At 44.1% G+C, this 64,912-nt stretch overlaps 2 protein-coding genes across 2 annotated transcripts; one reads left to right on the top strand and one right to left on the bottom strand.

Annotated features, from left to right (window-relative positions):
• Window positions 1–5,674: 5,674 nt before the first annotated feature.
• On the bottom strand, window positions 5,675–20,696 carry si:ch211-110p13.9 (uncharacterized protein LOC562347 homolog). The gene is made up of 4 exons (XM_038790054.1): window positions 20,138–20,696; window positions 13,436–13,565; window positions 12,102–12,235; window positions 5,675–7,151 (listed from the first exon to the last, which is right to left on the bottom strand). The coding sequence occupies exons 1-4, from the start codon at window positions 20,258–20,260 to the stop codon at window positions 6,267–6,269; spliced, it is 1,272 nt and encodes a 423-aa protein (XP_038645982.1). The 5' UTR covers window positions 20,261–20,696; the 3' UTR covers window positions 5,675–6,266.
• Window positions 20,697–20,715: 19 nt separating this feature from the next.
• Window positions 20,716–60,088, top strand: zcchc8 (zinc finger, CCHC domain containing 8). Its single transcript, XM_038789988.1, has 14 exons — window positions 20,716–20,924; window positions 22,557–22,599; window positions 23,016–23,090; window positions 23,198–23,303; window positions 23,384–23,461; window positions 31,812–31,915; window positions 34,121–34,186; window positions 34,298–34,358; window positions 38,814–38,944; window positions 39,372–39,514; window positions 40,536–40,660; window positions 41,398–41,484; window positions 55,634–55,754; window positions 58,584–60,088. Exons 1-14 carry the CDS (start codon window positions 20,750–20,752, stop codon window positions 59,429–59,431), a joined length of 2,163 nt encoding a protein of 720 aa, XP_038645916.1. The 5' UTR covers window positions 20,716–20,749; the 3' UTR covers window positions 59,432–60,088.
• Window positions 60,089–64,912: the final 4,824 nt, after the last annotated feature.

The raw sequence follows: 64,912 nt of genomic DNA, 5'->3' as shown, positions 1-64,912 counted from the left end.
TTGGGTTGTGGGGGTGAAACCCACGCATACATAGGGAGAATGTGCAAACTCCACATGGACATTGACCCAAGGCTGGGATTCGAACCTGGGTTCTCAGCGCTGTAGTCCCAGTGCTAACCACTGCACTACATTCTGCCTGTATAGCTCCTTTCTTGACCTCCAGATTTCCCAAAGCAATTTATACCCAACAAAGCACTTGAACTTTGTCACTCTTGTATTGAAATTGGGGCTAACTGCAGTGATCAGATAACCTTAATTGCAGAACATAATGTGATTAAGCAAAAGGAGACACTTGCATTTCATGTCGGAAGAGATTCTTTTGTTTTTCCAATTATGTAGCTTACCTACTATTAAGCAAATAGCATTGAAAGTTACAATGGTAAAAGACAGCAAGTAAAACTTCATAAAAAGTATTTTTATTGAAAATTTTTTGAATATATAAATACAAAACATAAACAACCCCAAAAACAAACACCCTAGCTTTTAACGGTGTCAGTTCCTTGAAATACATGACAAATTGCTGCCATCTTATGTAAAACCTCCCAAACATACCTCTCAACATGAATTTAATTTTCTTCCGTGCGATTTTCCCCCATCCATGCCGAGGCGCTGGGTGGAGACCTCCACACCAACAGACCCCCACTCCTGTGAGCAATAAGCTTGACGAAGACTAAGATATGCCCCGCACCTATCTGCAGCTCCAGCAGGTGCAACACCCCAAAAATTGATTTTAGGGGACCAGGCTCCAATCCCCTTGTATGATCGCTGACATGATGCTGAAGGAACCTTAGAAGTTTACTAGTTTACGACATACCCAGAACAATGGGGCCCCTACCACATTGCTCACATTTATCCTCTATCCCCTCACCCAACTCCTCATAGCCCCTTAAATGTACCTGATGGACCACCTTTAATTGTATGAGATTGAGTCTTGCATACGACATGGTTGCATTCATCCTCCGCAAGGTTTCACACGCACCTGGTTTCTTCCTCCCACTTTAACTTAATCCACTCCAGTGTTATGTCCTCTGCCAGAATCCTCCCTTAAATTCTGGAAGTACTCCTCTTCCACCAGCAACAATATCCTCTCCACCAATGTGATGGCAGCAATACTGGGAAGGTCGCAAAATTCAAAACCTGCAAGTCACTAATGCCTGCAACCCTGTCCCTATAAGACCTAGCCTCACCCAGACTGCCTACTGATTCCTGTACCTTCTCCACGTTTGCCACCCAGTAATAGTATATCAGGTTCAGCAGCACACGGTAAGTAAAACTTAGTCAGGTTCCTGGGTTGATTGCTGGCTTGTTTATTAGTGATGTGGTGATACAATTGGTAGATCTTGTGGGTCTGGCAAAAAGTAGGAACTTGTAGGTCCAGAATGGGTGCACCACTGATTGCCTGCCTCTTTTTTGCTCTTGCCCATGCCTGGGTGACCTGAGAGAGAAAGCATACTTTGTTGACCAGTATGCTTGATGTCTTCAAGACCGATGGGTACCAGAAGGTAAATGACAATTATATTGTTAGAATTTAATTGAGAAGGTTTCTTTTGCTTAAACTTGGGGCTTTTTTGGGTTTTAGTTTGATTGAAACATGTTTTTCACATCAGTGGTGTGGTAGAACCATTTAAGATTACTTTTTGGTGACCTTGGGGAAATCTAATGTCAACCTTGGAAGAACAAAATACTGGAAATCAAATTTTTTTTTTAAATGTTGAAAATACTCAGCAGGACAGGCATTTGTAGAGAGAAACAGTTGACATAGATTTACGACAAAGATTCTTATGATGAGTGGACGTTTGAAGATTTCTTCACAGAAGATGGCATTGTGCTCGATCACTTATCAGTGATGCCTGTAATGTATGAAATTACAACCTCATTCGTGCCATATTCTCCAGGTATATCAGTTGAAAATCGATCTACATGTCTATGTCTAATTTTGTTTCACGTCACCAAGCTTGTACTTGGTTTAAACACTTGTGCCTGATTTTACTGTCAGAATAACAGTAAGACTAAGGGCATTCACTGTTATTTGTGTGTAAATATGCACAGCAATTTTAGGCAAGGAACAGAGATGCAGATAAATGCCAATGTCCAAATGTTATCCAATTTGCACCGCTCTCCAATTAGCTTTGTGAAACCAGCATTACACTCTGACTTAACATTGACAGTTACACGGGCAGGGTGGGTATAGAGGGGTATGGGCCAAATGCAGGCAAGTGGGACTAGCTTAGGGATAGAACATACAGTGCAGAAGGAGGTCATTCGGCCAATTGAGTCTGCACTGTCCCACTCAAGCCCTCACTTCCAGCCTATCCCCGTAACCCAATAACCCCTCATAATTTTTTTCAATCACGAAGGGCAATTTATCATGGCCAATCCACCTAACCTGCACGTCTTTAGACTGGGAGGAAACCGGAGCACCCGGACAAAACCCCCGCAGACAGGGAGTGTGCGCAGACTCTGCACAGACAGTGACCCAGTGGGGAATCCAACCTGGGACCCTGGTGCTATGAAGGCACAGTGCTATCCACTTGTGTTACCCTGCTGCCCCTTTTTAAAAAAAAAATATTACTTTGATACAGGATAGAAATTGGGCGGCATAGACAGGCGGGCCGAAGGGCCTGTATCCATTCTCTAAACATCTGACTTTCAGGTTGATGGCTGCATCAGAACTAGCAAATGTGAGAAATGGTTTGAAGGAAGGGGGAGGAATTTAGAAATGATAAAAGGTCTGTAATAAGGTGGAAGACGAGGGTTGGCAGTGAAAGGCCAATGGAATGGTAATTGGACAAACGTGTGAAGAGCAGGAATTTAATAGCTGGCCTGAAAGGAAAATAAAAGAAGAATGTAGAATGTAAGACCGAAGCTTGCAAAGAAAAAGGAAACAAATGGAGGCAGTTGTTAAACTCACTGTCAAGTTCAGAGTCTGTTAACTAAGTGTCCAGGTGAAAGCTTAAATGCTGTTCCCTGAGCTTGTGTTGAGCTTCACTTAACGCAGGAAGCTGAGGAGAGTGCAAGGTGGGAAATTAAAATGATTGGCAACCAACAGCTCAGTATCATGCGTACAGATTGAATACATTTGTTCAACAAAGCTGTTATCCAGTCTATTCTTTTGTCTCTCCAAGATAGAGCAGACTATGCTGGGTGGATGAATATAATAAACCAGAATGGAAGTGCTTGTAAATTGCTGTTTAACTTCGATCGAGTGCTTGGGGCCTTTGATGGTGAAGTGGGAGGTAAAAGGGCAGGGTTGCATCTCTCGCGCTTGCATGGACAGGTGCTCTTGGAAAATAGGGGTTGTTGGGGTGATTGAGAATTGAATCAGAGTGTCACAGATGGAGCGTGTTGAAATGTTGATAGGAGACGTTCTGTTTGGTGATGGCATCATGCTGGAAATGACAGGGTAATCCACAATATGGAGGCTGATGGATTGAAGGTACAAGGGTAACCCTATCATGGTTCTGAGAGGAAGGTGAAAGCAAAAATGAGAGGAAAGGGACAGACACGGTCAAGGGCCATGTCAACCACAGTGGGGAATTCTTAGTTGAGGAAAAATGAGATATCAGACGAGATTAAATGGAGAGACCAGTGTAACTGAATGGAAGTAGTGTGAGAAAGTGTAATGGAGGCAGTTTGGGAGTCAGTGGACTTGATAAGAGTCAAGACAGAAAGAAATGAGCTCATTGGAATAGGAACAGGCTGAAATACCAGGGCAGTCCGATTTGTAGATCTTGGGAAGAAGATAGAAGTTGGGGATTGGAGGATTATCTTATTGTATGACCTGGTGCAATCGCTTGATGTTCTGTAGTGGGGCTATAATCTGGGGAACTAAGAGGAATTGTTTGGCCCTGCAAGGTTCGCCAGACAACAACGGATTTAGTGAAAATGAAGTGTAAGTGTTGAAATCTACCATGAGGTTTTAGTGTCGTCTCATGTACACTTTTAACTCGGTAGAAATTTAAGTTGCATGTCTCAGGTGTGAAATTAAATCTTTTATTGTGTCTATTGATTTTAATTGAGAGTTTTATTTCTTCTTGTGGTTACAAATCAAATATTCTCAGGAAAGCCCCTGCCAGCAGAAGACTTTAAGAGCTATAATTAACTTAGTTGCTTACAAACTATTTCAAAATACAGTAATGGTTTCTTGCTCAAAGCAAAACAGCTTGCACAGACTTTGGAGTTGGAGTAGAAAAATGAAAATACGAAATAAAGATAGCGAGTAGTTGGGTAAATAGTAGAGAGTGATCTGGGAACGGAAAATGGCTGCCATCTTTAAGGAAAATGTTATCAGTTTGACTCCATCTGTCCCTACCCCCTGTAATATGCTGATTGGCTTGGATGAGTCTCAAATGCATTTGATTGGATGGTTAGTTGTCAATCATCAATGTGCAACATAGCTGTGAATATGTTGCATCTTTGGGTGTTTGCTGTGTACTGGAATGTGACTTACTTTTAATCAGATCTGGTTTCTGCTGACTGCTATACATATTCACATTTTGAACAATGGCAGATTCATTTCATTCATGTTAACTTGCTGTGACCTTCATTGAATTGTTTCATTTGCTTTGAGTTAGACTGTAGATGTTTCAAACCTATGCTTTCATTATTGCAAGCTATACACTTTGTAATCTGAAGTTAGACTGTTTGCAGTCTTATGATGGAATTCATTTTTAAATGAATTTTGGCATGGGGTTTAGTAGTTACATCAAAATGGCTAAATCAATGATCCTTTTACCTGTCAGAAATAGCTGGTTCCCTTCAGTAAGGAAAGCAGTTTGAGTGAGAGGAGCAGAGAAAGTGAGATGGCTGATGATCAAGAGGGTAAGAAATAAAAAATACTTATGTACTTTTTAATATTGGTGTGGAAGGAGACAAGAAATAAACATGCCTATATAAATGTTTTTTTGAAATAAATATAGAGTACCCAATTAGAACATAGAACAGTACATCACAGAACAGGCCCTTCGGCCCTCAACGTTGTGCCGAGCAATGATCACCCTACTCAAACCCATAGCAGGGGGCAGCAGGGTATCAGGGGGCAGCAGGGTAGCATGGTGGTTAGCATAAATGCTTCACAGCTCCAGGGTCCCAGGTTCGATTCCCGGCTGGGTCACTGTCTGTGTGGAGTCTGCACGTCCTCCCCCTGTGTGCGTGGGTTTCCTCCGGGTGCTCCGGTTTCCTCCCAGTCCAAAGATGTGCGGGTTAGGTGGATTGGCCATGCTAAATTGCCCGAAGTGTCCTAATAAAAGTAAGGTTAAGGGGGGGTTGTTGGGTTACGGGTATAGGGTGGATACGTGGGTTTGAGTAGGGTGATCATGGCTCGGCACAACATTGAGGGCTGAAGGGCCTGTTCTGTTCTATGTTCTAAATCCACCCTATACCCGTAACCCAACAACCCCCTCCCCCCTCCCTCCCTTAACCTTACTTTTTAGGACACTACGGGCAATTTAGCATGGCCAATCCACCTAACCCGCACATCTTTGGACTTTTTTTTTCCAATTAAGGGGAAATTTAGCGTGGCAAATTCACCTATCTATCCTGTGCATTTTTTTGGGTTATGGGTGAGACCCAAGCAGACATGGGGAGAATGTGCAAACTTCACACGGACAGCGACCCAGGGCACCTATGTAAATGTAAGGAGAAAATTTAAGAAGTAATTCATGCATACATGGTCTCTTTTCACACAATGTAGTTTAATGGATCAATAGTTTAATATCAAACTCATTCTTAACAGTCCAAAACTGCGAGGTCCAGATTCAAAATATAAACTTGCCTTCCCCTTCACTGATACAGATCTGTTGTGTGTTTGCAACTTTTTCTATCTTTGTTTCAGGCATTCAGCATGTACAGTATTTTGCTTTTCTCATACTGATAGTCTTGCTGAAGTTGCCCTCCATCCCAGCCCATTCCCAACATACCAAGGGTATGGTAATGACATTTGTGAAATAAAATCTCCAAATATCTGTCGACTTCCAAAACGATTTTTGACTGTTCAAGATTATTCAACTTCTTCAAAAGAGGTGGCATAGGGCATTGCTGCCTCACGGCGCCGAGGACCCATGTCCGATCCCGGCTCCGGGTCACTATCCGTGTGGAGTTTGCACATTCTCCCAGTGTCTGCGTGGGTCTCACCACCACAACCCAAAGATATGCAGGGTAGGTCGATTGGCTGTTCTAAATTGCCCCTTAATTGGAAATTTCACAAGATACCTAAATTGAAGCAGTGGTTTCTAGTTTAAATACAGTCCAAATTCCTACCTAAAATCTTATTTACAGATCAAACTAGAATACAAAACATGAGCTACACCTGTGATAAGATTATGATTTGCAAACTCTAATATAAGCAACACTATAGGATATTCACTTTGACGTTTCCACAAGGCAGAATAATCATCAAGCCCCATCCAGCTTAACAGCAAAACCTTCATCGCTTCAGGAAATAGTTTGTCGACCAATTCCTCAGCAGGTGGTAAATCTGTGATTCTGTCAATGTGAGTTGTTTTAAATTCTTCCACTTGCCTTCTGATAGAGGCATTAGCAGAATAAAACTGATGTCCCAACCAATTACTTACAGTATAAAGCATGTGACTACAATAAATAGAATTAACTCCAGTTTCAGTGGTTTCTGTGTTGATAATGAAGTCTTGAAGATGGGTCAGAAGTTGCAACGTCATATCAGCCAACTTCTCTGCAGATATGCTTTCACTTATTAGGAGTTCTACAAAATCAAGCAACAGTGAAATTGTTTTCTTGTGTTTCTTTTGTATTTGCAATGGTAACATTTTAAACGCCTGATAAACTGATCTAAACTTGATAGATAAAGAATCATAACCCAAAACCTCCACATATGGTGCGTTATCTGCACAAAGTTCTTCAGTTTGTTGTAAAATTCTTTCTTGGAGACAATAGTTATGGTCATCCTGACTAACAACACTGTTGTAAGGAGAATCCAACGGCAAACCAGCTGTCTCAAATACATTATCAGGTACCAGATTAGCACTTTGAATGCTTGAATGTAATGCATTGAAACTTTTGTGGTTCCTCATTTCAGGAATGCAATTTTCAAGTGATTCTTCAGCAAGGTTTTGCAGAATCTTAACATCATATTTTTCATTAAGAATGGGGTCATTTATTCTTGCTTTCCACAAATCCTATCACAAGAAAACAAATATTACTGTCATCCAAAGAATCAGGTAGTCACTTGGTTTAATTGGAACATAAATTGCATTACTTTTTGCAAAACATGCCATAACACTTCCTTTGTTAATACAGTTGAAATAAGGATTTCAGCAATTTGTCACGGCATATGTCATTCATTGGTGGAAACCAAGCTTGTCAAACACCCAGATGCAGGCTGCAAAGCCTCCAAATTTGGCCATCGGAGCTAGTTTTCACAATGCTCAAGAACCTATCAGCAGCAAATGAGGGCGAGAAGAAATCTGTGATTGGAGGAGGAGCAGCATTGGTGGCAATAAGCATGCTGCAGGAAAAGGGTCTTTGGCAAGGTGAGGGAGAGAGAGGAGAGGCTGTCATGCTATGAATGAAGAGGAGGAGGCTGACCGCCGGGACAGGTGGGTGAAAAATCTGACTGCTGGACTGGAATAAGCTGATCGCAATGGTGTGGGTCCGGGAGAGAAGAGACCCGTTGCGCGGGGAGAGAATGTGGGAAAGAAACAGAGTGGGGGCTTGAACATCCGAGTTAATATGGGATTCTGTATATGGCCCACTTGCAGTCTCAGGATTCCCACTCACCCTCACACCAAATACCCAAACAGTGATTCACACAATGGGTGAGTGACCATCAAGAGATAGTGAGTGAGCCAGACAAACAGACTCCTGTCCCTCTCATACTCTAATGGTGATCTTTATTAATCTTTATTAAAGCAAATTAATTGCTTTATTTTTGCTCAGCAAGCTTTGTTTTTTTTAATAAACATTTTATTGAGGTTTTTTTTGGCATTGTAACAGCAGCAATATAAACAATGTACATGAGAATATAAACATAGTGCAAATATCACCTCCCTCCCCAACAGGTCCCACCATTAATTAACCCCCTAATCTACGCTAACCTAACCCGCCCCGCCCCGCCCCGGAAGATTAATTTTCCGTGAAGAAGTCGATGAATGGTTGCCACCTCCGGGTGAACCCTAACGGTGACCCTCTCAAGGCAAACTTGATTTTCTCCAAACAGGGAAAGCAAGCCATGTCCGATAGCCAGGTCTCCGACTTCGGGGGCCTTGAGTCCCCCCAAGCTAATAGTATCCATCTCCGGGCTACCAGGGAAGCAAAGGCCAGAACGTCTGCCTCTTCAGGATTCCCAGATCCTGCGACACCCCATAAATCGTCACCTCTGGACTCAATGCCACCCTTGTTTTTAATACCTTGGACATGACATCAGCAAACCCCTGCCAAAATCCCCTAAGCTTCGGACATGCCCAGAACATGTGGACATGGTTCGCTGGTCCTCCTGCATGTTTTGCACACCTGTCCTCCAACCCAATGAATCTGCTCATCCGGCCCACTGTCATGTGAGCCCGGTGAACGACCTTGAATTGAATCAGGCTGAACCTGGCACAAGTTGCGGTCACGTTGACTCTACTCAACACGTCTGCCCAAAGGTCCTCTTCTATCTCCCGCCAGCTCCTCCTCCCATTTTCACTTCAGCTCCTCGGTCCGTGTCTCCTCTGAGCCCATAGGTTCCTTGTAAATGTCAGAGACACTCCCCTCTCCTACCCATCCTCTGGAAACTACCCTGTCCTGAATCCCCCGTAGCAGCAGGAGTGGGAAGGTTGTTACCTGTCTACGCAGAAAGTCCCGCACCTGCAGGTATCTAAATTTGTTTTCCCCACCAATGCAAACTTCTCCTCCAGCGCCCTCATACTCAGAAAGCTCCCCTCTATAAACAAGTCTCCCATCCTCTCAATCCCCGCTCTCCGCCATATTCGGAACCCCCCCTCCCCCATCCCATCCATAATCCCTGGGGCAAACTGGTGATTATTGTAGATTGGGGACCAGACCAATGCTCCCACATATCTCCTCCATTGCCCCCAGACTCTCAGGGCCGCCACCGCCACGGGATGATGGAGTACCGCACCAGCGGGAACGGCAGCGGCGCAGTTACCAGCCCCAAAACTTGTGCCCTTGCATGAAGCCGCCTTCTATGTTGGCCGCCCAGTAATAATTGCTGAAGTTCGGCAGCGCCCGCCCGCCCTCTCCCCGACTCCGCTCAAGCATTACCCTCCTCACTCGCGGGGACTTGCCGGGGAGATGCCATCTCCCTGGCCCTGCACTCATCCCTGGAGCATCTCAACAACAAGGTCTCTTACGTCAGATTCCTTATTCAATGACTACAGCTCCAGCTTCAACGTCATTATCCCAGCCAAGCTCAGATCCAGACCCCAAAACCTAGGACTTGGGTTCCTCCCTCTGCAACTGGATCCTAGACTTCCTAACCCATAGACCACAATCAGTAAGGATAAACAATAACACCTCCTCCACAATAGTCCTCAATACCGGGGCCCCTCAAGGCTGCGTACTTCGAACCCCGACTATAATCGCTATGCACACACGCCTATGTGGTAAAATGTGGCTCGAACCACTTTAGGTATTGGGGGTGCAGGTGGCTCCAAGTTTGCTGATAACACAACCGTAGTGGGTTGGATCTCAAACGATGAGTCAGAGTACAGGAGGGAGATAGAGAACTTAGTTGCATGGTACAACGACAACAATCTCTCTCACAGTGTCAGCAAAACTAAGGATTGGTCATCGACTTCAGGAAACAGCGTCGTACACATCCTTGTCTGCATTAATGGTGCTAAGGTGGAGATGGTTGACAGCTTCAAATTCCTAGGTGTACACACCACCAACAATCTGTCCTGATCCACCCACATCGATGCTACAAACAAGAACGCACAGCAGCGGCCATAATTCCTGAGGAAACTAATCAAATTCGGCATTTCCATGTTGACTTTTACCGGTTTTTACAGGTCCACCATAGAAAGCATCCTACCTGGCTGCATCACAGCCTGGTATGGCAACTGCCTGGTCCAAGACCGTAAGAAACTACAGAGAACACAGCCCAGTCCATCATGTGAACCCATCTCCTGCAGATTACTACTTTTCTCGGTTCACATGACAATAAAACTAAATCGAAATCCATCAGGCTTGTGAATTCAATTGACGGAGCCGGGCCCAGTCTCAAGCCACCTGCATCCCCAATACCTAAAGTGGTCGCCTGTCGAAACAGCAACCCCCCCAATGTAGCACAGTGATTAGCACTGTTGTTTCACAGCGTCAGGAACCCAGGTTTGATTCCTGGCTTGGGTCACTGTCTGTGTGGAGTCTGCATGTTCTCCCCTTGTCTGCGTGGGTTTGCTCCGGGTACTCCGGTTTCCTCCTGCAAGTCCCAAAAGTCGTGTTTGTTAGGTGAATTGGACATTCAAATTTCTCCCTCAGTGTACTCGAGTAGGCGCCGCAGTGTGCTGACTCGGAGATTTTCACAGTAACTTCATTGCAGTGTCAATGCAAGTCTAAATGTGACACTAATAAAGATTATTATTAAACTAGCTCCCACCCCTGGAAAAGACACCCAAAAATACTCACTTTTCCAGATTCAACAGATAACGTGAAAAAGCCCCGAATCTCCTGTGCAGCCCCATTATATCCCCCACCATTGAATCCGGGTTGGAGATGTACAACAAACAACATCTTATGCTCCGCACACCCCCCCTCACTATCGCCTTCCACTTATCCGAGCACCTCAGCGCAATGGCCAAGGGCTCTATCGCCAGCGCAAACAAGAAGGGAGACATGGGACACCCCTGCCTCATTCCCTATATAACCGAAAGTACCCCAAATTCACCTGATTTGTGCGCACACTTACCTTCGGTTATTAATGACTTTTAATAATGGGTCTCAAAAGAAACATTAACATTGTCAAGTGCTATCGTTTTGTATCACAACATATACATTAATGAAGCAAATAGTGGAAGATCATAATTTTAAATTGAATTACATGAAACATAGAACATATAAGGGCAGCACGGTAGCATGGTGGTTAGCATAAATGCTTCACAGCTCCAGGGTCCCAGGTTCGATTCCCGGCTGGGTCACTGTCTGTGCGGAGTCTGCACGTCCTCCCCGTGTGTGCGTGGGTTTCCTCCCACAGTCCAAAGATGTGCGGGTTAGGTGGATTGGCCAGGCTAAATTGCCCTTAGTGTCCTAAAAAATAAGGTTTTTTTTTCATAGAATTTACAGTGCAGAAGGAGGCCATTCAGCCCATCGAGTCTGCACCGGCTCTTGGAAAGAGCACCCTACCCAAGCCCATACCTCACCCTATCCCAATAACGCAGTAACCCCACCTAACACTAAGGGCAATTTGGACCCTAAGGGCAATTTATCACGGCCAATCCACCTAACCTGCACATCTTTGGGAGGAAACCGGAGCACCCGGAGGAAACCCACGCACACACGGGGAGGATGTGCAGACTCCACACAGTGACCCAAGCCGGAATCGAACCTGGGACCCTGGAGCTGTGAAGCGATTGTGCTATCCACAATGATACCGTTAATGGAGGGTTGTTGGGTTACTGGTATAGGGTGGATACGTGGGCTTGAGTAGGGTGATCATTGCTCGGCACAACATCGAGGGCCGAAGGGCCTGTTCTGTGCTGTACTGTTCTATGTTCTATAACATACAGTGCAGAAGGAGGCCATTCGGCCCATCAAGTCTGCACCGACCCACTTCAGCCCTCACTTCCACCCTATTCCCATAACCCAATAACCCCTCCTAACCTTTTTTGGTCACTAAGGGCAATTTATCATGGCCAATCCACCTAACCTGCACATCTTTGGACTCTGGACTGTGGAAGGAAACCGGAGTACCCGGAGGAAACCCACGCAGACACGGGGAGAAAGTGCAGACTCCGCACAGACAGTGACCCAGCGGGGAATCGAACCTGGGACCCTGGCGTTGTGAAGCCACAGTGCTATCCACTTGTGCTACCCATAAAGCCCATAATGCCAAATAATGCTTTTTGGCCATGATCTAAATAACTGAAAATTATTTTACAATTAACATATCTTTCAAATGCTAATAGTACCTGAAGTACAACAAGGACTTCAAATTGTTGCTCTTTAGTGTACATCTCAAAAGCAACTCGAAACAGTCCCTGAATGCTGTAAAACCACAAATTGTTCACCACAGTAGGTATCTTCAGTCCTTCAAATCGAAATTCTGCAAACAAATATTTTCGGATATCACAAATAGGAGTGAAAGCGAAATGGAGAAGAGCTAATCTAGGAGACGGCTGCAATCTACATTGTGAACCAACTACAGATGGCAAGGGCAGCAAAGGAGGTCACAGCAGAGGCCATCAACAGAAGTAGAGAAGTCACAGAAAGAGCAAAAGCTAGCTGGGGAAATGACGTTTAAAAAAAGGAACAACTGCTTGCGGAATAGCTGATTGCAAATTAAAGGAAGTCATAAGCAACCTATAGCATTATGCTCTGACATATTGAGTACAGTGCTTAGCTCCGGGCACCAAAACAAAGGAAGGTATTGAGGCCCTGGAAATAGTGCAGATAAGGGACAAGTAGCTAATCCATATCGGGAGACTGAATTATGAAAAAAGGCTGGAGACACTTTGATGTTTCAAACATAAAAAGAAACATTTTGAGCCTACCTATTGAAGTACACCAAATAAATCTCAAAAATAATTTGAAATAAAGATGTGTGAGGAGGACAAAGGGCGAAGTTTCAAACTAGTTAAAGCAGATTTTAAGGGGATGTGAGCTTCATTGGCCAGGCCAGCATTTGTTGCCCATCCTTAATTGCCCTTGAGAAGTTGGTGGTGAGCTGCCATCCTTGAACTACTGCAGTCCATGTGGTGTAGGTAAAACCACTATGCTGTTAGGGAGGGAGTTCTAGAATTTTGACCCAGAAACAGTGAAGGAACGACGATAGATTTCCAAGTCAAGATGGTGAGTGACTAGGAGGAACTTTCAGATGGTGGTGTTCCCATGTATCTGCTGCCCTGGTCCTTCTAGATGTTAGTGGTTGAGGGTTTGGAAGGTGCTGCCTCAGGAGCCTTGATTCAGACATGATCAAGGTTTTTTGCATCCTGCAAAGAATGATCACCGTATGCATCGGACTTCCAAATGGAAAAGTAGAGCTGAATACCATGGAATTATTTAAGAAACAAGTAAATGAGAAGCAACGGGAGGCCTTTAGGATCATTCTTTTTGGCCAAACCAGGACTGATGAATGAAGGTGCGCTAAATGATCTTCATCATCCTCAATTATCTTGTGTATATGGAAGATACAACTAGTGAGTTGTCACACCTAAAATAAATATAATTTCCTTCCAGAGATTTGTAAACTCTTTTGAATAGCCCTATAGATTACACTAGATTCAAATGAGAATTAATATAGTACCTGAACTGAAGCTGAGTTTAGTTGCCAATCCTTTCTTTGCAAATTTTGCATGAATTCTTGGATGATTTTCAGTACGGATGCCAGTTTTTGCCACAACATCAGTACCAAGAAAAAGAGGGGTCAAGCACTCCTAAAATGAGGGAAAGAGGAATTTAACAATGTAAGAAATATATTACTAGACATAAAGCCATTGGCCTTATTTTGTTTTGTTTTTTTTAACTTGTTTTTTGTGCACCATATCTCATTCTTACTAACGTAATTGTCAGAATATCTTTCAGGACAATATTTTATTTTAAAATATGGAAAGACATTGCATTATTTGGACACTATTTTTTTTACAAGAAGGTCATAACTTCACCTTTGGTTTGGGAGCAAGACTGCCCTTTCCAAGAAATCATCTGATCAGCTTGGTACTTGAGTGGGGAACAACTGTTTGCACTGCATTAATTTTAACTGATAAGAGAAAAAAATGGTCAAAAAGCAAAGGCTAGTGATTTCCTGTCAATCACATGACAGGGATGAGCGGTCAGTATCCAGCCAGGAATCCTCAAATCTGTGGAACTTGTCTGTCTTTAGGAAGCCCAAGAGGCTGAAACAAGAAGGATTAATCCAACCATATTGTCCTCCAGTGTGAGTGAGTTCACGGGTGTGGGGTGTGGCAGTGAGTGAGTGAGAGTGGGCGGGGTGTGGCAGTGAGTGAGTGAGTGCGTGGCAGAGAGTGAGTGAATGAGCGTGTGTGGCAGTGAGTGTGCGCGGCAGTAAGTGAATGAGGATGTGGTGGGTGTGGCAGAGTGAGAGTGAGTGTGTGTGGCAAGAATGTGTGCGGGTGGCATATAGGATATGTGTGTGGGTGGGCGTGGCAGATACTGTGTGTGTATGGATGGCAGAGAGTGAGTGAGAGTGTGTGGGTGGCAGAAAGTGAGTGAGCCTTGTGGAGTTTGCACATTATCCCCATGTCTGCATGGGTCTCACCCCCACAACCCAAAGATGTGCAGGGTTGGTGGATTGGCCATGCTAAATTGCCCTTTAATTGGAAAAAAAATGAAGTGGATATTTTAAATTAAAAAAAGTGAGTGGAGAGTGTATGTGGGTGGCAGAGAGTGAGAGGGGGTGTGTGTGGCAGCGAGTGAAGAAGTGTGGTGTGGCAGTGAGTAAGTGTGCGAGGGGTGTGGCAGTGAGTGCAAGATGTGGAAGAGATTGAGTGTGCATGACAGTGAGGGTGTGTGACAGAGAGTGAGTATGTGCAAGGTGTGGCAGAGAGTGAGTGGTTGGGAACAGATGTATGCGTGCAGGAGATGCGATCAGTGGGTGTTTGCAAGAGAGAGAATTGGTGGGAGTGGGAGACTGCATCTGTGAGGGTGAGTGACATGTGCCCAGTTTCTGGATTCTCACTCACTCTTCACATCATTTACCAACACATACACACGCACCCACATACACTGATCCTCTCACCCACTGGTTATTTTTATTATTATTTTCAAAAATGTAACAATTTATTGGCATGGCATTGCTGTACTGCTCAGCAATTAATTATTTTTTTAAAAGCTCAATTTTTGTTTTAAAAAGTTCAGTTTACTTTTGTGCCAAACCTTGACTTTCTGAAATTTGCTCATTGACCCCTCGTGAGAAAATATGCAAATGTGGCCCTGAGCAAAAAGATTGGACAAGCCTGGACTAGATAAACTGTGCACTCCTCCCATCCAGGTTGTAACATAATTCTCTTATGAGCCTTAATAAGCCAATACCTGAGCAAGGTAGGTTTGTCGCTCTCTGATTATCAGCCAACACGAGTCATTGCAAGTTATACTTGGTCTACGAGTAAATAAGAATGAAACTAGGTGACTGCAGTCCCATCCAGCTGGATAACAGTGGAAAGGCATTGGAGGAGGATGCGTGTGGTCAACCGTGGCAAAAGCTAGAAACAGGTTATCATGAGTATTATAATTTAGATGATAGCACTGTGGTTGCTAAACTATTTAAGGAGTTTTTCAACTAAAAAAGTTTTGGGAACCATAGATCTAGGCTGATATTCCAAGTGTACTATCTGAAATGCCACATTTTGGATGATACATTAAACTAAGGCTTAGTCAGCCCTCTCAAGTAGGCATTGTATTATAAGAACACAATGGGCCGAAGAGCCTCTTTCTTTGCTGTAAGATTCTAGGAGAGTCTTCCCTAGTGTCCTGACCAATGTTTATTTTATATAAATTTAGAGTACCCAATTATTTATTTTTCAATTAAGGGGCAATTTAACGTGGCCAATCCACCTAACCTGCACATCTTTTTTGGGTTCTGGGGGTGAAACCCACGCAGACATGGGAAGAATGGGAAAACTCCACACAGTGACCCAGGGCTGGGATTCGAACCTGGGTCCTCAGCACCGCAGTCCCAGTGCTAACCACTGCGCCATGTGCCGCCCCGTGTCCTGACCAATGTTTATCTCAGAATTACAGGGCATCTGATCACTTTCACACTGCTGCTCGAGGGACTTTGTTGTGCGCAATTTGGCTGCTGCGTTTGCGACATAAAAATAGTGACTACACTTCAATTAAGATACTTCATTGGCTGAAAAGTGCGAAGTTATGAAAGGCAAGACTTGCTTTTAACTCTTAATTTTGTTCCTTGGACCTGCAGAGGCGAGATACACTCCCACTCTCCCTCACGTTGAGGGTACAGATGATCAAGATGAACGTGCTACCCAGATTCCTCTTCCTGTTCAGATCTATATCGATCTACATCATCAAGGCCTTCTATAACATAGTTGACAAATTGATCATGCGCGCGGGGTCGGGGGGAGAATCCGAGGATCCCACAAAGAAAAAGTAATAAAGGGGGAGGCCTGGCCCTCCCAAACCTACAATGGTACCACTGCACAGCCACAGCAGAGAGCGAAGGGATGGGTGAAAGAACCAGAAACAGAACGGATGTGGATGGAGGAGAGTTCCTGCATAAGGATGTGCCTCTGTGCTCTCGCCACAACAGCAGTCCCATTTCCGCCAGCCAACACTCAATAAGCCCTGTAGTAGTAGCCACACGCCAGACCTGGAACCAACTGAGACACTTCAGCCTGACCAAAATGTCCACCATGGCCCCCGTCTGCAGCAACCACACGTTCATGCCAGCCACGATGGACACCTCCTTTAAGAGGTGGAGACAGGACAGCGGGACACTGACAGTTAGGGACTTGTACACGGACGACAGACTTGCGACGTTAAAGGAACTGACAGAAAGGTTACAACTGCCCAACGGGAACGAACCGCGACACTTACAAGTAAAAAAACTTTGTCCTCAAGGAGGTACCATCATACATCATACCCACAGACACCAAGACACTTAGCGGAACTGTTCGACCTGGGAAACTTGGATGGGGGGGGGATTTTGATCCAAATCCTATTTGGATTTGTTTATTGTCATGTGTACCGAGGTACAGTGAAAAGTATTTTTCTGCAAGCAGCTCAACAGATCATTAAGTACATGGGACATTAAGTACATGGGAAGAAAAAGGAATAAAAGAAAATACATAATAGGCAACACAAGATATATAATGTAACTACATAAGCACTGGCATCGGATGAAGCATACAGGGTGTTGTGTTAATGAGGTAAGTCAATAAGAGGGTCATTTGGAGTCTGGTGACAGTGTGGAAGAAGCTGTTTTCGAGTCTGTTCGTGCGTGTTCTCAGACTTCTGTATCTCATGGGGAGGGCAGCACGGTGGTGCGGCGGTTAGCACTGCTGCCTCATGGCACCAAGGTCCCAGGTTCGATCCCAGCTCTGGGTCACTGTCCGAGTGGAGTTTGCACATTCTCCCCGTGCTTCCGTGGATTTCACCTCCACAACCCAAAGATGTGCAGGGTAGGTGGATTGGCCATGGTAAATTGCCCCTTAATTGGAAAAAATGAATTGGGCACTCTAAATTTATTTTTTAAAATAAAACAAAAATAGGCTGGGGACTCTGGAGCGAAGCACTGAACAGGGCCAACTCCACATCCACATGTGCAAGGCTAAGCCTAATGCACCTGAAAATGGTACACAGAGCACACCTAACTAGAACCCAAATGAGCAGGTTCTTCTTGGAGGTGGAGGACAAATATGAACTGTGACAAGATGGCCCGGCCAACCACACCCACATGTTCTGGGCATGCCCCAAACCAGTTTGTTTCTGGACGGCCTTCTTTGAAGCAATGTCCAAGGTTGTAGGGATGAAAATATTCAATAAAAATATATTTTTAAAATCTTGTTCCTTGGTATGGCTGAGGGATTTGATGAAGTTCCTGTATTTGGAGAAGGGCAAGTTTATTTTGAGGGGTGCGAGTGAGGGGTTCCACAAATGATGGGGTGTGTTTATATTACATTTTAAAGAGTTGGTTACCATCAGCCTCTGGGGGTTGTTTTGCTTTGTATGCTTAAAATGTTAAAATGGAATTAAAATATATATTTTAAAAGCTCTTAATTTTGTTTTGACCAGTCAATTGTTTAGCCTGGACATTAAATTTATCTATTGCCACAGGGTGCATATGACTCAGGTGAGAATGAGTGGGTTCTTCCAGGGGGTAGCAGATGAGTGTGAGATGTGTGGGTGGGTCCCAGCGAATCACCACACATCTTTTGGGATTGTGAAAAATTGGGAAGATTTTGGGCAGGAGTGTTCGAGGTCTTAGCCAGGATTGTGGAGGAGAAGGTGGACCCGGACCCTTCGGTGGCGATATTTGGAGTTTCAGAGGAGAGGAGGAAGGCCGATGTTGTGGGCTTCGTCTCTCTCTGATTGCACAGTGGCAAATTTTACTGGAGTGGTGGTGGGCATCGCCGCCGGGGGTAACGGCTTGGTTGGGGGACCTGTACGATTTCCTGCACTTGGAGGAGATAAAATATGAGTTATAAGGCTCTGCAGGGGGATTTGAGAAAAGGTGGGGGATGTTTGTGACCGTGTTTGAGGAGCTGTTCATCGCGCGAGGTGGGGGTGTGTGAAAATTTGTAGACTGTATAGTTGATTTTTGGGAAATATGTTTCCCAGGGTGTTTATGTGTTGTATACTGAGGAACAAGATTTTAAAAATATTTTTTATTGAATATTTTCACCCCAACAACCTTGGACATTGCTTCAAAGGCGGCCGTCCAGAACCAAACGGGTTTGGGGCATGCCCAGAACATGTGGGCATGGTTGGCTGGGCCATCTTGTTACAGTTCATATTTGTCCTCCACCTCCAAGAAGAACCTGCTCCTTTGGGTTCTAGTTAGGTGTGCTCCGTGTACCAGAGATAAAATCTGTTTGTTTGTACAAATCTGTTTATTTGTAGTAAAATACATTAAATTTTTAAAAATCTATTGCCAAATAAGATTCTCCCATTTTCTCTTTAAACCACAAAAAAGAAAAAATAGAAACAAACGTTGACTACAGAGGGTGTCCATGATTGGATTTCCATAACAGAACAAACAATTCTGTTTGCATTGCTATAATGCATTCAGTTGTAATGATAACATTTTTTTTTATTCATTGAAGGGATCTAGGCTTCATTGGCATTTATTGCCCATCCCTAATTACCCTCGAGAAGATAGCAGTGAGCTGTCATCTTGCACTGCTGTAACTGAATTGGGAGGAATCAAGAATACAAATCTGATTCACGGACGACAGACTAACAATGTACACCAGCAGTGCTGTTAGGGAGAACGGTTTGACCAAGCGACAGTGAAGAAATTATGATATATTTCCAAGTCAGGATGGGGAACTGTGGGAAATGTCTACGTGATGGCATCCGCAACTCCTATCTTTCTAGATGATAATGGTCCTGGATTGGATACTGTCTAAGGAGCCTTGGTGAGTTCCTGCAGTGCATCTTATAGATAGTACATGCTCCTGCTACTGTACATCGATGCTGGAGGGAGTGACTGTTTGTGCATAGAGTGCCAATCAAGCAGGCTGCTTTGTCCTAGATGGTGTTGAGCTTCTTGAGTGTTTTTGGAGCTGCACTCACCCAGGCCAGGGGAGAGTATTCCATTATGCTCCTGACTTGTGCCTTGTATGTTGGGAACAGACTTTGGGAAGTCAAGAGGGGAGTTATTCACCACAGGATTCATAGCCTGTGGCCTGCTCTTGGTAGGCACAGTATTTATATGGCGAGTCCAGTTTAGTTTCTGGTCAATGGTAACCTCCAAGATGTTGATAGTGGATGATTCAACAATAGCAATACCATTCAATGGCAAGGGACTGCAGTTAGATTCTTTGTTGGAGATGGTCGTTGTCTGACACTTGCGTGGCTCGAATTTAACTTGCCACTTGTCAGCTAAATATTATCCAGGTCTTGCTGCATTTGGGCATTGACTGCTGCATTTGGACATTGACTGCTGCCATAACTTAATAAGGGAACCTTAAAGATTACTGAATCTGATGTTATATCTGTTCTAAGCGTTTGCTATGCACAAAATGCCAAAAAATACCTCAATAAAATTGTTTGTTAAAAAAAAAGGAAATAGCAGCTGTCATCATATCCTCAGGTAAGGAAGTTACAAATCCATACCACACAAGATAATGGACCAAGTGTTGGGAAATGGAATTAGACTAGGAGCTTGATGACCGGCGCAGAAAACGATGGGACGAGGAACCTCGTTCTGTTCTGCAAGACTCTATGACATCTCATCATCGAAAACAGACTTTGGAACTTTATATAAGTAATAAAAACTCAAATTTACTATTTAAATGATACCAACCTCCATCTGAAAATCTTGACATATCTTAATTGAATTGGGAGGACTCAAGAATACAAATCTGATTTTCCTGAAGCCCACACTCCATTCTGGAAAACGTAGGGGGAGATGTTCAACAGGCTCCATATGGTCGCACAGGAGGCACAGAATTACTCAGGTCTCACAATGAAGCTTGTTCCCATTCAGAGAGGCCACAAAACAAAAATAATTCACTGTCGAAATGCGCAACAGGTTGATCAACGACTGGAGAAGATGGCGACTGTCTCCAATATCGTGACTCTTCCTCAGCAAAGTGGCCGCGGCCTAGCAGAACCTCACTCGTTTTTGGCTTGAAAATTTAACTGGTGTTGCAAATGATTTGACCCTCGAAGGTTCCCACAACAATTGGCCTTCATATCGAGCTTTACTGACGCGGCTCCGTCAGTTGAGGCTCCGGTGCTGCATTCGTAATTCGCAGCAACACTTAGCGCCGGTTCACAAGTGGCGCTGATTCACTGATTTAGGCCAAGCTGCTCCCCTCCATCACCATGGAAGCGACGGGTATCACAATCGTTGTGCGCTCTGAACTCCGCCCTTTAACCCTCCCAGCGACGTCACTCGCCGCTTAGTGACAAGATGGCCGCCGAGAGGGTGGAATTGGATTTTGGGGACCGTCAGTTGTTCGAAGAGTTTGAAGATTCAAAACCTTCTCATGTCCGTTTCAACGACTCGGAGGACACGGGCGAGGCGGAGACTATGAGGAAGAAGCTGCTGGAATTCGAGGAGACAGTGGGCGATCTGAAGACGGAGAATATCCTTCCGTTTAAAGGAAATGAGCCTCGCAAAATCAAACGGGGCGCCTCGGGAGCGATTGGCTCGTGTCGGAGAAGCCGCGTAAAGGAGTCGGGGCAGAGCGGCCGTTTAACGGCGTTCGCTCGCTGCCCGCAACCTTCCACTCTGCTCCTGTCAGGTCGCGGTTACCCTTTTTTTTTTACAATCTGATTTTTGTTTTTGGTTTCGTTTCTTGGTTTGGCTTCACCAGATAGGCCCGGAACACAGGCCTGCGAGTCACCTCATTGTAGCTTCATTTCGGGTTCCTCAGAAATCCGACCGACCGCAGCAACCTCCTGGCCTGCAAACAGATGGAGCAGGGCGGGGGTCTTTTACCGCTCCCTGCGGAGTGGCTGGCTAATGGTTTCAAACTACCTCGTTTGGAACAATTTTTCATCGAGCTAATTTTGGTGTAAGTACCTTTGCGACACTGGCTGTGTTCGTGCGAAACTGGCTGTAAATCCCGGTGCTTTGAAACTTGTTACACCTTTTTCAGCCTTTCTATCACACTCAAGAGTTTTTTTTTCTGCACCGTAGTACCTTTTGATTTACCCGTTTCTGATCAATCCGTGAAGTTTCAAAATCTTAAAGTCTAGTATTATCGCAGGACTTTGATAAATGTCACAGTAGATCATCGTTATTACAATGTATTGTAGTGTGGTACCTTCACATTGCAAAGTTAGCGTCAGTGTACAGGTTTGATTAATGAATGAGTGGCATATCAAATGTGAAGACTCGAACTAACCTGATGGAGTAGAACTGGTCCAGACTAATTCTGGATTCCATGACCGTTGCACAAAAAATTGTGACACAAAAATTGTAAAGGAGGTGTGAAGCGAAACCGTTTCACATTGATGAAGTGTTAATACACGTTACGTGTTGATTCGAAACGCAGTCTGCCTTGTTTGTGGACCTGGGTTTTATACTATAAACTACAAGTTTTCTTGTCAGGAAAAACGGCCTGACGCCACAAAATCAACCAAATACCTGTCAAATTCTAGGTGTTTAGCAGGTTGTTCTGATGACATTCAAGATGATTAAGTTGTTTTGCACTAGACTTATCCAATGCCAAACTGCGTGTGAGAGTTAGTTTCCCCTTTCATTACTTAGTAAATTCATAAATGTTATCACCAGATGGAGTTGTACTGTATATTTTACTTTGGTGTAAAACCAAAACTGTGCACTAACATCTTGGAAAATAAATCTAGCTTTTGTTTTTGCTGCAATATTATGTAGATCTCTGTCCATTTCAAACAAAAATGATTGTAGATCCATGGCAGTAAGGTGCAAATTTCCATTGTGTTTTTACATGATGTGAATGATAACGAGCATCATTTCATTTAATCTGTGTGGTGTCCATATGATTTTTGGTGATTTAAGTTTAAAGAAGGAAAACCAACTAAGTATCGTTCTGGTAATTATTTAGTAAATGGAATATTGTGTAACTATTTGGGTGCCGAGTGAAAGATGGGTTCAGTAGTGCAGAACTAGCTCAGTGTACTTTGAGGCACTCGCTCTGCCCATTGAATGCTTGGAAAATGTTTTTTTTATTGTTTGGTTTTGTATACTTCTTGTCAGTATATAAGGGTCTTGCCCTTAACCATCAGTTAACATCAAGCACTGAAGAGGAAGTTGAACTTGTTGACCCAGCCAAGGTAACATGAATATTGAGAGCCGAACAATTCACGCTTAACTCTAGACACGTTCGTAATGTTTTCTGTAATTATGTTGAAACCAACAGTTGTATTCAGTCATAAAGATCATGTAATATTTTCCAGCGTATTTCCATACATGTAAATGGTTTGTGTGGAAATATTTGACCAGTGTGTATTCAAAACTTTTCTCGTCTTTAAATGCCACTATTACCTAAAAGCTGTTAATAAATCTTAGTTTATAGAACTTGAACCAATTGCTCGGCATATTTGTGCAATGTAAAAAGATTACATGGGCAAAATGTAATTAGTGTTGTGGCTTGTGCTTGAATTTCAGCATAAATGTTAATTTGGATTGGATTCCATATTCTTCAAGTTTTGAAAGTTTACATTAAACTTCTAACCTTTATTTGTGCCAGTAAAATAGTTGTGAGTGACTCCAAAACAGATGGCCCAATGGTTCAGATCTTGTTTATGAACAACAATATTTCAAAGTAAGTTTCAGTTTTAAGCATCTTTTTTTACGTTTTCGCTTCTTCCTTTGCAGTATTTCTAGTTTGACACGAGCCATTCTGATTTGTGCTCCAATTTTTAATTTCAGACAGTTTCATCAAGAAATTGAAGATTTCATCACGGGTTTAGTTGAAAAATATGAAAATGAAATACAAAGTGACCCTGAGAAAACATCATTTAATATGAAACCTCAGGTAAATAAATGAAAAAATATAGCTTTTTTAAATCAAATTATTTTAAAATCTGTAAGTAAAAGCACATAATGTCTTTTCAGCCATCAAGTGTGCTGCTAGAAGAGCACCTGAAAGTGAAAACTTCAAGTGCAGTAAAGAAAATAAAAGAAGCATTTCATGTAAGTTGGAAGTCCAACTATCAATATTTATTTGAATTGTTTAAAAACTATGGGACAGAACTGGTTCCATCCTTGGTCACATGCTGAGTTAGCTGATCTTAGCTAAAGCAATACAGATGGATTAGGTGTGGGTTCCTGTACCTACTTACGATCTAATGCCTACTGCAAATGTATACCAGACAAGGATGGCATTGAGCTTTTGTACAATGTATGCTAATCATTTGCATGGTTCATTTGGACAAATATCAAATAAAATGAAAATCGCTTATTGTCACAAGTAGGCTTCAAATGAAGTTACTGTGAAAAGCCCATGGATCATGAATTATATTCAAATTATGTAATCTCCCAACAGCAAAGGTAGTTCAATAGAACTCTAGAGTATCTGAAATGTCCATCTATTTTTCTCAACCATGGCTATCTCTGTGGTCCTTGTAATCTAGAAATTATTATATTCCTTATTTGGTCATTTTTGGGCTTAATTAAATATGCCATTGTTGCTAACTGGGTGTCGAGCAAGTTTTTAAATTAAGGAGTTAAGCAACACAATACTGATGTATGTCAGGAATCTTTCACATATGGGATGGAGGGGACAATTATTTTATCTCTATTGGTTGAGGCTTATTATTTTTCTTGTGGTGCTTAGCTCTGTGCACAGTCTTGCATCTGAATTCCCTCAGCATTAAAAACTGGATCCTGCTCCCAACCAATCTTTTCAAAAAGTCTCATCGTAACTAAATTGCAGAAATATCACTTGCATTTCTCTGGTCCTAGTAAAATAACAATTTATTTTTGACGATAGTGTGGTCAGAATTATGTATGAGGTATCTGTGCAAGTTTATAGTAGTATGTCTTGAGTATGAATACAATACCTTTATGATGCATCCAGGTATTTGCTTAGTTTTGTTTGGGAGCCCCAGATTGATCATATTCTTTTAATCATCTTTGTTTTATACCCTTGTTGTCCATTTTAAATGAGGACCTCCTCATGTTTACATTCTTCATTTTCCCTGTTTAAATGTGCATTGTTAAATATGTAATCTATTTAGACTCATGACTTGGTAATAAAATTTAGTGTCATTTGTAAATGTTATATTCTGAGCACTGATCTCTACCTTGTTATTTGCATGGTGTCAGCAGCAAGGAAAGCAGAATTGATCCTTAAGAATTTCGATCTTCGTTGTTTTTCCATTTATTGGCACTTATTTTCTATTACCAAGTGTGCAATATTTAAAGAAACCATAACTGCATCATGTTGCTGTTTTCCTTATTACTACCTTTAGGCTAACTTGGTCCATAATTTAGTGGCTCCTGTTTCATACTATTTTTCAATTCTCAAATAAAATTCAGTGTCCTCCAGACCTTGGATGCATATCTCATGGTTGTGGAAGTCCTTTTTACATATATATATTTTTTAAATGTTGATCACGGCCATACCTAATCCCTTTTGATCCTTTGAGAAGTCGAGGATCTGTCCCATCTAGCCAAAGTACATTCAAAGTTATTCTGAGCTCCTTTTTGCTATATATGTCACTGACTTTTACCTGTATTATCAATTTCTTCTGAACCAGTTGCTAAATCCAAAATTGCACACAAGCTTGTTTTGGTACCTTTTTGTTTTTATTTTGGAAGAGCAAAGTTTGAGTTGGTTGTCTGCATTTACATGGTCACACCTGGCTTCCTTATTCTTATGGCAAACTAGGTCTGCTTGTCTGCTGCCAAGTTGAGGGAAGAATACTTAGTTTCAAAGCCAGTAGATAATTAATTAATGCTAGTCTCTTGGAATCTGAACTAAAATTGTTCCTGTATCAAATAAGATTTGGTCTTCATTTGTGAAGAGCAAAGACCAATTCAACATGCCTACCCTTTCTCGACACCTTCAACACTTCAACCATGTTTGATTATTGATTAATAAATTTAGAGTACCCAATTCATTTATTTTTCAATAAAGGGGCAATTTAGTGTGGCCAATCCACCTCGCCTGAACATAGAACAGTACAGCACAGAACAGGCCCTTCAGCCCTTGATGTTGTGCCGAACAATGATCACCCTACTCAAACCCACGTATCCACCCCATACCCGTAAACCCCACGCACACACTGGGAGGACGTGCAGACTCCGCACAGACAGTGACCCAGCCGGGAATCGAACCTGGGACCCTGGAGCTGTGAAGCATTTATGCTAACCACCATGCTACCGTGCTGCACCACATCTTTTGGATGGTGGTGGCAAAACCCACACAAACATGGGGAGAATGTGCAAACTCCACACGGACAGTGACCCAGAGCCGTGATCGAACCTGGGACCTTGGCACCGTGAGGCAGCAGTGCTAACCACTGCGTCACCATGCTGCACCTAACCAGGTCTTTTTAATCACACACCTACTGCAGTATCGCCAAAACGTTTATTTGAGTTCCTAATGCTCACTTTCTATTGCTCTCATCTCTTCAGAATTCATTTTAATTATTGAAAACTGACATTTGCACAATTCTGCCATTAATTGTTTCCTTGTATATCTTTTCATTTTGTGTTGATAGGTTGTCCAAAATACATTTATTTGCTGTTTTAACTGGCCTTAATCCATGTACCTATGTAAAGTTAGTTTTATTATGTGAGCTGCTAAATTCAAGAAAATTATTTTGGATATTTTTGATATAGTGGTGAATTAGATTTAAAGATTTAAAACAGATTGGAAAACATCCTATGAAATTTACTGAAAGTGGGAAATCCACAAAGTTACGCAATACTTTAAACTATTTGCGCTGGGGAATTAGCAATGAAATTTTAGAAATATTTTGCTGTCATTACAGTACGATATCGGTACACTGACATTCCCAATGTCAATGTTTTGAATAATTTTTCTGTGCACTATGCACCACTCATTTGCGGGGGCCACAGCCCATCTCCCGGTTTTTGCAACCACTGCTCTGAGATGAACTCCCTGAGGTGATTTTTGCTCCATCTGTGGGGAAAACACCTAGGGCTGGATTCCCCGCCCCACTGCGCCACATTTCACCTTGCCGGCGGGATGCTCCGTTACCCCGGCTGGTCAATGGAGTTTCCCATTGTGGGGCAGCCCCGCGCTGTCGGGGAAACCCCCCAGGGCTGCCGGCAAAACAAAGCATGCCACCAGCGGAGAATCCAGCCGCTAATCTTTGCTGTGCCACTATTTTTCTAAATATGGTCCAAAGATGTGTGGGTTAGGTGGATTGACCATGCTAAATTGCCCTTGGTGTCCAAAAACTGTTAAGTGGATGTTACTGGGTTACAGGTAGATGCGTGGGCTTCAGTAGGATGCTCTGTGTAAGGGCCGGTGCAGAATCGATGGGCCGAATGGCCTCCTTCTGCACTGTAAATTCAATGATTCTATGGTCTGGCTGGGATTGTGGGTGAGGGCACCTTATACCTTTCCACCCCATGGCTTTTTGCATTGAGATATCAATACATGGATCTCCTGAAATAAATGTTTGGGTTACATCTGCCTCTTTTTTTTTAGATTGGTTTCCACTGTTGATCATAAAGTTAAACAGCCTGTGTCTGGGGTGGGTACCAGAGCAATAGGTCAGAAGGTGAAAGCATTGAGGGAGAACTAGGGAATAGGACCAGTATGGCTCTGAGGAAGAGCAACAGGGAGATGTTGCTAAAAACAGCGGGGCTGGTGGCCTGAAGTGCATATGTTTTAATGCAAGAAGTATTGGGGGTAAGGCAGATGAACGTAGAGCTTGGATTAGTACTTGGAACTATGATGTTGTTGCCATTACAGAGACCTGATTGAGGGAAGGACAGGATTGGCAGCTAAACGTTCCAGGATTTAGATGTTTCAGGCGGGATAGAGGGCGATGTAAAAGGGGTGGGGGAGTTGCGCTACTGGTGAGGGAGAATATCACCGCTGTACTATGGGAGGACACCTCCGAGGGCAGCGAGGCTATATGGGTAGAGGTCAGGAATAAGAAGGGTGCAGTCACAATGTTGGGGGTTTACGACAGGCCTCCCAACAGCCAGCGGGAGATAGAGGAGCAGATAGATAGACAGATTTTGGAAACGAGTAAAAACAGAGTTGCTGTGATGGGAGACTTCAACTTCCCCAATATTGACTGGGTCTCACTTAGTGCCAGGGGCTTAGAAGGGGCAGAGTTTGTAAGGAGCATCCAGGAGGGCTTCTTAAACAATATGTAGACACTCCAACTAGGGAAGGGGCTGTCCTGGACCTGATATTGGGGAATGAGCCCGGTCAGGTGGTAGAAGTTTCAGTAGGGGAGCATTTCGGGAACAGTGACCACAATTCACTAAGTTTTAAAGTGCTGGTGGACAAGAATAAGAGTGGTCCTCGGGTGAATGTGCGAAATTGGGGGAAGGCTAATTATAACAATATTAGGCGGGAACTGAAGAACCTAGATTGGGGGTGGATGTTTGAGGGTAAATCAACATGTGGGAGGCTTTCAAATGTCAGTTGAAAGGAATTCAGGACTGGCATGTTCCTGTGCGGAAGAAGGATAAATATGGCAAATTTTGGAAACCTTGGATAACGAGAGATGTTGTAGGCCTACGCATCAAACAGAAAAAGGAGGCATTTGTCAGGGCTAGAAGGCTGAGAATAGACAACGCCTGTGTGGAATATGAGGGAAGTAGGAAGAAACGTAAGCCAGGGGTCAGGAGGGCTAGAAGGGGGTCACAAAAAGTCATTGGCAAATAGGGTTAAGGAAAATCCCAAGGCTTTTTACACATACATAAAAAGCCAGAGGGTAGTCGGGTAAGGGTTGGCCCACTGAAGGATAGGCAAGGGAATCTATGTGTGGAGCCAGAGGAAATGGGCGAGGTACTAAATGAATACTTTGCATCCGTATTCACCAAAGAGAAGGAATTGGTGGATGTTGAGTCTGGAGAAGGGTATGTCGATAGCCTGGGTCACATTGAGATCCAAAAAGGTGAGATGTTGGGTGTCTTGGAAAATATTACGGTAGATAAGTCCCCAGGGCCTGATGGGATCTACCCCAGAATACTGAAGGAGGCCAGAGAGGATATTGCTGAGGCCTTGAAACAAATCTTTGGATCCTCACTGTCTTCAGGTGACGTCCCGGAGGACTGGAGAATAGCCAATGTTGTTCCTTTGTTTAAGAAGGGTAGCAAGGATAATCCAGGGAACTACAGGCTGGTGAGCCAGTGGTAGGGAAATTCCTAGAGAGAATTCTTTGAGACATGATCTACTCCCATTTGGAAGCAAATGGACGTATTAGTGAGAGGCAGCATGGTTTTGTGAAGGGGAGGTCGTGTCTCACTAACTTGATAAGAGTTTTTTGAAGAAGTCACAAAGATTGATGTAGGTAGGGCAGTGAATGTTGTCTATATGGACTTCAGTAAGCCTTTGACAAGATCCCTCATGGTAGACTGGTACAAAAGGTGAAGTCACACGGGATCAGGGGTGAGCTGGCAAGGTGGATACAGAACTGGCTAGGTCATAGAAGGCAGAGAGTAGCAATGGAAGGGTGCTTTTCTAATTGGAGGGCTGTGACTAGTGATGTTCCGCAGGGATCAGTGCTGGGATCTTTGCTGTTCGTAGTATATATAAATGATTTGGAGGAAAATGAAACTGGTCTGATTAGTAAGTTTGCAGACGACACAAAGGTTGGGGGAAGTGCGGATAGCGATGAGGACTGTCAGAGGATACAGCAGGATTTAGATCGTTTGGAGATTTGGGTGGAGAGATGGCAGATGGAGTTTAATCCGGACAAATGAGGTAATGCATTTTGCAAGGTCTAATGCAGGTAGAGAATATACAGTGAATGGTAGAACCCTAAAGAGTATTGACAGTCAGAGAGATCTAGGTGTACAGGTCCACAGGTCACTGAAAGGGGCAACACAGGTGGAGAAGATAGTCAAGAAGGCATATGGCATGCTTGCCTTCATTGGCCAGGGCATTGAGTATAAGAATTGGCAAGTCAGGGGGATCTTATAGAAACATTTAAAATTATGAAGGGAATAGATAGGATAGATGCGGGCAGGTTGTTTCCACTGGCGGGTGACAGCAGAACTAGGGGACATAGCCTCAAAATAAGGGGAAGTAGATTTAGGACTGAGTTTAGGAGGAACTTCTTCACCCAAAGGGTTGTGAATCTATGGAATTCCTTGCTCAGTGAAGCAGTTGAGGCTCCTTCATTACATGTTTTTAAGGTAAAGATAGATAGTTTTTTGAAGAATAAAGGGATTAAGGGTTATGGTGTTTGGGCCGGAAAGTGGAGCTGAGTCCACAAAAGATCAGCCATGATCTAATTGAATGGCGGAGCAGGCTCGAGGGGCCAGATGGCCTACTCCTGCTCCTAGTTCTTATGTTGCAGCTGTATAGAACCTTAGTTAGGCCACACTTGGAGTATAGTGTTCAATTCTGGTTGCCACACTACCAGAAGGATGTGGAGGCTTAAGAGAGGGTGCAGAAGAGATTTACCAGGATGTTGTCTGGTATGGAGGGCATTAGCTATGAGGAGCGGTTGAATAAACTCGGTTTGTTCTCACTGGAATGACGGAGGTTAAGGGGCGACCTGATAGAGGTCTACAAAATTATGAGGGGCATAGACAGAGTGGATGGTCAGAGGCTTTTTCCCAGGGTAGAGGGGTCAATTACTAGGGGGCATAGGTTGAAGGTGCGAGGGGCAAGGTTTAGAAGAGATGTACGAGGCAAGTTTTTTTACACGGAGGGTAGTGGGTGCCTGGAACTCGCTGCCGGAGTAGATGGTGGAAGCAGGGACGATAGTGACATTTAAGGGGCATCTGGACAAATACATCAATAGGCTGGGAATAGAGGTATATGGACCCAGGAAGTGTAGAAGATTTTAGTTTAGACGGGCAGCATGGTCGACACGGCTTGGAGAGCAGAAGGGCCTGTTCCTGTGCTGTACTTTTCTTTGTTCTTTGTACCCTAATGGTTCTCTTGCGACCACATTTTTGCAGACCATACAGTATGGTATTGCATACTGAACCACCTTCTGTTACAAGCACATTAATTCTTGGATGCACTGTGCTGAACTTGAATGAGATTATTTTATTCCGTACACTGTTTCCAGCCTCCCTGTTTATTACTTGGATCCATATTGACATTGGAACATAATTAAGTATCAAACTCCTTTTTATACTTTGATATTGGTATTAATACTTATATAATTTGTACAATGCAGTTCTTTTTTTAGAAACTTATAGAACCCAATTTTCCCCCCCAATTAAGGGACAATTTAACATGGCCAATTCATCTACCCTGCACATGTTTTTAAAAAAAATAAATGGTTATATATAATTTTAGTGTACCCAATTATTAAGGGGCAATTTAAAGTGGCAATCCACTTAACCTGCACATTTCTGGGTTGTGGGGTGAGCCCCACCCAGACAGGGGGAGAATGTGCAACCTCCAATGGAGAAGGACCCAGAGCCAGGATCGAACCTGGGACCTCAGTGCTGTGAGGCAACAGTACTAACCACTGCACCACCTTGCTGCCCTCTGCCCTGCACATCTTTAGAGGGTGAGACCCACGCAAACACGGGGAGACGGTGCAAATTCCACACGAAGAATGACCCGGGGGTGGGATCGAACCCAGGTCCTCAGCGTCGTGAGACATCCTGCTGCCCCACAAAGCAATTCTTTTGTTTTTATAAATTTAGAGTACCCAATTAATTTTTTTCCAATTAAGAGCAATTTAGCGTGGCCAATCCACGTAACCTGCACATCTTTTGGTTGTGGGGGCAAAACCCATGCAAACACGGGGAGAATGTGTAAACTTCACACGGACAATGACCCAGAGCCGGGATCAAATCTGGGACCTCGGCGCTGTGAGGCAGCAGTGCTAACCACTGCTCCAGCGTGCTGTTCACAACGCAATTCGTACACTGTACTTTCCTGAAATTGAGCTGGAGAATTTATAATGCTCGTAATATTTCAGTAGTTTTAATGCAATCCGCAATATTAATAGTCCAAAACAAATCAATGTTTCTAGGTTCACTAAAGGTTACAGTGAAATCTGTTATCTCCATTTGAACTTAATTTTCTTGCCTCCATATTAGGGTAATTTAGTTCTAAAATATGCACAGGTTTTAAATCAGATGCGGTGTCTGCCACAAGAGTTTTTACTGTATGCTACTTTAAAATATTTGTTTAACAGTGATTTTTAGACGATTGAGATTTTTCTCAATGATTTGTTGAGGTCCATTTTGATAACTCCAGTGTGTACATGTGTCATATATATTAAATGTCTACATACAATGAATTATTTAAACTTAATATGACAATTACTTTAAGTAACAGAACAAACACTCATTAGTTTTTGCCAATTAGTACATATTAGGAAAGTTTTGTGACTTTTGTTTCATGCAGGTTGTGGGGAGCGTTCAGTACTTCACCAACTTTTGCCTTGACAAACTCGGACAGCCCTTGCTAAATGAAAATCCACAGCTGACAGATGGATGGGAAGTACCCAAGTATCCTGCACACTGAATGGAAAGTTTCTACTTCAGTTGACTTGTTTATTACAACAATGAAGGCCAAAATTTTCCAATGAAAGCTGAAGCCTTGCTGCCGGGGCCAGAAAGGGGAGGCAACCCCTCTTCGACCGGCAGCAGGATCCAGTAGGGCATATTTCTGACATCAACCAATCAGGTAGCTGCAATCCCAAAGTATGGAGGCAGCCAGTGAGCTGACAGCCCAACGGAGTGCCAGCAAATCAGGGTAATTGTGGGGGGTGGCCAGCGATGATGCTGCAGCTGCAAAGAGAAGGTGGCTCAATGGCTGGGGCACTCCAAATGAGGGGTGATTCGTGTTTCTGGGTGCCAGAGCCAGACGGGCAGGCCCTGGCAATCGGAAGGTGGGTGGTTGATTATTGACACAAGTTACACCATTGCTGAAGGGACAAAAGACATTTATTGCAACCAGAGAGGAAATGATGACTGGAAGGAGGGCACCCTTGCCAGCAGGTATCACTGGGCAGTGTCCCCAGCAGGGAAGTGGCCCTTAATTAGCTACTGAAGTGGCTCAATTGGTCTTCTGGTGGGCAATGTCCATCAACCGTCCTGCCCTTGGTGAAATGGCCTGGGGGAGGGAAAGCAACAGGGGCGCCACCTGGCACCTTCCCATAATGTTTTGCCACCTCCCAACCTGTTGCCCAAGGCTTGATAAAATTCTGACAAGTTTCAGAATTGATTCTGAACAGAATAGAAAATAGTCTAGGTTTTTGCTAGACCTTGGGAATGACAACATCATGTTAGCATATGTATTGGGAGTAAAATACTTCTCTCATTCAGATGCTAATTTCCAAATGCAGATCGTGTAATATTCCAGATTAGCATTTCTTTTTAAATTAGAATTTACAGTGCAGAAGGAGGCCATTCATGGGTTCTGCACATCATATTTTAACACTTATTGCAAAACAGGCCATTTAAATCTATCTAGAGCCCATGAAATTCTGCACTGTAAAAAGGAGGCCATTCAGCCCATCGAGTCTGCACAGGCCCGTGGAAATATCACCCTATCTAAGCCCAACCTCTACCCGATCCCAGTAACCCCACCTAACCTTTTTGGACATTAATGGCAATTTAGCATGACCAATCCACCTAACCTGCACATCTTTGGACTGTGGGAGGAAATCTAAGCAGACACTGGGAGAACGTGCAGACCGCACAGACAATGACCCAAGCTGGGAATCTAACCTGGGACCCTGGAGCTGTAAGACAACTGTGCTAACCACTGTGCTACCGTGCCACCAATATTCCAGATGTTTATACATTTTAGCAGATGTTTTCCAATCTGAAGTCTTGAAATCTGTTTCTCCATTTTATTAAAGCAATGCTCCTGATCTTCGAGACAGGGAAAGAAATGAGGATTTATGTACAACAGTAACATTTATTTTTCAAAACATAGAACTTGTATCTGGCACAGTTTGTTGGTTTTAGTTAAACAGATTTAGTTTTATTGTGCAAGAGCCCCAGTAATCTTAAAGGTGAAATTCTGATATTAACATTAGGAGCTCTTTTGACCATCCTGACTTACTACACATAACTGGATTACTTTATGGATTAATGATCTTTGAACTTAATAACACAGTTTTTACAGTGCAGAATTTCATGGGCTCTTAAGTGTTAAAATATGATGTGCAGAACCCATGACAAGAGCAACATGTTGCCAAAGCGTTTTATCATGCATTCATCAGGACCGATGCAAGAATGCCAAATTTCAAACGATCACAACAGTTTATACTATACAGGATACCAAGGTACCAATTAATCAGCCACCCCTTCCTCCTGAAGTATAAGTTGTGATAATTTGGCATTTGTGTATCTGTCTTGACAAGTGCAAGACAGAATCTTTGGCACCACGCCTCACTCTCTCTCCCTCTCTGGCACTATTAATTTCAGATCATAATATAATTAACTGATCATGATAATTATCAGTAAGCAGAGGGATGGAGTAATTTAAGACTAGGATGGTCCAGTTACACAGAGCAAGGAAACTGACCAAATTAATAGTTCTGTAGTTGTTCAGCCAGTCAGTTCACATCTTGGCGCAAAGCAAATTAACTTGCTCCTTGAGCAGGAGGAAATCTTGTAATGAGATGTCACATATGTATGAAGGCCTGGAAGATTATTTTAAAATGTTTGTGGAAATGAATAATTCCTGAATGCGCTGTAAAGATACCAGCAAGTCTTCGCCCAAGTTGTATCCTTAGATGGTCAAGAAGTGGAATTGAAAGCTAAGAGGTATGTAAAGATGCTTGAGCTTCAAATCTCTTTTAATTGAGTAGATATTAAACATGTTATTTTATTGAAAATCATTAGTAACTTGAGGAAAACACATTTTGTATCAAATAGGCCAAAACCTTGTTGTTTCAACTGTGGTTCAACCGAACATCAGTTAAAAGATTGTCCAAAGGTAAGATAAGCGTATCTTTGCAATGAGATTTTATTCCAAGCGGACAAATTGCACACATCAGGGTCATGCAGAAGTCAACTAATTGTTTGCTTATTCTTTAATGAAAATTGATTTAGAATCATAGAATTTACAGTGCAAAACACTCCCACATAAGCCCACGCCTCCACCCTATCCCAGTAACACCACCTAACCTTTTTGGACACAAAGGAGAATTTAGCATGGCCAATCTACCTAACCTGCACATCTAAGTGGGAGGGAACAACAGCACCTGGAGGAAGCCCACGCAGACACAGGAGGGGGGGGGGGGGGGGGGGGGGGGGGGGGTGTGTGCAAACTCCTCACAGTCACCCAAGGCTGGAATTGAACCTGGGACCCTAGAGCTGTTATGACCAACATTTTCCTCTATTTAGTAGTTGAGCAAAACGTGATCTTAATCAAGCGATTGGATTGGACTGGATTAATTTATTGTCACGTGTACCGAGGTACAGTGAAAAGTATTTTTCTGTGATCAGCTCAACAGATCATTAAGTACCTGGGAAGAAAAGGGAATAAAAGAAAATACATAATAGGGCAACACAAGATATACAATGTAACTACATAAGCACTGGCATTGGATAGAGCATACAGGGTGTAGTGTTAATGAAGTCAGCCCATAAGAGGGTCATTTAGGAGTCTGGTGACAGTGGGGAAGAAGCTATTTTTGAGTCTGTTCTTGTACTTGGCCATCTTGACTCAGTGGGAAAATGCTCACCTCTTGAGTCAAAAGGATTGTGGGTTCAAGCCCTACTCCCAAACCTGGCTGCACCATCTAGGCTCCAAAGGAGTGCTGCATTGTCTCAGGTACTGTCTTTTTTGGATGAGATGTTGAACTGAGATCTCAACAATGCTCTGTGAAAAGCCAGGAGTTCTTCCTGAAATTAAGTTTCAGTTCTCCTTCAACCAACACCATCAACACTGTTAGAATGCTTATTTCTCACTTGTTGTTTGTGGGAATTTGTTGCATGCAATTTGACTTTGAAGGGGTTTAGGTCAGGCATTGTCAAAACGCAGGGGCACGACCCGTGGGTGGGTCGCAGGCAGGTGTCCCCCCCCCCCCCCCCCCCCCCCCCCCTCCAGTCTGCTGACTATTAATTTTCCGCAAAGATGTCGACGAACGGTTGCCACCTCTGGGCGAACACGAACATTGACCCTCACCTCTCAAGGCGAACTTGATTTTCTCCAAACAGAAAGCTAGCCAGGTCCGATAGCTAAGTCTCTGACTTCGGGGGCTTTGAGTCTCTCCAAGCTAATAGTATCCGTCTCTGCGCTACCAGGGAAGCAAAGGCCAGAAAGTCTGCCTCTTTCTCCTCATGGTTTCCTGGGCCTTCTGACACCCCGAAAATCGCCACCTCTGGACTCAGCGCCACCCTTGTTTTTAACACCGTGGACATGACGTCCGCAAACCACTGCCAAAATCCCCTAAGCTTTGGACATGTCCAAAACATGTGGACATGGTTCGCCGGTCCTCCCACACATTTTGCGCACCTGTCCTCCACCCCAAAGAATCTGCTCATCCCGGCCACTGTCATGCGAGCCTGGTGAACAACCTTACATTGTATCAGGCTGAGCCTGGCACATGCTGCGGACGTTTTGACTCTACTCAATGCGCCTGCCCATAGACCAACCTCTATCTCACCTCCCAGCTTCTCCTCCCACTTGCGCTTCAGCTCCTCGGTCTGCGTCTCCTCCGACCCCATAAGCTCCTTATAAATGTCCGAGACACTCCCTTCTCCTACCCACCCTCTGGAAACTAACCTTCCTGAATCCCCCTTAGCGGTAGGAGCGAGAAGGTTGTCACCTGTTTACGAAGGAAGTCCCGCACCTGCAGATACCTGAATTCGCTTCCCCTCGCTAACCAAAACCTTTCCTCCAACGCCCGCATACTCGGAAAGCTGCCCTCTGTGAACATATCCCCCATCCTCTCAATCCCAGCTCTCCGCCATAACCGGAACCCCCAGTCCATACTCCCCGGGGCAAACTGGTGATTATCACAGATTGGGGCCCAGACCGATGCTCCCACATGCCGCCTCCATTGGCTGCAAACTCTCAGGGCCGCCGCCGCCATCACTGGCCTGGTGGAGTACCGTGCCGGCGGGAACGGCAGAAGCGCAGTTACCAACGCCCCCAGACTGGTGCCCTTACATGAAGCTGCCTCCATATGCACCCATGCTGACCCCTCTCCCACCACCCACTTCCTGATCATGGCTGTATTAGCCGCCCAGTAATAGTTGCTAAAATTTGGCAGCGCCAGCCCACCCTTTCCCTGACTCTGCATTACCTTCCTTGCCCGCCCAGCCGAAGCCCCTGATCACTCTGTTGACCCGCTTAATAAAGGATTGCAGAATAAAGATGGGGAGATGCTGAAATATAAATAGGAATTTCGGGAGGACCGTTATCTTCACTGTTTGCACCCTCCCAGCCAGAGACAACGGAAGCGCGGCCCATCTCCGAAAATCGTCCTTCATTTGGTCCACTAGCCGGGCCAGATTCAATTTATGCAGCCGGTCCCATTCCCATGCCACTTGGATACCTAGGTACCTAAAGCTTCCCTCTACTAACCTAAACGGCAGCCCTCCCAGTCGCCTCTCCTGTCCCCTCGCCTGGACCGCAAACATCTCACTCTTTCCCATATTAAGCTTATACCCCGAAAATCAGCCAAATTCCCCTAGAATCCTCATGATTTCTTCCATCCCCTCTATTGGGTCCGAAACGTAAAGAAGCAGGTTATCCGCATAGTGAAACCCTCTGCTCCAGCCCTTCGAGGCTCTCTGAGCAATTGCCAACAGCTCTATAGCCAGCGGAAACAACAGTGGGAGAGGGGGCATCCCTGTCTTGTCCCTCGGTGACGTCTAAAATAATCCGATGTTGTCCTATTCGTCCGTACACTTGCCCCAGGAGCCTGATACAGTAACCCAGGGGTGGGCAAACTTTTCCGTGCAAGGGCCGCATTCAGAAATTCACAAAGGGCCGCATAGTATATTAAGTAAAATAATTACGTCACCCGGTTATGATTCTGGGCGCCTCATATAGAACATAGAACAGTACAGCACAGAACAGGCCCTTCGGCCCTCGATGTTGTGCCAAGCAATGATCACCCTACTCAAGTCAACGTATCCACCCTATACCAGTAAGTAACCCAACAGCCCCCCCACCCATTAACCTTTAAAAAAAAATTTTAAAAAAAAAAAAAAAAATTTTTTTAAAAAAAATTTTTTTTTTTTTTAATGACTTGGTGGGCCGCAGAAATACCTTTGGCGGGCCGCATGCGGCCCGCGGGCCGTAGTTTGCCCACCCCTGCAGTAACCTGACCCAGTCAATAAAGCCACGTCCGAATCCGAACCATCCCAGTATCTCCCAAAGATAATCCCATTCTACCCGACCAGAAGCCTTTTCTGCATACATTGCGATCACGACCTCCACTTCGCTACCTTCCGGGGACATCATGATCACATTTAACAGCGTTCTCACATTGGCCAATAACTGCCTGTCCTTAACAAACCCCGTCTGGTCCTCCCTAATAACGTCCGGAACACAATCCTCGATCCTGGAGGACAAGATTTTGGCCAGCAATTTGGCATCTACATTCAACAGGGAGATCGGCCTGTAGGACCCACACAGCTCCAGGTTCTTGTCCCGCTTAAGAATCAGCGAAATCGTTGCCTGTGACATGGTCGGGGGCAGCACCCATCTTTCCCTTGCCTCATTGACCATCCTCAACAACACCGGCCCCAATAACCCCGAGAACTTTTTATAAAACTCCATTGGGTACCTGTCCGGTCCTGGGGCCTTGCCCGCCTTCATGGCCTTCAAGCCCTCAGCAGCCAGCTTTCAATAATACCTGCTGCGAGTGGCCTTCAAAATGGCCAGCAACAGAGAGTCTTGCATAGGGTCATAATATAGAAAATAAACCCTAATGGGAAATGCTGTCTGTGGGCCCCTGCGATAGTTTGCTAGAAAATGTATCATGATGTGGTATGCAATAGCAAGATCCTAATTTACAGCAATGGTTAAGATGAGCAGCATGGGCAGGCATTACAGTTTCCCACTCTATCCTGGGTTGGTGGTTAATTATCAGCTTCCGACAGCATGAATGATCATATTTTAACATTTCATACATAATTGTTTCTTTAATATAAATTTAGAGTACCCAATTCTTTTTTCCCATTTAGGGGCAATTTACCGTGGCCAATCCACCTACCGTGCACATCTTTCGGTTGTGGGGGTAAGACCCACACAGACACGGGGAAAATGTGCAAACTCCACTCGGACGGTGAACCGGGGCCGGGATTGAACCCGGGTTCAACCCGGGTGCTGTGTTGCAGCAGTGCTAACCACTGCGCCAACTTGCCACCCCTCATACAAAATTGTTAACTGTATTAAATAACTAATATTCATATCTTTCAATTGACTTTGCAGCCACGTGATCTTGCTCGTATTAGTGAAAAAAGAAAAGAGTTCATGACAATGGCTAGTGATTCACCTCATTCAGGCTCTCAGCAGCGGTATCATGCAGAGAGGTTTGAAAAGTACAAACCAGGTGTTATCAGGTAAAATACAACCTCATGGATTGCACTGTCATAGCCTCCTGTGCTGTATGATTCTATTCGACCCATCATTCTTGTGTCAGTTCTTTAAAAGAGTTATTTCATTCCCCTGCTCTTTCTAACAGCCCTACTGTCACAAAATTTACTAAAGGGAATTACCACAGTTAGCCCCTTCCTTATGCAGCCTCATACAAAATGGCATATAATTCTACTTTCCTACCTTTTTAAAAAAAAAAAAACATTTTATGTAGTAAGCTGCCTCATTAATTTTTGTTGATTAAATCATTGTACTATGCACACATTTTTTAAAAGCTATGCAACTGTGCAGTTGGTCCTCTTCAATGATAATCCTGCCCAACCACCAATATTTATTGTTCATGGCATTAAAAACTGTTCATTAACTCTTGGGTAAATCCGATTGGTTCTGCAGTGTAGAACTTAAAGAAGCTCTGGGGATGACTGATGAAACTCTCCCACCATTTATTTATCGGATGCGTCGATTGGGTTATCCACCTGGATGGTTGCTAGAGACCGAACAAGAAACTTCAGGGCTTGCTTTATATGATGGAAAAGGTAAAGCATTCCAAATACAAACTTTGTGAATATGTAGATACTAGAGGTGCATGTGGTATATTTAATTTCATACCCAATGTATGGAGCCAATTTTCTTTTGTTTCTTTGCCACATGGAATTTTTTTTTAGTTGGCTTATACCTACTGGATACTTGTTTGGGGGGGGGGGGGGGGGCATTCCTTTATTCAGTTCATGTCTTTGATTATTCTGTTGCAGGATATGCTTGTGTTGTTTAACAAGGATGTACTTGTGTTGTTTAACATGTTGAACGTACCATATCATAATTTGAAATGCATTATTCAAAGTTAAAATTTGGACAGTATTAGAAAAATATTGAGACCAGCGAGCAACTCTGAATAAGTTTTTACTGCTAGTACTTAATGAGAGTTGCCTGAACCATGTAACAGTATTCTCATTGACCAAGGAATCCATGTCTGGCATTCGTTACTTTGCACCACTGAAAGTTGTGCTGTTCACCCAATGGTGTTTATTGAACCACACCATGGTTTTGAAACAACTTTCCCATTAAAATGTTTTAACTGATGACTCCAATCAGATGCATAATGTATGTCTCAGTCTCCTTGATTTCATTTTATACATGAGCTGATGAATACATTTGTTTAATTGGCGAACATTCTGAAAAAATTGTGTTTTTTTTTAAGTGGCTCAGAATTTTCAATGGCTCCATCTGGCAAACAAGTAACAAGATGCTAGTTTTGTACCTTTCCTGCTTAAAATTCTCTCGCTAACAGCACCAGGATAATGCCATCCAATATTAAAACCACAACCATTCGATGAGATTTCAGGATTTTTTCCCAACAGCAATGAAGAAATAGAGTTTTTGCCCAAGTCCAGAGAATGTGGCTTGTTTAAAAGCATACCTTCTGGTGAAAAAATACAATATTTTCCACAGAATTGAAACAAAATTACAATCATACCGTGGTTCTTAAAGTTGAGGCTATTTTTTCTCACATGCAGTTATGAGCATATTTTAATGGTTTTCTCTATATTTTATATATAGATTCAAGTAACAGTGAAACGGAACATGACAAACAACATCTAAAAACTGATTCTCCATCCTTTGACACAAGTAAACTAATAGATTATGCAGGATTCAATGCTGTCATTCCAAAAGGGATTCAAGATGTAAGCATTGCAATTGGTATACTTCAGTTTATGTTCCGCACAACACCTTTAGTTTCTTCTGTCTTTTTTCAAATGTGATGGGTAATGCTAGGTTTTGCATTTTCCCAAGCTTTGACCAACCAGTTGATATCTTTCAATTGGACAGGTGAGTGCTACTAAGGCATTTTGACCATGGAGCATCTCAAGCTTGTCATTGCTTTGGCAAATTGAGATAGTGTTAACACTCAGCAAATGTTATTTTCACGTTTTTGTTCTCCGAGTAGCCCATTCTTCTATCTTTATGCTTTGAAACTTTTATACCGAGAACACCTCGGCCTTTTGGATATCTCTGTGAATTAGACGTCGTGAAGGTAGTCCATAGACCCAATTCCCCTGCAAATTAACAAAAGTGTCATGATTTTCTCTTCCGACAGTCTGTGTAAACAAGATTCCAGGTATTTAGATTTAAAACTATACTGACAACATAGTTTTTTTAAATTACGAAGAAAGCTTTTTGCTGATTGACTACCAAGATGAGGCTGTGTTAGCTGTGAAAGTTCAAGTCTGATTAACTATTTTTATTGTTTCAGGATATGGGGTTTATTTAATATGCTTTGTTTTTTAAAAAATGCAATGAAATAAAGAGGTTCAGATAGCTCTTTGATTATTTGCTCCATAACTGATTTTGTGTATGCGGTGATATGTACCTGAAAGTTTTCCTAACTGTTTTGTTTTTGTATTTTATATGGTGTCATTAGGAATGGAGGCAGTATGGTTCAATTCCAATGCAATCCCATCACCTGAAGGAATACTTTGCACATCAATTGGCTGCTGATTATTCCGCTGTAAGTTTAAGACTTGACCTTTTGTCTATTACTATTGCTTTTTAAGTTGATTGACTTATCTGGATTCAATCAATTTTTTCCATTCGAAATTCTGGTAGTTGTAAATTCACAAATGGAAAATATTTGGCTAAAATTGACTAATTCGCCATGAAACCAGCAACAAAGGTATTGTCTGTTCGATATGACTCCGTACCTAGCTGCTGAGCCATCAAAAATGTTTGCTGAAGTTCAAATGTAACATGTCGGCTGTGCAAACCATATTCTAGCAGCCATTTCTTGCCAGGCAGCTGCTGCACACTTCCAGAAGGCTTCGAAGAGCAGCTTTCCTGTATCCCACTGCCTTTATCTAGATTGATTGGGCAAATATTATAGAACTTCAGGTTATCAAAAATAATTGTCACAATTGCACATGGTTTGACATTTGTACATGTGAGGGCAAGAACATTTTTTGAAATTGCTCTTATTCAACAAATTATTTCAATAACAGGGCAGCACGGTGGCGCAGTGGTTAGCATTGCGCCGAGGTCCCAGGTTCGATCCCGGCTCTCCGCATGTTTGCGTGGGTTTCGTCCCCACGACTCAAAGATGTGCAGGATAGGTGGATTGGCCACGCTGAATTGCCCCTTAATTGAAAAAAAAAAATAATTGGGTGCTGCTACTGTCCCAGTACCCTATCGTTGAGCCAGAAAGTCGAGGAAAGGTTGCCACCGCCCAAAGAACCCTTGTACCGATCCTCTCAGGGCGAATTTGACCTTCTCTAGCTTAATAAAACCCGCCATGTCATTGATCCAGGTCTCCACGCTTGGGGGCCTCGCATCCTTCCATTGTAGCAAAATCCTTCGCCGGGCTACAAGGGACGCAAAGGCCAGAACACCGGCCTCTTTCGCCTCCTGCACTCCCGGCTCCACCCCAACCCCAAAAATCACGAGTCCCCATCCCGGCTTGACCCTGGATCCCACCACCCTTGACACCATCCTCACCACCCCCCTTCCAGAACTCCTCCAGTGCCGGGCATGCCCAGAACATATGGGCATGTTTCACTGGACTCCCCGAGCACCTGACACACCTGTCTTCACCCCCAAAGAACCTACTCATCCTCGTCCCAGTCATGTTGGCCCGGTGCAGCACCTTGAATTGGATGAGGCTAAGCCGCGCACACGAGGAGGAAGAATTAACCCTCTCCAGGGCATCAGCCCATGTCCCGTCTTCGATCTGTTCCCCCAGTACTCCGATCTTCCATTTGTAACTACACTCGCCATCGGAGCCGCGTAGAGCAGCCTCACCCATTTGATGAATCCCTCCCCAAATCCGAACCGCTCCAGCACCTCCCACAGGTACCCCCACTCAACTCTATCAAACGCTTTCTCTGCATCCAGCGCCACCACTATCTCCGCCTCCCCCTCCACTGCTGGCATCATGATAACATTTAGCAGTCTCCGCACATTCGTGTTGAGCTGCCGTCCCTTGACAAATCCTGTCTGATCTTCGTGTATCACCCCGGCACACAATCCTCTATCCTGGTGGCCAGGATCTTCGCCAGCAACTTGGCGTCAACATTGAGGAGCGAGGTAGGCCTGTATGATCCACACTGCAAGGGGTCCTTATCCCGGTTTAGGATCAGAGAGATCAGTGCCCGCCCCTCCCATGCCTCATTGAAGGCTCGCACCAACAGGGGACCCACCAGATCCGCATACTTTTTATAAAATTCCACCGGGAACCCATCCGGCCCCGGGGCCTTACCTGACTGCATTTGTCCAATCCCCCTGACTAGCTCCTCCAACTCTATCGGCGCCCCCAGCCCCTCTACCAGCTCCTCTTGAACCCTTGGGAAACATAGCCTGTTCATGAAGCTCTCCATCCCCCCTCTCCCCATCGGAGGTTCCGACCGGTACAGTTCCTCGTAGAAGTCCCTAAAGACCCCATTTACTTCTGTCCCCTTCTGCACTACATTCCCACCCCCATCCGTCACTCCACCAATTTCCCTAGCAGCATCTCGCCTACGGAGCTGATGCGCCAACATCCTGCTCGCCTTCTCCCCATACTCGTATACCGCGCCCTGCGCCCTCCTCCACTGTGTCTCCGCCTTTCTGGTGGGCAACAAGTCAAATTTGGCCTGCAAACTACGCCGTTCCCCCAGCAACCCCTCCTCCGGTGCCTCCGCGTATCCCCTGTCCACATCCAGGAGCTCCCCCACCAGTCTCTCCCTCTCCTTCCTCTCCCTCCTTTCCCTATGGGCCCGGATGGAGATCAGCTCCCCCCAGATCACTGCTTTCAGAGCCTCCCAGACCATCCCCACCCGGACCTCCCCCGTGTTATTGGTATCAAGATACCCCTCAATACTTCTCCGGACCCTCCTACACACCTCCTCAACAGCCAGCATCCCCACATCAGGCGCCAGAGCGGGCGCTGGCCCCGCGCCTCCCCCATCTCCAGATCAACCCAGTGCGGAGCATGGTCTGAAATCGCTATGGCCGAATACTCGGCATCCTGCAGTCTCCCAAACCTCCAGGGATCCACCCCTCCCATCTGGTCCATGAATCCCCTCAGTACTTTGGCCACCTCCGGTCTCCTACCCGTCCTTGAACTGGACTGGTCCAGTGGGGGATCCAGCACTGTGTTAAAGTCTCCCCCCATGATCAGTCCCCCTGCCTCCAGGTCCGGAATGCGGCCCAACAAGTGCCTCATGAAGCCAGCATCATCTCAATTCAGGGCATATACATTAACCAGCACCACCTTCTCTCCCTGCAGCCTACCCTTCACCATAATATATCTGCCCTCCTTGTCCGACACCACCTCAGCCGCCTCGAACGCCACCCTCTTCCCCACCAGAATCGCCACCCCCCGGTTCTTCGCATCCAGTCCTGAGTGAAAAACCTGCCCCACCCACCCCTTCCTCAGACGAACCTGGTCCGCCACCTTCAAGTGGGTCTCCTGGAGCATAGCCACGTCCGCCTTCAACCCCTTCAGATGAGAAAATACCCTAGATCTCTTAACCGGCCCATTCAGCCCCCTCACGTTCCAGGTCATCAGCCGGATCAGAAGGCAAACCGCCCCCTCCACCGCCGGCTAGCCATAGCTTATCGACTGTTTGCCCCAGGCCAGCTCGCCTCGCCCGACCCGTTCCCCATGGCGATAACGCCTCTCCTCTACCCACCCAGCCCACACCAGCTCCTTCCTGACCATTCCAGCGGCAACCCGGTATCTCCCCCCCCCCCCCCCCCCCCCCCCCCCAAGGCTAGGACCCCTCCTAGCCGCGACGCACCCTACATGGTACTTCCGTGAGTCAGCTGACTTCTGCTGACCCCGGCAGCTCCAGCCAAAACCTATCCCCTCCCGGCATGGGGTCATCCCCCTCTTGCCCCACCTCCTTGGCACCGCTTCAGCGCGGGTAAGAAAACCAGTAGAGGCCACGCCCCCATCCCCAGCTCCGCCCCCCCCGCCCCGTGGCGCGGGAAACCAGAGGAAAGCCCGCGCTTTCACACTGCCACGCCCCACCCTTCTGACGCAGCTCCCCAAAATCCAGTTTCACCCCAACCCCCAGCCCCGTACAGAAGAGAACATATAAAATACAAACCCCCAACATTCCCCACATACCCCACACCCATACCCAACAGACAGACCCACCCGGAAACAGAGCAAAAAGAAAACCAGCATAAAAAACACACATGTCAAAGTTAAAGAACAGCAACAGCGAAAACAGCAACGGCCATAGTGTGTCCCCAGGCCCTAGTTCGAGTCCAGCTTCTCCACCTGTACAAAGGCCCACGCCTCCTCCGGGGACTCGAAGTAGTGGTGCCGGTCCTTGTATGTCACCCACAGGCGCGCAGGCTGCAGCATTCCAAATCTGACCTGCTTGGCATGCAGCACCGCCTTCGTCCGGTTGAACCCGGCCCGCCGCTTGGCCACCTCCGCACTCCAGTCCTGGTAGATTCTCACTACCGAATTCTCCCACTTGCTGCTCCTCTCTTTCTTGGCCCAGCGCAGCACACACTCCCGGTTGCTGAATCGATGGAACCGCACCAGCACCGCCCTCGGGGCCTCCTGGCCAGCACTCTGTGAGCTCCCTCAAGCTCCAGGGGCAAATGGAACCTCCCCGCCCCCATCACATACGCCGGGAGATCCGACCCCTCCAGCCCCTCCGCCAGGCCCAGGATCCTCAAATTCTTTCGCCTCGTGCGAACGTCCAGCTCCTCCAAGCAGTCTTGCCACTTTTTGTGAAGTGCCTCGTGCAACTCCACTTTCCCCACGAGGACACCGGCCTCCTCCTCCTTCTCAGCGGCCTGCTGCTGCAACTCCCGAATGGACGCCTCCTGGGCCGCCTGGGTCCCAAGCAGCTTGTTGGTAGTCGCATTCAGGGAGTCCAGCAGCTCAACCTTCAGCTCCGCAAAACAGCGCAGAAGAGAGGCCTGCTGCTCCTGCGCCTATTTTCACCAGTCCTCGGGTGTTCCGCCGCCATTTTGTCTTTCTTCCCCCGCTTTTCTTGGGGAGCTGCTGCAGCTTTTTCCTTTGCCCCACTCCGGGTGAGCACCATAAATTATGGGGAATGCTCCTCTAGACACCTTTCCCCACCGGGATTCGTCGAAACAGCGCCGTTTGGGGCCCTCAAATCGGCCCAAAAGTCCTTAAATAGCGGGAGCTGCCGAACGTGCGGCTTAGCTCCGCGTAGCCGCAACCGGAAGTCGTCGTTTTAAAAACTTAATCTACAAGGCTACATATATGCTGTAGATTAGAAGATGGCACAAATAAACTAGACGTCGAGTATTTTTGGTTGAGTTATTTAGGTAATGGAAAAATACCTTCTCTGCTGTTTGGATATATTAATTGCCCATTGGGTGATGTTAAATCTATGTTGATTTAGTTTGTTTGTTACAGTAAAAGCCTTGACACTTAAAATGTTCTTATGTGATTCAGTCAGTCACTGAAAAATTTGTGTACCTTTTAAAAAGGGCTAGGGCAGCATGGTAGTGCAGTGATTAGCACTGCTGCCTCATGGAGCCGAGGATCCGTGTTTGATCCGGGCCCCAGGTCACTGTCCGCGTGAAGTTTGCACATTCTCCCCGTGTCTGCGTTGATCTCACCCCCACAACCCAAAAAGCTGTGAAGAGTAAGTGAATTGGCCATGCTAAATTTCCCCATTTAATTGGGGGGGGGAAAGGAATTGGGTACTCTTAAATTTAAAAAAAAAAATATTGGGCCTTTTGGAATTCTTCCCCAGATCTGAATCCAGAGGCTGTAAAATGGGTATGCTGGAATTGTCCAGAGTTTAAACAGAGAAGATTTCACACTTCGGCGACACACATACTTCCATTGATCTGGTGTTTCTGGAGAAAGAGGACGTGTCTGCCACTGCCTTGCAATAGTTAACAAAGGTTAATGTGAAGGCTGTGACAGAAATTAAGTGAAGACTTGGAAATAAACAGGTAGAGACTGTTGAAGATTCAGCACTTGAACCGTGAGGAGGAAAAGGTATCTTATTGGTATTCAGGGTGGGTTATCTAGAATTCAATTACATTCAAAACCACTTGAATTGGAGTTGGAAAGGCAAAAAATTAAATTTGAAAGAGAAATAAAAAGCCTGAACTGGAAAAAGAAAGGGAAATGTGGAAATTTGAATTCGAGTTCCACAGCGAAAAGGAAAATGTTGAATTTCAAAGCGAGAAGCAATTTTGAAATTTGAGCTTTTGATTACTTTGGGGGTGGCAGGAAACCTTAATGCAAGTCTCCGATTTAACTCCTGCTTTTGATATTCACTTCATGCCTAAATTCAGTAAAGAAGGAATTTAAGTGTATTTTGTCATTTGAGAGAATTGCTATAAAACGGCAATGGCCAAAAGCACCGTGGACTATTTCATTGCAAACTGTGATTGCGGGGCCGGCTTTGGAAATGTACTCGTTTCTTTCGGACATTTGTAAATGCCGCCGGGTACCATATGCTGCTCTCTCCTTTTTTTTGAGCCAGCTCTGACTGGTGGTGATTTACCTTGAGGGTCACCACACCTCGGGCGAAGGGCAAGGTTGAGCAGGTAGGGTCTACATGAATAACCTCAGCTGGTACGGGAATTGAACCCGCGCTGTTGGCATCACTCCACGTCACGAACCATCCAACTGAGCTAACGATCCATATAGTATGGTGACTATGATACAGTGAAAACAACCGTTCTCGGGCCTATTGGCAGAGGCTTACAGATATAAATTTAGGACAAAATAGAGTTAGACTTCCATGGAATTTGCCAGAAAAAAGGAAATTATATTTGATGGATCCGTGAATGTTACATGAGACTTTGAAAACTGTAGAGAGGTATTGCGAATGGAAGGTTTTAAAAATAGTCTCACACATTGAGTGGCACAAAGTTGCTACGGTAAGAGAAACTGCAGCAAAGATGAACAATGCAAAATTGTCTTAGAAACATGTTGGTAGCAAATCATTGTTTGTGAACTTGCATGTAAACTGGAGAGATGAGATTGGATCAAAGTGAAGAAAATAGCCTGGGGAGAGAAACAGACTCTCCTCAGAATAGAAAGAGACAGTACGGTGGTTAAGGTTGATTCAATGGTGCCATGTTATTTTGGCCAGTAAAAAGAACATGTGAAGAATGAATGCTGGAAATGGAAAAAGCATGACTGTAGCATTGCACAGTGTCGTTTCAGAAATTATTGTCCCAGTGGGTAACACTGCTGACAAACCTGTATTCGCTACCAGAGGGGAGGGGCGTACACTAAAATAATGGATATTTTCTGTTTCAAGGTGACATGTTCTCATCCTTGTCTGTTGAAGTAAACAAGCAAATTGTTATTCTTGGAGATACTGGATCATTCCAGTCACTGATACTGGCAGTTGACAGGTCAATCCAAAAAATATGCTCAATAAGATGTGTTGATGCAGGGTTTAGATGGAAGTTGTTTACCCTTTCCATTGTGTAAAAGTTAATTCAAAATTTGCTTTCATTTCTGGCCCTTTAATTATTGTGGTTGTTTCAAATTTACCTGTTGATAGTATAGACGTTAGGAAATTTCTTGGCTGAGATAAAATATTGCTGTCTCCAGTGATTCTGCATAAATTCATTTGAGGCTGTAAGTGGTACAATAAAAGCCAAATGTCCTAAAAGAATCCACAACATTATGTAACCTTGTTGTAAAAATTGCTGTTTCAACTAAAGATTTGTTCAGGGAGAAACTCAAAACATTAGACTGTTAGGGGTGAGGTGAATTAAGCAGCCAGAGAAAATGTGAAGAGAATGTGACAAGAGTACAGAGCAACAGTACTCGAGGCTGATAATTGAACAAAGAACTGTTTTGAAATTATCCCGCTGCATCCAATGCTGTTAACCTAAGCACTGTGAGGAAAGATATCTATGGTCATGAACATAAACTAAATCTTCAAAATGAAGAAGCAGTGACTCTTGGAACATGCAGTGCAGAAGGAGGCCATTTGGCCCATCAAGTCTGAACCGACCCACTTAAGCCCTCACTTCCACCCCATCCCTGTAACCCAATAACCCCTCCTAACCTTTTTTGGTCACCAAGGACAATTTATCATGACCAATCCACCTAACCTGCATGTCTTTGGACTGTGGGAGGAAACTCGTGCAGACACGGGGAGAACATGCAGACTCCGCACAGACAGTGACCCAGTGGGGAATCGAACCCCGATTATGCTAGAAAGTAAATTGCTGACAAAAGCTCAAACTGAATAGGAATGCACGGAGAGCAAGAATAGACTACAAGAATGGACTGGATTAAGAGTTTTAAATCTTTTTGGCTAATCATCTACATAACCTTTAAAGTTTTAAAGCAGATAAAAATGATTTTACTGTTGGGAAAAATTAACTGCTGCAAAAAAAGGATTGTGTTAAATCTGAATCTCCTGAAGAACACTGAAAGATTTAATCTGGAAACTGACTTAAAAATATAAGTGGTCCTCAATTTAAACCGAATGAAGTGAATTTCATTCGCATGTTGGCCAACTCGGGTTTGTGACAGCTGGAGACTTTCTTCACCAACTTGGACATTAAAAGAAATGTCTGTTTGGAAGAAAGTGGAAATCATGAGTTAAAACCTACACATTGAGTCCTTTTTAAAAATGAAAATCCATTACTGTCTGATCTTAAAGAAGAACAAAATTGATTTCTGAATCAAGAGGTTGGAAGTGCTGTAACCAGGGATTTCTCCTTGGATTCAAATTCACAGCTGCCAGCACTTAGAAACCATTTGGATTATTAGCAATCAACAGTGGTGTGCTAGAAAAAGTCAACCAGTTCAAACAGATTGTGAAATGTTTTGGACCCATCACAAATACCATCTGTCCAGACGATGCACAATCTATATTCTTTCAACCAAGGACTTGGAGATGCTGTACATCCTCAGTAATATTAAAAAGGAGATCTTTAGTGCACTTTGGAAGAAAGTGCAGCAATCAGTAATAAAATAAACTCTTGTTTGCAAGAGTTGAAAATCTTTTTAAAGACTTACACAAGCTGGACTTTAAATCCAATTGCCAAATTTTGGATGATGATTGGGGATTAAACCAATACAAAATATTTAACTGTGAAATGTTACGGGAGGAAATACTATGTAGTAGGTTAGTAGTTCAAGTGTTTACAATGTTATATTGTATTAATGTTGTTTAAGAAAATGATTAGTCGGATGATGCTTTTTTATATTTTGGGGGCGAGCGATGTTACAAATGCAAGACTTTATTATGTGGTTATGTTTTAAATTGTCTTGGGGTAAACAATATCTGGAAATGTGGTGGGGGGATCACATTGTCACAGCCACTTAAACAGTATTTCTTAAAAGTAGTTCATGCTCAGAATTTGTGTGTGTATATAGCCACTATTAAATTTGTAAATGATTCAATTTATCTAACCAGCAGCAAACCTTAAGCAAAAGTCTATTTATTACAAAGCTACCTCTGTAAATTCCTTAAGTAAAAGTAATCAAATTTAACAATACATATAAAAAGATACAGTTCAGACCTTTAAGATAGCGTTGGCTGTCTGGAAAGAAAAGTTGAAGAGTTGTTTTCAGCACCCATGGTGGCTTTTGAAGTCAATTAGTCAAGAGTTTGACTTTTCAGATGGACTCAACAGGTCAGACAGCTTTTGGGAGGGAGCGAAGGTTTGTTCTTCACTAATTGTGCAGTCATAACACTTGAGGATTGCCTGGGTACTTATCAGCAGAACAGTTCATTTTTTGGACATCTTCCTCTTTGTTCTCCGTTGGCTGAGAACTTTTTCTGAGAATGTCTTTAAGTGCTTCCTGAGGGTTCTGCTCACATGGCTTACAAAGTCTGTCTTTGTCAAAATCAAAGCAAAAAGGCTGCCATGTTAATTTCAAATGCACATTTGTTCAACCAGGCAAATAAGTTAATTATGTTGAGAACCTTTTGAAGTCCCTTCCTGCTTCCTGTCCCTAAGAAGGTATGGAGTCATCACAACTTGATTCAATGAACAGCCCTGGAAGAGTCTTGCATTTTAAGACTGTTTCTTCCTGAAGATTAGAGTCTGACCAGACCTGAACACAAACACAGGTGTCAAAAAATGTCTGTCCTCCCCTCTGTTTTTAAAGGGGCTTTTAAACTCCCAAAAGGTTTGAAATCAAAAATGCATCATTCAAACAGTTGCCCTTAAAATCTACAGTATTATTCTTGTGTTATGGATATAATAATACCTCTGGCTTATTTTCTGCACAAGCCACAAGGAACCAATTGCTTACAAGGGATTGGATGATTTGTTGTGGGTTTATATTATTAAGACAAGGCATATAAGAGCAATATAAATAGTTATAAAGCTTGAAGACATCAGAGCTGTGTGTGTGCTCTACTCTGGCAAAAGTAAAATCAAGATTGGATTACATGATATGTTTCCCTTCCAGTGATGTTATGCTGAAATTCCTTTAAAGGCATATTAGAACAATTATAACTATGAATTCTTGACAATTCTTTGCATAGATAGGCTCATGTGATCTGGCTGTCTCTGGGAAAGAGACTCAAGCTGAAGCCCACAGAAAGTACAATGCATGCTTTTGAGCCTGGGCGCGCACACAGACCTAAAGGAGAGACTGAAAAAAGAGCTACTACTATGCCAAGCTGAGGAAAAGACTGGTTTATGTTAGCCAGCACATAAAATGCTGAAGAGAACAGATTTTCTGTTTGAGGAAACAGTACTTGTAGAGAAGTCGCCTTCCAACTGAAAGTTAAGATTATCCAGAGAAAGGGGCTTGAGGATATTTGAAGACTCTCACTAGTGTGCCAGGGAGAGGGGAGGCTGTTGAAAAGCCAGGAGGAGTATGGAATTTAATCTACAAAGCTGCATATCTGTTGGGAGCTTGGCATATTGTATAAATGGGTCTTCTGAGTTAATTAGTTAATGGATCAGTACCATTTTTCTGTAAGTTGGGTATATTCATTGCCTATTAAGTAATGGTTAGTCTATGTTAATTATAGTTTGTTGGTTACAGTAGAAGTCATGAAACATGAAATCTTGTGTTACTCTTTCCATCAGTCACTGGGAAATTCATTTTTTTTTTAATGATTGGTCTTTTAACAGCTCCTTGCCCTTTATAAAAGAGGCTAGCTGCATTAATTTTGTAGATATGTTGTGTCTTTGCCGAACGATTCCATTCAGATTTCCCCCATTACTCCTAATCACACCAATTGAGGTATTTTGTGTATGTTCTTATGGCAATCTAGCTGTCTCAGCTCAATGTTTTGTTCTTAACTCTGTTCTTTGAACTTAAATAATCATGGCGTATAACTTCCTGGTTCCCCGTGTGCATTTAGGGGATATCCAAATGATGCACTGGGGAATCCCTCAAAGAAGTTCCCACTAAAGGTTTACCTAGCAATTGTCCACAAGTGCTCACTTCCTGTGGACCATTGTGCTGAACTGCTCCCCTTTAATTGTCCTGCTTCTAATAAACCAGCTTTCCTACAGTTATCCATATCTGAAAAACATAATATTTTCTTGGGTTAATTCAACGATATAATAAAATGTACATTAGTTCAAATGTTACAATCTTTTGACTTTTAAAAAGGAATGAATATCCCAGCACTGATGGAAAAAAAACCAAAGGGCAACTTTTCTCCTTTGAAGTTAACATTGACTAAGCAATAATTAATAGCAACTAATACATCAACACAACAAAAATGATTTAAGTTTTGAATTAGCTAACGCAACCAAAATTTACCATACAAAACTCTTTCGCTAACATGCTGCACTTCTAGAAGATATGTAACATGTCTCTGAGCTGAAGTGTTTCTCATAACTTCACCATCCCTCTGTTCAGACCATTCTGTTACACCTCAAATTTAAGGCATCTTGAATGCTCGAGGGTACAAGGTAGCCAGGAAAAAACTCAAAAATGGACTGAGGAGAGCTAGAAGGGGGCATGAAAAAGCCCTGGCGGAAGGATTAGGGGAAACCCCAAGGCGTTCTACACTTGTGTGAGAAATAAGAGGATGATCAGAATGAGAGTAGGGCTGATCAGGGATAGTGGAGGGAACTTGTGCCTAGAGTCTGAAGAGATGGGGAGGCCCTAAATGAATACTTTGCTCCAGTATTCACTAGATAGAGGGACCTTGTTGCCCATGAGAACAATGTGAACCAGGTTAATGGACTCAAACAGGTTGATATTAAGAAGGAGGATGTGCTGGAAATTTTGAAAAGCATCAGGATAGAAAAGTCCCCTGGGCCTGATGGGATATACCCAAGGTTACTACGGGAAGTGAGGGAGGAGATTGCTGCGCCGTTGGCGATGATCTTTGCGTCCTCACTCTCCACTGGAGTAGTACCGGATGATTGGAGGGAGGCGAATGTTGTTCCCCTATTCAAGAAAGGGAATAGAGAAATCAATGGGAATTACAGACCCATCAGTCTTGCGTCTGTGGTGAGCAAAATATTGGGAAGGATTCTGAGAGATAGGATTTATGATTATTTAGAAAATCATAGTTTGATTAAAGATAGTCAGCATGGCTTTGTGAGGGGCAGGTTACGCCTCATAAGCCTCATTGAATTCTTTGAGGATGTGACGAGACACATTGATGAAGGTCGGGCAGTGGATGTGGTGTATATGGATTTCAGTAAGGCACTTGATAAGGTTCCCCATGGTAGGCTCATTCAGAAAGTTAGGGGGCATGGGATACAGGGAAATTTGGTTGTCTGGATACAGAATTGGTTGGCCGAAAGAAGACCGCGAGTGGCAGTGGATGGATAGTATTCTGCCTGGAGGTCGGTGACCAGTGGTGTCCCGCAAGGATCTGTTCTGGGACCTCTTTTCTTTGTGATTTTTATAAATGACTTGGATGAGGAAATGGAGGGGTGGGTTAGTAAGTTTGCCGATGACATGCAGGTTGGTGGAGTTGCAGATAGTGTTGAGGGTTGTTGCAGGTTACAACAGGACATTGTCAAGATGCAGAGCTGGGCTGAGAATTGGCAGATGGAGTTCAACCTTGATAAATGGGAAGTGATTCATTTTGGAGGTCGCATTTGAATGCTGAATACAGGGTTAAAGGCAGGATTCTTGGAAGTGTGGAGGAACAGAGGGATCTTGGGGTCCACGTACATAGATCCCTCAAAGTTGCCACCCAGGTTGATCGGGTAGTTAAGGCATATGGTGTGTTGGCTTTCATTAACAGGGGGATTGAGTTTAAGAGCCGTGAGGTTTTGCTGCAGCTTTATAAAACTCTAGTTCAGGGGTGGGCAAACTTTTCCATGCAAGGGCCACATTCAGAAATTCACAATTTTAAAGGGCCGCATAGTATATTAAGTAAAATAATTAATATTTAAAATAGCCAAAATAAAAGGTTTTTAAAGAAAAAAAAGCAATTAATTTTTATTAATTAATATTTTAAAGTAGAAACTTTACATGAAACACATTTATTTGAAAAACAAAGTAACTCAGTTTAAAGAAAAAAAAGTAATTCATTTTTATTAATTAATATTTTAAAGTAGAAACTTCACATGAAACACATGTTGTGCCGAGCAATGATCACCCTACTCAAGTCAACGTATCCACCCTATACCAGTAACCCAACAGTCTCCCCCCATTAACCTTAAAATGTAAAAAAAAATAATTTTTTTAAAATTAAAAAAAAAATTTTTTTTTATGACTTGATCTTGGTGGGCCGCATACAGACCTTAGGCGGGCCGCATGCGGCCTGCGGGCCGTAGTTTGCCCACCCCTGCTCTAGTTAGACCACACTTCTGGTCGCCTCATTATAGGAAGGATGTGGATGCTTTGGAGAGGGTACAGAGGAGATTAACCAGGATGCTGCCTGGACTGGAGGGCATGTCTTATGAAGAAAGGTTGAGGGAGCTAGGGCTTTTCTCACTGGAGCGAAGAAGGCAGAGAGGTGACTTAATAGAGGTGTACAAGGTGATGAGAGGCGTGGATAGCCAGAGACTTTTCCCCAGGGTGGAAATGGCTGTCACGAGGGGATATAATTTTAAGGTGATTGGAGGAAGGTACAGTGGAGAGGTCAGAGGTAGGTTCTTTACACAGAGAGTGATGGGTGTATGGAAAGCACTGCCAGTGGAGGTGTTGGAATCAGTCATTAGGAACATTTAAGCGACTCTTAGACAGGCACATGGACAGCAGTAAATTGAAGGGCTGTAGGTTAGGTTGATCTTAGATTAGGATAAATGGACGGCACAACATCGTGGCTGTAGGGCCTGTACTGTGCTGTACTGTTCTATGTTCTAAGGTAGTGATCCAAACAGCCCAGGAAAATTTGGTGGTAAATATTCTTTCTCTATTTTTTATTCCTGAGATAACTGAATTTTGGATAGATGATACGAAGTTGAACAAACTGCACGTGGGAGGAAACCAAGTCAATAGAGTTCCCATTGCTGTTCACTATCCACATTTTATTGGAAAGTGCATATGTTGATAGCGGGTGAACAGATTGAGCTCGCGTGGGATTGAGAATGCCCCATAAGCAAATAATCTCCTGGTGTTCAGGAGATCTGAACTTGTACATTAGAAATGGCCATTTTGAATGAGATACCCAAGGACCTATAAGCACATGTGAAACCATGCCTCAGACTGAGACGTTATGAATGAGGAAACTAATGTAGTAGCTTGGCTATTAATGTAAAATATAAAACACTTTCTTTAACTTAACTTTATGGAAATTTTTACTTCTCCATAGACTAAATACAGTACAAACAAAAGGGGCTCTGATGCTGATTCAAGCCTACACAATGTAAAAAAACGCAAGTCTGAAGAAATAGATCTGAATGTGAATTATTTTGACATGGACATAGATTCAGGTATGGCACTTAAATATGTTTATTCCTGTTACTTCCTGTTGCTTACTAAAGTAATCATGGTAAATTGGTAGCCATGGAAAAACAAATTTCCAAGGCTTGAAGTCTATATTTAAAGAATTTCTACACCAATTCAGAGTGTTGAATTAAAATGTATTCATGTGAAGAGGTCCTGATTTCCACTGTTACTGAAAAGAGAGGAGTAAAAGATACTAAAATTATGCTCCTGTGCTTTCCTGATTGAATATGGCCATGTCTTTTGTCCACTTTCCAGCTCTCAAGTGTAATACATGGTAGCACACTGTTGCTTTACAGTGCCAGGGTCCCAAGTTCGATTCCGGGTTTGGGTCACTGACTGCAGTCTGCACGTTCACCCCGTGTCTCGTGGATTTCCTCTAGGTGTTCCGGTTTTCTCCCACAAGTCCCGAAAGACGTGCTGTTGGGTCAATTGGACATTCTGAATTGTCCCTCAGTGTACCTGAACAGGTGCCAGAGTGTGGTGACTGGGGGATTTACACAGTAACTTCATTGCAATGTTAACGTAAGCCTACTTGTGACAAGAATAAAGGTTATATTAATAATTCGAAGACCGGGCAAAGGTTATGTTGATTTTTCTAATGCCCAGTATTGAATGATCAGAGGTATTTTCAACAAAATATCAAAAAGCCAGAAACTATTTTCTTTGAACCCTGTCACAAGCCATGTTCCCTGACCATAGTTTCTGCCTCTCTTCCTGGCAACTATCAGAAGCTGAGCCTGCATGTTCATTATATTTGATCTCAAGATGAGCTTGCAAACATAACTACTACATTACCAAGACTATCTACTTTCACCTGTGAAACACCACCCAACTCCATGGCTGCCTCTGCTCATCTGCTGCTGAAACACTCATCCATGTTCATATGACCTTATGTGGGTGGCACAGTAGCACAATGGTTAGCACTATTGCTTCACAGCGCCAGGGTCTCGGGTTTGATTCCCTTTTTTTTGTCCAACTCTGTTGACTCTATTTTCAGGTGAGTTTTAGGTTTGGTGGTCTCACACTTCTTTCTTGGATTATATTTGTTATAAACTTTCTCTATATTCCTCAAATACCTCCCACTGCCCTTGCTATTGGTTTACTTTCAAATAATTGTTTCCAATCCATTTTGCTGAACCATATCTCAGCTTGGTAAAATTGGTATTTCTTCAGTTTATAACATTGCTCTTGGGCATATATTTATCCTTTTCCATAAGTACGCTAAATATAGGTTAAGTTTGATCACTACCACCAAAATGCTCTCTTGACAGATACTTGGTCCACTTGAACAGCTTGATTTCCTAAAACTAAATTCAGACCTGTCCCTTCTCTTGGGTTTGTGACATACAGGCAAACGGTGTTCTACATTTTAAGAATTCTACTCCTTCTTTGCCTTTTGCACACATTTTATCCCAGTTAACGTTGGGGTTGTTAAAATCCCAGATTACTACTATTGCCTTGTTGTTTCTGCACTTCTCAGAAAATTGCCTGCATGTTTGATCTTCTATCTCTCTCAGACCGTTTAGGGGTCTGTAAGTATTCTCCCAGTCGTGTTATTGCCCATTATCGTTCACCCATTCATTTCACGTGACCTCATTTGATAATCTTTCCAGCATGTCATCCCTCCTCACAACTGTGATTTGTTTCTTTAACCAATATTGCAACCCACCCCCTTCCATTTTTGTACAGAATTCCTCTCTCAATATCACCTGTAAACCCATTAACCAGGAATGAGTTGTCATTCCACCCCTTTAAGCCATGTTATTAAAAGATATGCTTCCAAGTGACCATCTGTGCCCTCACTTATCTACCTTTATTCACTGAACTTCTTGCATTGAAGTCACTGAAATCATTGAGGCACTCCCGTGTCTATTTTCTGAACTTTATTACTTTTACCTTCCAAACTAGCTTAATAATTTCCAGCCTCTATTTTCAGCTTTGCTTCTCTCTCTTCAGAATCTATGCTCAGGATCCCACCCTTCTGTCAAGATGATTTAACCCCTTCCTACTACAGTATTAGTTCTGACCCTCACTGACTTGTACACATCCCATCTCCTCCAGAACTAGTCCCAGTGCTCCAGAATCCTCTTCTCCAGCCACATACTAATTTGTTCTCCCTGTATTTGCGTGCATTTCCTCCCACAAGTCCCAAAAGTAATGCTTGTCAGGTGAATTTGGACATTCTGAATTCTCCCTCCGTGTACCCAAATAGACGCCGAAGTGTGGCGACTAGGGGGTTTTCCCAGTAACTTCATTGCAGTAATGTAAAGTAAACCTACTTGTGACACTAATAAAGATTATTTTAATTTTCCACCCACTCTGACCTTTGGATTTCACTGGAGCACTGCAAGAGGCAATGTAAACTCGAGACAGAATCTCATCTTTCAATTCAGCACTTGATAGGCTTCCAGGCGCAACATCACATCATAATCTCTGCCCCATTTTTTTGTTTCCACAGCAGCTGTGGATTCTGCTTCTATTTGCATTTTCTCTGGGCCCATCTTTTTATTAACTTGACTTATTAACCATCTCCTTTTGCTTTTTGTACCATTACCCCTTTTGTGATTTGATCTCTCCTGACTGCCATCCTAGCACATGTTAGAAAGATGTTATTGTAAATGTACCAGTCTGAGGCACCAAACTAACTTGCCTGGCCTTTGTGTACCACAATATCAGTGACCATTACCATTGACAATTGATGACAAAATTCTTGAATAAATTCAATTCTACTGGTGAAGCTAGGCTGTCTTGAAAAATGCACTTCTGAGTGCTCGGTTTTACTGTTGAATCTTACTCCTTTATTTTTCCTGTAGGTTCAGAGACACCACCAAGGCACTTCCAACCTTTGCCACCCTTGCCTCCTGGTTGCCCATTAACTTCATCACCACCTCCTCTACCCAAAGGAACACCACCTTCTACACCACCTACATTTGTCCCGCCTGCACCGCCTACTCCAACACCACCTCCACTTCCAAAAGACACTCCTCCCTCTACTCCCTCAAATTGCTCTCCAGCAAGATGTTCAGTGCAAGAAGGAAATGCCCAAGCGCATAAAGCTTTGGATGCAGATGTTTTGTCACTCGAAGAACTGGAAGAACAACAGCGGTTGATATGGGCTGAATTGGAACAGACTGAAAGCACCAACAGTGAGGCAGAAGGTCCTAGTGGTTCTCCTTTAACCAAGAATTCTGCAAATTCCTCACCAGCAATAAATGCACCTGACAACTGCATGGAAATTGAATCTAATGATAAAATGGGAACAATTGACAATATGAGGGGTCCAAGTGCAGAAACATCTTCAGTTGATTCCAGAGATGAACAAATCAATTCAGTGGGACATGCTTTGTATAGAGAAGAAAGTACTCCACCCGAAAACTCCAGAATGGAAATAGAGGGCAGAACCAATCAAGATTCTACCCCAATGCTAGAAGCATCTATTGGAGGAAATCAAGTATGTTTAGAGGAAACAGAAGCATCTACCACCAGTGCTGCTTTAGAAGAAAGTCAGGAGAACAGGATCGGTTCTGTACCTGATATGAGTAAATTTGCTACTGGCATTACACCTTTCGAATACGACAATCTTTCTGAGTCAACTGGAACTTATCTTAAACTCAGGAGCTTATTGAAGAATTCTCCAAGAAACAAAATGAAAAATAAATAATATAATTATCAACGAAGAACTGAAACTTTCAGATCCAAGGCTTCCACGTCATGATATGACCACATACTATATTGGAGATTTTTCCATTAAGACCTTGTTTCAACATTGTGGCAGAACTGGTATTTTAGTAAACAGATCAAAAATGTGGATGTCAGTGCTATTTTAATATGTAGGGTTGGTAATGAGTGAAAACATGTCTGGTGTTGCAGAAAGAGGCTGTTCTTGTTTAATATTCATTTTCAAAGAGGCACTGCAGAAATCTGAAGTCTCAATTTTTCCAACGTGGATTTGTGTATACAGTGGGTTTTTAGTCATTCTTGTACATCAAATCTTTTTTGTTTATATAACTGAATACTTGTTTGTTTTTGATATTACCAATGTAATTTTATATAATATACTGCCAGGGATTTTAATGTACAGTATTTTAAATTCTAATGACGGATCATTGAAAATGTCAGGGATTACCAGGGCTGTTTTCAGGTATTTTATGAATATCCACATATGCTTTAGTTTTTTAAAGCTGCTTCTACCTTTGTAATGCCATTCTTTGCAAGAAGTATCCAGCCTTGGATTATGGGAATATGACAAACAATTCTTCTAAGACCTGTTTTAGTATTTTGTGACTGCATTAAATGGTATAGAAATTTGCAGCCAATACTTTTGTGATCTTGGTCAGTTTTATTTATCACTTGTGGCAAACGGTTGTCTTCTGTACATCACACCACTGCTTAAGGTACTGGGTTGGAAAACATTGGATACCCTAGGTATAACTTTTTGACTTCTGTGATATATCTTTGGTTTTCTTTAAAATCAAGTGACAACATTGTTCTCATTGTATTAGCTATTCAGTTCTTACCTTCAGGCAGAGAGTTCAGCATAATGCTGTGAAGTGTCAAACTATCCACAAAAGCAAAATACTGTTCGATGCTGGAAATCTGAAATAAAAATAGAAAATGCTAGAAATATTCATCAGTCAGGCAGTATCAGTGAGGCAATGCAATCAACTGGTGAAAGGTCTCAGACCTGGGACGTTAACTCAATTTTTCTCTTTCCACGGTTGCTGAAAATGATCAGCTCAAGCAACACTTTTCTATTTTCTGTTGTATATTCGAACATTTTCTCATTTTATAGGTCAATGTATTGATGTTGGGTGTGGGGTTAGATTGACTAAGTTGTGATCTTTCTCACAATCTAAAATCCTGCTTTATTGGGGAGATGTGGGGAAACGTGCCTTGAGGTTTTATGGGGCTGCTGATAATGTGGAACTGTGCCCCAGATTCAGTCAATGCCTTTGAGCAATTGAGGAAATTAAAAGAAATAAGTCAACATTATTTTTGGTTGACTATAACTCAATATTGTGGTTACATCACTGGTAATCCAGAGGATTGGATCAAGAGAACTTGGAGTTCAATTCCTATTATGGTGGTGTGAGACAGACCAATCTGCAACTAAAAGGTTAGTGGCATTGAACGTAACTGTAGAAACCTAATAGGATTATTAATGTTCTTCAGGGAAATAACTATTTCTAAACTTGCTTCTCGAGTAACCTAACAAGCCGCTCCGTTAGGGACAACTCTGGATAAACAAATACCAGTTTTGCCCGCAACATTCACATCCTGAGGGAAAAACTGTAAAACTCAATTTCTATCACGAGGAAGTGGAATGTTCTCATTTTTAATATATAGATATTTTGACGAGAGACAAAACTTTAGGATACATAAAGCGGGAATGGTATAAGCAGTCTTTGATACACGCAACTTGTCATTTGAAAGCTTGCATTGATCATAAGGAATAACTTTGAGGGCACCCTTTATTGGATTGCATATGTATAAACGCTTTTTAAATTTGGAGCACCCAATTCATTTTTCCCAATTAAGGGGCAATTTAGCGTGTTCAATCCACCTACCTTGCACATCTTTAGGTTGTGGGGGCAAAACCCACGCAAACACGGAGAGAATCTGCAAACCACACGGACAGTGACCCAGAGCCGGGATCGAACGTGGGACCTCGGCACCATAAATAAATGTTTTTCTGAAACCATTCCTTTTATTAAAACTTGCTGGCCCTGCTAATAAACATTAACCATAACTAAATATTTAATTGGACTTCCGGTGACGGGCGGGAGGCAGCCGCACAATGGAGGTCTCCCGTTCAGGAACGGCATTTTCGGGGCTTTAAGCCCAGTCCCAGGGTCCACGGAGGCGGCAAAAGCAGGGAGAAGGCACAGTAAAGGAAAATGTTGAGGCTGAGCAAAAAAACAGCTGAAGGTCCATCGGGGAGTGGAAAGGTCACCGCAGGGTCACCAAGGAAAATGGAGGCTGGAGCACCGGGGAGGCCGCATTGCTTACGGCTGAAGAAATAACTACGGTGATGGTTGTGGAATTTGAAAGGCAGTTTACAAAATACATGGAGACAATGAGGGAAGTTTTGAGTGCTGGTGGAGGAGGCGATTTCCCCGGTGATGACGGCGGTGGTCAGCGCAGTGGCGGAGGTGCAGGAGCATGGGGAGGCGCTGAAGGAAGTGGAGGAGACATTATTGCAGCACAGTGATCAACTTACCTCGATGGGGAAGGAGATGCGGAAGTTGATGGAGATTAACAAGGATCTGCAAGCCCGACCGTAGAGCTCCTGGCGGAGAGAAAAGAATTACAAAGGAACTTTGACCTGCGCTCCACCAGGAAAGCAGTACACCAACTCCGCCAGGCACGCGGGGCCCTGTACGAGACAAAGCCAGCCGCCTGTTGGCACACCAGCTGAGAAAGCAGGCAGCCAGCAGAGAAATTGCGCAAATCAGAGGTACCAGAGGCACGTGGGAAACAGAACCAGAGAGGATTAATGAAACCTTCAAGGCCTTCTACCAAGAGCTGTACACCTCAGAGCCCCCAACGGGGAAGGCTGGGATGAACCGGTTTCTTGATGGACTGGACATACCAGTCGTGGGAGAGGGCAGAAAACGGGATCTGGAAGCACCACTAGCACTGGGAGAGATCATGGAGAGCATTAGCTCCATGCAGACGGGGAAGGCGCCGGGACCGGACGGATTCCCGGCGGACTTCTACAAAAAATACGCGACAGCGCTGGCCCCGCACCTGTGGGAGATGTTCACAGACTCGCTAGCTAGGGGCACACTGCCACCCACGTTAGCACAGGCCTCAATCTCGCTGATACCTAAGAAAGACAAAGACCCAACGGAATGTGGGTCATACAGACCCATATCTCTGCTGAACGCAGACGCCAAAATACTGGCCAAAATCCTAGCCAAAAGGCTAGAAGACTGTGTACCTGAGGTGGTCACAGAGGACCAGACGGGCTTCGTCAAAGGTAGACAGCTTACCGCGAACATCAGGCGGCTGCTGAACGTGATAATGACCCCCTCCGGGGAGAGAACACAAGAGGTGATCGTCTCCCTGGACGCAGAAAAGGCCTTCAACAGAGTCGAATGGAAATACCTCCGAGGTACTGGAGTGGTTCGGGCTTGGAACAGGGTTCACCGCTTGGGTAAAGCTCCTATACAACGTTCCCATGGCGAGTGTACGGACCAACAATACCAACTCCCAATACTTCCAGCTGCACAGGGGCACCAGACAAGGATGCCCACTGTCCCACTGCTGTTCGCACTAGCAATCGAACCGCTAGCAATCGCGCTCAGGGCAGCAAAAAATTGGAGGGGGGATCCGAAGGGGAGGTAGAGAGCACAGAGTCTCACTCTATGCCGATGATCTGCTCCTCTATATCTCGGACCCACAAAGCAGCATGGACGGAATCATCGCGCTCCTGAAAGAGTTTGGAGCCTTCTCGGGCTACAAACTCAACATGAGCAAAAGCGAGATCTTCCCAGTACACCCGCAGAGGGGGGGGGGGGCAGCACTAAAGGGGCTGCCGTTCAAACAAGCCCGACATAAATTCCGCTACCTGGGGATCCAAATAGCCCATGACTGGAAAGGGATCCACAAATGGAACCTCACCAGCCTGACGGAGGAAGTTAAAAAGGACCTGCAAAGATGGAACACACTCCCGCTCTCCCTCGCGGGGAGAGTCCAGACGATCAAAATGAACGTACTGCCCAGGTTCCTCTTCCTGTTTAGATCCATTCCGATCTACATCCCCAAGGCCTTTTTCAAAGCGCTGGACAAACTTATCATGGCGTTCGTATGGGGGGGGGGGAAATGCTAGGATCCCAAAGAAGGTCCTACAAAAAACAAAATCCGGGGGGGGGCTAGCCCTCCCGAATCTACAATTCTACCACTGGGCGGCAACAACCGAGCGAGTAAGGGGATGGATCCAGGAGCCAGAAGCCGAGTGGGTGCGTGCGGAGGAGGCCTCCTGCATGGGAACCTCCCTCTGGGCCCTCGCCACGGCAGCACTCCCATCCCCACCCAAAAAACACTCCAGCAGCCCAGTGGTGACAGCCACCCTCCAATCCTGGAACCAACTGCGGCAGCAATTTGGCCTGTACAAAATGTCGGACAAGGCTCCCATCTGCAACAACCATAGGTTCAAACCAGCACTGACTGACGCCACCTTCAAAAGGTGGAGACAGGACGGGGGGACACTGACAGTCAGGGACCTATACACGGACGACAGGATCGCAACACTGGACGAACTGACGGAGAAATTTCAGCTAGCTGGGGGGAACGAGCTACGGTACCTGCAGCTCAAAAACTTCCTACGAAAGGAGACAAGGACGTACCCACAACCGCCACGACAGACACTACTGGAAGACCTACTGGACGCAAGTATCCTAGAGAAAGGGAACTGTAGTGACATGTATGGCCGACTGGTAGATAGGGACGACACGGTACAGGACGCAACAAGAAGGAAATGGGAGGACGACCTGGGGATGGAGATAGGGTGGGGACTCTGGAGCGAAGCACTGCATAGGGTCAACTCCACCTCCACGTGCGCAAGGCTCAGCCTGACGCAACTAAAAGTGGTACATAGAGCCCACTTAACGAGAAACCGTATGAGTAGGTTTTTCCCGGAGGTGGAGGACAGATGCGAGCGGTGCCAAAGAGGCCCGGCCAACCACGCCCACATGTTCTGGTCTTGCCCCAGACTTGTGGAGTACTGGACAGCCTTCTTCGAGGCTATGTCCAAAGTGGTGGGGGTGAGGGTGGAGCCATGCCCGATAGTGGCGGTCTTCGGGGTTTCAGACCAGCCAGATCTATTCCTGGGGAGGAGGGCGGACGCCCTTGCCTTTGCCTCCTTGATCGCCCGCCGTAGAATCCTGTTTGGCTGGCGGTCAGCAGCACCGCCCAGAGCTGCGGACTGGCTGTCCGACCTCTCGGAATCTCTCCAAATGGAGAAAATCAAATTCGCCATCCGAGGGTCGGAAGACGGCTTCCACAGAACGTGGGAGCCATTCATGCAACTGTTCCGGGACCTGTTTGTGGCCAACGTACAAGAGGAAGAATAGTCGGGTGGCCAAGAATCAGGGGAAAATGGACGGGAATCGGGGGAGGGTAGCCGGAGGGGGGGGTT

Source organism: Scyliorhinus canicula, chromosome 1 (assembly GCF_902713615.1).
Source record: "Scyliorhinus canicula chromosome 1, sScyCan1.1, whole genome shotgun sequence".
Lineage (NCBI taxonomy): Eukaryota > Metazoa > Chordata > Chondrichthyes > Carcharhiniformes > Scyliorhinidae > Scyliorhinus > Scyliorhinus canicula.
The sequence above is the reverse complement of the archived record's forward strand: the minus strand, read 5'-3'. Positions and strand labels throughout refer to the sequence as shown.

What these genes read in the sequence shown, in the direction of transcription:
- zcchc8 (XM_038789988.1), top strand. Translation starts at nt 20,750, where the DNA reads ATGGCCGCCGAGAGGGTGGAATTGGATTTTGGGGACCGTCAGTTGTTC. An exon ending in TTCCAAAAGGGATTCAAGAT is followed by an intron (nt 40,661 to 41,397) that starts GTAAGCATTGCA and finishes TGGTGTCATTAG; the next exon opens with GAATGGAGGCAGTATGGTTC. An exon ending in TGACATGGACATAGATTCAG is followed by an intron (nt 55,755 to 58,583) that starts GTATGGCACTTA and finishes TTTTTCCTGTAG; the next exon opens with GTTCAGAGACACCACCAAGG.
- si:ch211-110p13.9 (XM_038790054.1), bottom strand. Translation starts at nt 20,260, where the DNA reads ATGGAGCCTGTTGAACATCTCCCCCTACGTTTTCCAGAATGGAGTGTG. An exon ending in GTCAAGATTTTCAGATGGAG is followed by an intron (nt 13,566 to 20,137) that starts GTTGGTATCATT and finishes CCCTCATTTTAG; the next exon opens with GAGTGCTTGACCCCTCTTTT. An exon ending in TAAACTCAGCTTCAGTTCAG is followed by an intron (nt 12,236 to 13,435) that starts GTACTATATTAA and finishes ATTTGTTTGCAG; the next exon opens with AATTTCGATTTGAAGGACTG.